At 45.7% G+C, this 72,089-nt stretch overlaps 1 protein-coding gene across 1 annotated transcript; it reads left to right on the forward strand.

Moving 5' to 3' along the window:
• Nucleotides 1-14,104: 14,104 nt before the first annotated feature.
• Nucleotides 14,105-47,590, forward strand: LOC144162949 (F-box only protein 21-like). Its single transcript, XM_077693685.1, has 10 exons — nucleotides 14,105-14,541; nucleotides 17,864-18,103; nucleotides 25,957-26,240; nucleotides 29,447-29,583; nucleotides 30,692-30,825; nucleotides 32,738-32,876; nucleotides 36,727-36,933; nucleotides 40,127-40,335; nucleotides 41,796-41,953; nucleotides 44,885-47,590. The coding sequence occupies exons 1-10, from the start codon at nucleotides 14,357-14,359 to the stop codon at nucleotides 45,091-45,093; spliced, it is 1,902 nt and encodes a 633-aa protein (XP_077549811.1). The 5' UTR covers nucleotides 14,105-14,356; the 3' UTR covers nucleotides 45,094-47,590.
• The last annotated feature ends 24,499 nt before the right edge of the window (nucleotides 47,591-72,089 follow it).

Raw genomic sequence — 72,089 nt, forward strand, 5'->3', positions numbered from 1 at the left:
TCGTGCTCCGATAAATGAAACAACATAATGGAACCTACACAGAACCCCCATGATGCTTCGCATCCTCCTCATGGTTCCCCACGGGAAGATGTAATTTTTTTATATATTATTATATGCTTTCTGGACGTAGTCATCAAAAACACTACTTAGAACAAGCAGTCGCACAGTACCTCAGCCAAAAATTACTGCTCTATGCCGATCAGATAACTTAGAAACTCGCTCAAAAGATTTATCTCTTTCCCGGTCATGGCATTTTTCGAGCGCTCAAATCACGATATTAAACGGATCAAGCGGCTCATTGTCCAGCTTTCTTTTAGTTGCAGCAATGAACGCATTCGATAGCCTCTTATAAAAAAAATGCCACCAAGGCAAAGCATAGACAGAAGACGCATCTGCTGCGACGAGCAAATCACGCAGTGCAGCTCCGGGCTGGCGATAGCAGTACTTCCGCAGTGCTTCCAGACGGGAAGAAAAGAGTGGAAGCATTTATCGGCGGTGCTGCAGAGTCCATTTAAGGAACACGTCATTCCTGCATTTAACGAGCAGCAAAGTCAGTCGTGTAATAGATATTTTTTAAAGCGAAGCTTTCTGTGTCTCGCTGATGGCGTCGAAAAGCGGGGACGCACTGCAGGAAAGCCAGCTTTATCCGATGAGATTCACAAAACGTATCTAATCACAGCGGGACAGACGAGACAGACAGGAGAAAAACCACAGGACGAGCGCTGATATCAACTGAATATTTTTTTAAAACTGGCCACACACATTTATACCAAGGATCAGCGCTCGTCCTGCGGTTAGGCCGGGTTCAGACTGTTACCGCAACTGTCGTAATAACTTTAAAGATTGACGTCATTTCTCGTCTCAGCCGACCTAACTGCGTGCATGCCGTTTTGTTACGTCCATAGAACACGATATGGCTTTTGCGTCGGTAGTCTGAACGTAGCCGTACTCTCCTGCCTGTCTCGTCTGTCGCGCTGTGATTAGATACGAACACCAGTTTGCAACTGTCCTACGTTTCACAAAACGATGAGGATGATAAGCGAAGGCACATCAATTGCCTCAAAAAAAAGAAAGAAAGCAGCTGACGATTACTAAACTCCCTAATGCAAAATTTGTGCGCAGCGCGAACTGCGGCCTTCTTGACCACGGCGCGCAGCTGCTGCGTCTCAGGAAGTGATCCCGTATCAGAGAACGCACGGCGGTGCACGCTACTCTGCCGTTATCTCGCACTGCGTCGTCGCCGCCGCCGAGCATGTTGTTTCTTTGCCGATTCCGATTCCTTTGCGCAAACCGTACAGTTTGCGCGGCGACGGCGCTGCCGTTATCGGGCGAGCACCCGTTGACGCTCGAACCGACACACGTGAACCGCAGCTCCACTGGTTCAGCACATTTCACACTGAGTGGAACTAGGTTTCATTTTGATTGATTGATTGATTGATTGATTGATTGATTGATTGATTGATTGATTGATTGATTGATTGATTGATTGATTGATTGATTGATTGATTGATTGATTGATTGATTGATTGATTGATTGATTGATTGATTGATTGATTGATTGATTGTAGGGTTTAACGCGTCGACGCAACGCAGGCGATGAGGCACGCCGTAGTGGAGGGCTCCGGATTAATTTTGACCACCTGGGGATCTTTAACGCGCGCCGAGATCACGTACACACGGGCATTTTTGCTTTTCGCTCCCATCAGAAAAGCGGCTGCAGCGGCCGGGAATCGAACTCGCGATTTTGTGCTCAGCAGCACAGCACCTTAGCCACTGAACCACCGCGGCGGGTAGGTTTAATATTGTTTATTCATGCTAGACATACGCACGACAAACCCTCGCTATGACGGAAGCTCTCGCAACAGAAAGCTGGCTTCGTTATAAGAGGTTCTTTGTTAAAAGTGTCCATGAAACAATTCGGATAATGTGACTTCGTTACAGCGAGGGTTTACTGCATTCGACGAGCAATTGGGCGAGCGGGTGGTGGGATAGTGTGCAGGGCATTTATACTTGGCGCAAGAACGTACCGTCATGGACAAATGAAATGGGAACACGTAAATAGCGCGATTTCTTCCCATGCAAGTCAAAGTGGCGCATCGCTTTAATTACACTAACAAAGTTGGGAAATGTGGCTTTCCGAATATACCAGTAGTGCGCCATTATTGGACCTCCACGAACATCATTTTTAAATTTTGCGTGTTCTGGTTCATATTTAAATGTTACCATTTCATTTTTTCCATGACTGTATACATGTAATATGACTACCGCTCAGTAGACAGAATAGGCGAGCTGTGAAAGAACCAAGCCAGGCTGCCGCCAATAAGAGGGACGAAAGACACATCTCAGGAACACATGCCGGTAGAGGAACGGCAGCCCCACAGCGGCGGCCACACCGAGAAAGAAAAGGCAGCGGAAGCACACAAAGAGCGGAGAGCGCCGTTGAAGAGAAAGCCCGGTGACGGCGCACTGTGAAGTGGCGTACCTGCTCTCCCTTCGGCCCGGCCGTTGTATAAGGGCGCATCGGTGTAACAACCGGCACCTCTTGTCTTCGGCTCGAAGCGGCTCGTTAGCAAGCCTCTTGTTTCGAGCACACCTCGTGTCACCGTCGCTTTTCACTCCTTGTTTCAACGCCATCTACTTCGCTCTCCCCTTTCGCCTAATCAGCCGGGAGCCTAATTGCCCTTCTATACAGTTGGCGCGGCCCGGCCGCATGCAAGGCTGCATTTGGCGCCGAGTGCTAGCTGCCCCATATATAATGCGCGTGTGTTTTCAAGCTGTCGCGCGGCGCAGGCGCTGCCTTATTTCACGTGAACTCTGTCGGAGGTGGTAATTCGAATCCCGGCCACTGAGGCGACCGTGTTTCGATGCCGAATACGAAATTTCGCACGACACGCAATCGTGCACGCACGCAAGTTTCGCTTTGAGGTCTGTCTAAACCAACCAGTACACACACTGAATTACGATGGGTCCAGTGAGCGCTTTTTTCTAATAGTTACCCGGTGGACGATATAGGTCTCAAGGCACAAAGTTAGGCCTAACGTCCAACGTTAGGCTTAATGCTTGGCTTAACGCGTTAGGCTTGACGCGTTACGCTTGACGCGTTAGGCCTGACGCGTTCAAGATAAGCCTTACGACGCGCCAAGTAATGTCATACTCAACGTACGTCGAGCCGCGGAAAGTAAACTCCCGAATTGAGATGAACTGGAAGGGACTATGAAAATTTGTTTGTGTTATCAGAAGTTTGTCTTAAGAAGACATTTTTGTTGCATTGTGCACGTTACAAGAGAACGAAAGTGTTGTTCGTCTTAACCATGAAATTCGTCTCAACCGAGTTCGCCTTGACGAGAGTCAACTGCAGTTGACTACGTTAGACCTCAAGCGTCACGTTAGGCCTAACACATGCCCGCATCACCCCCAACCTCTAGTGCGCATCAACCTTTGCGCAAGCGAGTTACAAGCTAGAAAATGCGGGAAGCTTATGAAACAAGCGTCGCAATTTTCCGAGAAACCGGGAGATGTAATATAATGGTGTCCTCGACTAAAGAGGTGTGGTGGTGGTGGCAGAACGTTTATTGAGCCAAAGGGAAGGGGTAGAAGGCCGTGGTTAGCCTCCTAAGTCCAGGAGGCCTGTTGTCCGGGCTGCCTCCAGTGCGCGCCGCACCAGGGCGACTTGGCGCTCCGGTGCGGAGCTGGTTAGCGTCACTAAATAAAGCTCGAACTCCCACTGCAAATTCATATAAATAAGTTCATATAGGTTCTACAAATTCATATAAATGTTTCTAACAGCCCAGTTTGCATCTTTTAGAACTGTATCACTTCTTTACTGAGATAAAAAATAAACGAGAAGCGCATTTTGGTTTATCCAGTTTTCACTAGATGGCGCTAGCTGCCTAGCAAGCGAGAGTTTTATTTTTTTATTTCAGTAAAGAAGTGACATATCTAAAATAACCGAACTAGGCCGTTGTGAGCATTTAACTGTAAAGCTTTTTGTATTGGTGCCCGATGGTTTTTAAGTCCGTGGGTGATGAAGTTGTAAACCCCATTTAACAGGTGAGTCCCCCGAGGTTGTGTTTGAAGTTTGCGTTAATATTGGCATTATTGTTATTGAGTCAATGCAGTCTCTTGAATGAAGCAAACTGGTATTTCGTTCACTTGTATTTCGTATAGCTGGAAAGCATTTTCCAGTAAGTCGTAATTGATTTTTATCTACTATTGGACCACGTTGTATACTGACGCTAATTTTCATTTCTGGATGCTTTTGCACTTTTCTCTGCGAATTACATTGGTGGTAGAGTTATCTACGCGTAAACGCGGTACTTGGGCCCTGGTTCATATTCTTCTCATGCAGCACTGTACTAGGTAGCGCAAACGACCCAGATAATGACGTATTACGGCTGCTCGTCTTACAGATTACAGATAAGCGTGACTGAGTGGACGTTACGAAACAATGCGTAGATGTTCGTTCGTCTGCAGGTCCGCCCACCGGAAAGACACGACTGGCTTGGCCGGTTGTATACAATCGTAAAGAGCGAAGCGATCTTACCACCACCGAGGCCAAAGGTGTCGTGAGGGGACTGCGAATGGCAAGGGCCAGAAAACGATATCGTTTAAATGAAGTGGCGGTCGTCTGCGTTATTCCGCAATCCACTCGAGTCAAGTCTTGAGCCGGGCCGCACCACTCACCGATTTTGCTTTCTCGACCCCATGACAGTGTGGCTCCAACAGTAGTTTCTCCTAGTTCTGATAGTGGCGACAGTTTTAGAGGTTTAAATTCGCCGGGCACCCACCGGGAAAGCCGGGCTCTTTTACCGTGGCGCCTTATACGCCTCGAGCGCGGCCTGTAGGGGCGCCACTGAAATCCCCCTAGCGGCCCGTTTCGAAAGCAGGCGCGGGAGTCCCTGGCCCGCTCCCCCCTGTCGCCGTTGCTTTTGGGGCTCGCTCAAGACAGCGATTTACCATTTGTCCGCGTTCGAAATACCGAATAACGTGGAGCAGGCACTCTGTTTGCAAGCCTGGTGTGTTCACGAGAGTATAAACGTTTATGACGCGATCTTAGAAAGATCTATATGAGCGCCGGGCGTGTGTCACAGGCCGGCGTCCCAAAGCCAGCATTTGCATGCAGCTGATTGCAATTCCGCTGCCCTGAAATTTAGTGGCAGTGTCTCCGTAAGCAGTGTTTCCACCGATGGTCATGTTGCGGTCATACACACTATGATGTAAATCGACATTGTGCACTATAAAATCCAGCGGAGCACTCATACCTGACAGCACGCAAGTTACGCCTGCCAATATCACAGTATCACATATCAAATATTGGTCAGTACCCTGAACAAGCCAATGCGGCATAAATTTCGCAAACATTGTACCAAAGAAGTACGATGGATAATGCAAAATTACACTCCGGAGTCAGCACACGGCGACAAATTTAATGCTGGGTCGTCTTGTCCCGAGGTGAGCGCTCGCTATAAGATTCATCTCTTACATTTATCCTCCGCGAGAAGCGCGAAGATGGGCTTATAGAGTAATCCGCGTCCGCGACCAAACCCTTCTTCGAAACATCGTCGTATGACACAGGGAGACTGCAGAATCTAGCATAAACCGAAATCAGATACCCTTATCAGATACGACACTCTTCCAACGAGCCCGTGTGTACGAGATTTCGGAGCACCTTAAGGATCTCCAGGTGGTCAAAATTAATGCGGAGCCCTCCACTACGGCGTGCCTCATCGTCTCCGTTGCGTCGGCGCGTTAAACCCTGCAATCAATCAATCAACGCCTTCAACGATACCTCGTATTTCTTGTGAACTGCTTACCCTGTATTCTTCAAAAAAAAATGCGTCCGCCGAATTATCAGCCGTTCGTTGAAGGCAAAAAACAAACGAAAAGTGAACACGCAGCTTGTGTGTGTGATTAATAAAACGTTCATTTGTTGATTTCGCTCCGCATTTGTAAACAACGACAGTTGAGCGTCCTCCTCCTCCTCCTCCCCCCCCCCCCCCGCCCCATGTCTAGCGAAATATCAGTGCATTTCGCATCTAGTTGGTCTGGTGAATACTACCTCGCTCAAACAAACGTCTTTAGCATTTCAGAAGCTGGACTCGGTTTTTTTTTATTCCCGTACGACTATTCTATTTATTCCTGACTTGCAGACCATTCATTTTCCCATGGTTTGATTAACATATATCTTGGTTCATGCATAAGGCATGAGTGGGCACATATCTGACAATGAGTGTACTTTCTGCCTTTGAGTGTACTTAACATTTTCGCGTGGTTTATATTCCCATAAAAGGCACGAGTTTTCGTACGCTATTGGGTTATCACATCCCCGAAACATATTTTTCTACGACGTACATATTCGAAGCAAAGCCGCATGTGTTGTCTGCGCTGCAAAACGAACCAACCTAGCTCTTACAGTGCCAATATCAAGTCTAAACGAGGTGACAATAAATAGAATTCACTTGTGCTGACGTGTTCAAAGGTGACAGCGGTGATATGCTGCTGGCGTCGTCGACGCCCGCAAGAGCGGCCAAGAAGCGCGCAGAACCGCCTCCCCGGGTAGCTCTTACTGGCGTTCGAGCGCTCTACCAAGACGCAGCTGTTTTTTTTAAGCGCCCTAAACGTGCAGTTAGCTTACAGACGTCACCTTAACAAGTTGTTTAGTGCGCGGTAAGGCAAAGAGAAGCGAAAGAGAACCAAAACACTGCATGACCGCCTATCAGTCGCGCAGCGCGAATCCCGCAAACGCCGCGGACAAGAGGCGGCAGGCGGCGCAGCGATCGCGAATCTCGAGGCGTATACAGGGTGTTACAACGATAATTGGAACACAATTTTTTTTTTTCCCTGAGCGAACCGCTCCTCGGTTCACGCTCAAACTTCACACGAAGGTCGCATTTTGTGGTCTATTTTGTTTAACACCGTGAAGAATGGCGATACTTTCCTGTTTATTCTGAAAATAAATAAAAACGATTTTCCCCTATGGGAAAACGGCGGCCGGTTTGGGCGTGCGAGCCAGTGCAAGCTGATCTTGGAACGACGGCGCCACCTGGGTTATGCAGAGCGAAACGGACGATGGGGATCGTGGCCACGGCAGGAAGGAGCCGAATGGGGTTGCAGACGATCGAGAAATGTGAAAGCAGGTGAAAAAACAAATCCAACGTTTATTGACAACGATGAACCGTCGGAATATTTTATGATTTGTATTAACTGTTATGCAACTACTTGTGATCATCGTAAACTAGGGACGAGAAATTTTCTGATCGTCTGCTTCCTCATATGGCTCCTTCCTATTGTGAATCCCCATCGTCGGTTTCGCTCTGCATACCCCGGGTAGGGTGGCTAGCCACCCTACCCCGGGTGGCGCCGTCGTTCCACGATCAGCTTGCTCTGGCTCGCACGTCCAAATCGGCCGCCGTTTTCCCATAGACCAAAATAGTTTTTATTTATTTTCAGAATAAACAGGTAAGTACCGTCGCTGTTCCTTGTGTCAAACAAAATAGACCACAAATTGCGACCATCGTGTGAAGTTTGAGCGCGAACCGAGCTGCAATTTGCTCACGAGAAACGTGCTCCAATTATCGTCGTAATACCCTGTATCTGAAAATTCATAATTTGTAACGTTAACACATGTATTCGGTATGAAGGGCAATTGTACATGTTTCGTAGTTTCTTAACTGATAAAGAATAATTACGAAAACAAAAAAATAATGGGTTACACGATGCGCTGCATAGGTATGGGTCATGCCTTAGCGCGATGCCTTACAATTGCGAAATACAATGCATAATAGGCCACGATAACGTATATAATCGTTAGAATAAGACAACCGTACATGATTGGCCCTGTAAGCATTAGTAAAAGAGGATAAGAAAAAAAAAAAGAACAGTGCACTAGCAGTGCACTTGGGTATAGTAGTGAAGCCGACTTTAAGACTTGGTGTATTACGTTTCTTATTGCGTTTTGGTGCTGGTTATACGCGCGAAAATACAGTACATAGGGCCTTTATACATTGATATAAATCTCCTGACATTACCCCAGGCAAAAGGCGTTCTTATCAATGCGTTTGTGCATAATTGCCAAGCCGTCTTTAATGGCGGCTGGGCAGAATGCGCGTGCATCAGTAGCCAATTTTCTGAATTTCTCCGCTTTTATTCTGTGTACCAAAGCTCCGTTGTCGCATTGCAGCGGTTTTCTGCACCCAGGTACATCAACATGCGCGTAAAAAAAAATACCAATCTTTCCTAAAGAAAGTTACCACCCAAAAGGAAGGTGCTGCCCTTTCCTAAACAAAGAAGCGCGAGCGCTAAAAGTGCGTCCAACCTTCGCTGAATGTGCGTCCAATCGATCTTCAAATCTTCAAAGACCCCATCGCGAATGAAGAATAAACCTATGCGAAGTAGACAAGGTCGTCTTCACGGCACAACGCGCAGTGCAACTTCACGGCACAGCGCGCATTGCCGTGAAGCTGCACTGAAGGAGAAACCCCGCGTATAAATTATCCGCGCCCCTACTCAGCCACTAAATTTTCGCATTTTTGATGCGGGTTATACGCGCGAAAATGCGGTGTCTAGAACCGTTCCTTCTTCGCTATTTTTAAGTAACTGCTTTGACAACATGGAAGGCCGGTTTCACGCTCGCGCGCCCTGTGTCCGCAGATCTTGTCGGAGCTTTTCGGTCGACCAACCAGTCTATGGGGAAATGCACTATGTTTTTTGACAGGACGCCATCGGTCTCACTAGGAAAGATTTCGCTTTAATACCATTCTCCGCTGTAAAAAGCGAGATGTGCGTACACTGGAGACTGTCTTGCGCAAGCCGTCCCCGCGAGTCTCGTGAAACAGAGGTGACTCCCCTCCGTGAGCGGCCCCAGAGTTAGCTCCCATGGGGGGAGGCATCACAATACCCGTAACGCATTGTGTTAATTAGTGGCAGGCTGAAATCAAATTTCGTTACATTAAATTACATTCGTTAAAGCCATTACAGGTGGCAGGTCTCCTAACTAAGCTAAACTTCCTTCGCAGCTCGTCGTCTACCGGCATTCCAATCGTTTAGGGGCGAAGCCCCTTACGGGCTGGGGCTGTTGGCGTCTCCTGTCGTCGTCGTCGTAATCGTCGTCTCATGTAGTCACGGTACTAAGTCACCAAAACACCGGGAAACTCGTTTACGGCTCGCGCTAGAGAGCTTCGTGCTTCAAAGACAAGATACTTATACAGCAAAGCTGTATACCTCCACCCCCAGTGGTTTCATCTCCATGGGCAAAAACGCCAAGGCGTCAAGAATACACTTATACACTCACTGCATGCCTCGCCCCTCCCCAGGTTTAACGTTAGTGAAGAGGGCCCGGGATTTTTTTTTTTTTTTTTGTTACCTCGGCACCTTTGAGGTCCACTGTCTTTGTGCTACCTTTAAACCCTGTCTATTCATGCACCACCCCCTCACGACGAAGCCAAAAATGACCAGCCCTACCCCACCGAAAAAAAAGCAAACCAAAACAGGACAAAAAATCGCAAAAACGCCCCACCGTGTAACGTCCACCGTCTAACGTCCAGCAGTTAACAAGCTTAATCGTTATAATAGTTTAAATGTACATAATTTGTAACAAATGAAAAACAAAAGAAACAAATGTATAACAAGACGAAAGGCAAAGTCGCCTAGGCGACTTTGCCTTTTTTATTTCCGTGACAGATATGACGTCAAAAAAATCTTCGTGTATCCGGGAATAAAACACTTTCGTGTCATGGCCCAACGCGATCTAGCCCAATCATCTAGCATAGCCCAATGCGATCGTTCGCAATAACAAGACCATATTGGTGCAGGAGATCGAGCCCCTACGCCCAGGACCAGTCAACTTAAAAGTACTCCTCAGTCCATGGCCCTCCCCGTACGCTCAACGCAAAGCACCAGTGGCGTTATTTGAATACCTGAACGAGATCGGCGTCCCTGAAATAATTTAAAATACTACTGTGATCGTGATGTTCATCGAACTGTTCACACAAACTGCATGATGTCTTTTTTTTTACTTATTTTCTTCTGCCCTGGTACCTATATATAGGACCCTTTCTATCCTCCCATACACATTCCCCCGCTGAGTAGCACGTCGGTGGCGACATTCTGGCAAAGCCCTCGGCTTTCGTCTCTAATAAAGAGCTCTCTCTCTCTCTCTCTCTCTCTCTCTCTCTCTCTCTCTCTCTCTCTCTCTCTCTCTCTCTCTCTCTCTCTCTCTCTCTCTCTCTCTCTCTCTCTCTCTCTCTCTCTCTCTCTCTCTCTCTCTCTCTCTCTCTCTCTCTCCAGATCATAGTTCCAGCGCATCGTATCTCTCGCCATTCTCACACCAATGCCGTGGTATCTGCCTCGTACTTTGACCGCAAATTTTTAACGTTCGTTCTTTATCTCCACTGCGCAAGAATGGAACAACCTCCCCGCCAAACTGCCACTATTGCCAGTACTGTCAACTTCAAAAGTGCCATTGAAAATGCTTATCTTGATTAATAGTCTTCTTTGTATTTGTTGCGGTGCTGCTTGCGTTCGCCCACCCCTCATCTAATGCCTCTCCGGGGGACTTCGAGGTACTAATAAATAAATAAATAAATAAATAAATAAATAAATAAATAAATAAATAAATAAATAAATAAATAAATAAATAAATAAATAAATAAATAAATAAATAAATAAATAAATAAATAAATAAATAAATAAATAAATAAATAAATAAATAAATAAAAAAAAATAAATAAATAAATAAATAAAAAAATAAAAAATAAATAAATATGGCTTCTAAAATGTAAGCAGCAAAGATTGCTTACGCATTAGAAGACGACTCTTATGATTTTTAAGTAATTTTTATGTCTGATTGATTGTAGGGTTTAACGTGCCGACGCACAGCAGGCGATGAGGCGCGCCGTAGTGGAGGACTCCGGTTTAATTTTGACCACCTGGGGATCTTAAACGTGCGCCGTAATCTCGTACACACGGGCGTTTTTGGTTTTCGCCTCCATCAGAAAAGCGGCCGCCGCGGCCGGTAATCGAACCCGCGACCTTGTGCTCAGCAGCGCAACGCCTTAGCCACTGAGCCACCGCGGCGGGTTTTTATGTCACATCCGCACTACACATTGGTAACTTGGGTATGCTCACATGTCTGTTTCAAAAATTTCAAGTTCTGTAACTCTATATGCCTGCCCGCGTCCACTCCTCGTGCAGTTTTCTATCGCGTGCCCTCTCTCTGCGTTCCAAAACTACACTACTTTACGGGAAAGCTGGGGAAAGCGTATCCGTCAGCCATCTCAAGGTTGATTTCAGACGCGTGGAAGCGGGTCCGTTCTGCGCAATGTTCAATTGCAAACCACTTCAACATAACCGAAGACAATCTGCTGTGGGATGCTGCGAATGGCGGCTCAAGCGGTGCGACGGACTCAATTGTTAGTAAGGGTGACTGGGAGGCACACGTAAGTGGTAACTGTCTGTACCTTTCTTTAATGTTCGCTAAAAAACAAAGCCTTACTCCTTGCTCCCATCTCGTCTATGTATTCCCCTCACTTCAGGCGTCGCGATAATAAAGAAAATCTGTGGTTGATTCCTCTGCCTTAGGAATCGGTAAAACAAGAAAGCGAAATGTGCGTGAAATCTGCAGCTAGCTGAGCATGATTTGCGGGTCGGTGGCTGTCTTGTGGGTGTGCTTGGCAAGCGACGTCCTGGTGGCGGGTCGCTTCGGCAAAGGTGTACTGGCGTCATTTCCGTGACGGATATGACGCCAGTGAAATCTTGGTGTATCCCGGCATATAAAACACTTTCGTGTTAAAATATAAAACCCGAAAACGAACAACCCTAAGTATAACGCACTGTTTAGTACTAAAGGTTGCTTCCCCGCAAGAAGACCCTGTGAGCAGGGGTGCACCCTTTACAGGCCGCTTGCTTCTTTCTAATGGCGCCATTTACGTAACGGATATGACGTCAAAAAAATCTTCGTGTATACGGGAATAAAACACTTTCGTGTTAAAAAAAAAGGTGCTGAGAATCGATGAAATACGAACTTTTGAACTCCTAAATTACAACGAATGCTAACTCTTAAACTACAGTGTTGGAGCGTGAAGGGTTGACAAATACAATTGCGTCAACGTCGTGAAATAATGTGACCGGACTGGAATTTGTGAGTGTGACCGTGCCATAACTGCTGCCAGTCCGTTTAAATGTTACATTTTATTTCGGCACATGCGTTTTGTTTTATCTTAGGCTGCGACTGGCATTTTAAAAAAATGCTTATTTGTGTACGGCAGCAGGGGTGGGGAAGAATGGCTTCGGAATACGTCATTAGTCGCGCGGAGCAGTCGCGGTTTGGCACACCTTAGGTGCTGAACCTTTTTACCTGTCTAGAGTTTCTCTCTTGGCGGGTTCGCTGGGAGTCACCACTTTCATCCACTCGAGCCGCCGCTGAAAAACCAGACAGCGATTGGCCTCTTGGGTTGAGATGGCTTGGCGGTAGGAAGTGTACACAGGTAGCCTAAAACTTCGGCCCATTACATTCAAATTCCATTTCGGGCAAAAAAAGCGGCCAATTCCATTCTAATTCCATTCCTCCAAGCCTTGTCAGCATTCCATTCCCATTTCATTCCGGGGTCGCGAAAAGAAGTGAAATGAATCCATAGTCATTCCAATTCCACAATAATAATTCTGCAACACTAGGACTCGCGGCATCGACGTGCATACCCACACGGGGAAAAGCGCGTACTCCCTCGCAACATACTCGTGTGTGGCGTGGAGAGGCTGCCTGTGCTAGCAATTCACACTACACTATTTATATTATCATGATTTCAATACTTTATTATTGCTTCTAGTTGAAATAGCTGAGCATCCCATTGCGTAAGCAGGCGTGCGAACACCCTCTACAATCAGCACGCATTCGCGATAGCTTCGATTCGTTTACAGCATGTTGTAGGTGCGATCTCCCGAAAGAACGATTTAATGTTTGGTTTTCAAGGGATGGTTCATGCATCGTATAACAATACAATTAGAATACTATTAGAAATTGGTTTCATGAATCACCTAGATAGCGAACGCGTGTCTTGTACTGGCTTGCTTGTTCCGCGGTCGCAACAAGACTTCACTGGAAGGTGAAGGTTGAAATTAAAGATCACATGTTTCTTTTTCCCTTTTATTCGAACCTTTCGGTTATAACAGGACGACACTGCATTTCATGTTTCAATCACCGTCTAAAACTCGTCAAATCAAGAACCTACTGCAGACAAAAATGCCGCGCAAATAGCAGAGTCACAACTGGCGGTCACGTGGCGCCATCTCTACAGATTCTCCAGTACTATTTTGAGGGGGAAAAAAAGCGGAGTAAGTAGGGGTGGTGAAGCAAGCAACTTATCAGACGTATTGTCATATTGTAATGAATTTAGTAAGTCCTAATTTACGTTGCTCGACAAAGTTTTGCGACTCGAAATGTTACAAATTGACGCAAAAATACGTGAGCCACACTTAAGAGAGTGAAAGCTTGAGAGAAAGAGAAAGCCAGGGATCATGAACGTGTCGTCAAGTCAAACTAACAACAAACGACTCCGCTTGAAGGCCGTCTGCGAGCTTTGGCAAAAAAGCGAAGGCAAGGACACGGGGAAAAATTATGTGCACGAAGCAACCCCCGGAAGGAAGCAAAAAGGCATCGCGTAAAGAAAGTTTCTTTCCTCCGTGAAAAAGGGCGGTTGTACCGCGGCCATGATGTACTAGCCGTTGACATGCCACTGAACTGCGCAGTTTGGAGTTGCGAGAAAACCTTGAGAGACATAGTTGGCAGTGATTGCCGTGGTGAATGACCGGCCAACCGGCATCGCCAATGCTGAGTCATTTTAACGCTGAACCACCCGTATATCCGTACTGCTGACGCGCTTCCTACATTCCGTCGGGCGCTAAATCCGAAAACGAAACAAAAAACACGCTCCAACAAACGTTGCCTTTAACACCGCGCCAACGGATAAGTATAGTTTAAACAGTAAAACGTAGTAGGTTTATTAATCAACTAAAACAATGCAAGCATCAAAAAATATTAGACTTAAACAACGAGTATTTTAATTTTAATTTTTTCTCTTTGTATTTGTTTTTAGGGGTTTGCAGACGGCACGCTTCTTGCGGCCAAATATGGCATCTGGACGTCGTCTGCTTTCCGAACGACGCAAAAACGTGATTTTAAACGGCCCTTAAGGCCAATTCCATTCTCAATCATCACACTTCTCAGCGGCGGCTCTCCAAAAGCACATTTTTGTGCGTTATTTGGCAACCGCTTGCCGTGCTATCTTTGTGTTTTTCTGCCTCTTTCGCAATAGGGTTAAAAACCCAGCGCGCGTGAGCACCGCTCTTGCCAGACGATGAAGTGATGGCGACCGCGGAGGTGTCCGAGACCGCTCTCACGCTGGACTTGCTTCCGCAAGAAGTGATTGTACACGTCCTGTCATTCCCGGAGATCGAAGTCGATGATCTACTGCGCTTCTCCGAAGTGTGCTCCAAGTTCCGCGATGTCGTGTGCTGCAACGAGTTGTGGAAGAAAAAGTTCGCTCGGCGGTAAGTCAAAGACCTCTCGCTAGCCTTCCATTTTGGCATGCGAACGGCCGTAGAATAGGCAGCACTATGTGTCCAGTTTATTACTTCGTGCTCCTCTGGTGTAGTCACCGCCTAACGCTGACTGCGGCGTAGCTTGACCTAAGTATTTGATAAAAGCGCAGCTGTCCGCGTTTAAGCATTCGCTGAACGTGCGTGTGCGCAGTGCGAATCGCTCGGCATTTCTCTGTGTCAGCTGGTCTCGCACGAACTTTATGTCCAAAGTGTTCGTAATCCGTCTTCTAGAACTTCTTAGCCACTCAAGGATGCTTCCCAGCATCGAATAATTGAACAGTTGTTATGCGCTGCAAAGGAATAAACGACATGCTTTCGTGCCACGGCTTGGAGGCATACGTTAGGTGTTGCTTTCTGGAGTGTTTGGCTAATTATCGATAGCCTAACGAGCTGGCGTCCTTGAACTAAAATACTCGACTCCTTGGAGGGTGGTTTGTTGCGTAGTGTTGCGTACGCGGGCGCTTTGCGAGACGACCGGTACGAGAATAGCCGCTGGCGAGCGCCGCAAGATTGCGTAGTCAAGTACTCGCGGAGGTACAGCTGCGTACTGGGTGCCAAGCGCCGGTTGGGCCGCCCGAAATGGTTATGCCACGGGGCCAGACCCCCTGCGTAGCCTACACCCAGAGCGTACTTTAAATAGGTTGCCCGCGGCGCTACGACCGCGGGCCGTGGCGCGCAGTGTTGAAACAAGCCCGTGACGCCGGAGCTGACATCGGAGAAAGAAGTTTTTCTCAATTCCTTCGGAAGCGTACTCTTTCACAGAACGTGGTTTCCAAACTGCTGGTCGCTTTCAGTTCAGTTGATGAAGAAATCCTACCTTGCAACCTTTTCTGTTATTTCAAACGAAATACAGGTGGTATATCCCACGCAAAGCAACAATTGGTCGCAATTTGCGGTGAACGAATCTTGAAATGAGCTCGGGGCTTTAGTTTCAACATATTGGTTGATTCCACAAACTGGCAGTTTCTTCAACTCTTGCGGACTACAGCTATGGGTGGACGTGGATCGAAGAATATTATAGAGGTGCATTAGAATTACCTAACAGCAATGTGAAAATTTTCCATGTGTGGCATTGTTATTGCACACTGCCCTGTTTGTCTGTCTGGCTAAACTGGAAACTGGTTCAGGGGGACGTACTCTGAAATATGAAAACTTAAGTTGGTAGATGCTGGAGCTGAAACTACGAATACACGACTTGCAGTAGTAGCAGTTTTATAATGCAGAAGATTGCCAAAAGCATGAAAACTGGCATCTCTGAAGCATTCTTGCACACTTCGATTAATGACATCACAAATCGTGGATAGTGAAACACGATCGGTGAAGCTTGTTAATGCATATATCTTTGAGGAGAGCAGTAAGGGTCCATCATATATGCTTAAAATAAGCGTATAAGTGCACTTGGCTGCTTTAGTTGTTATACACGTTTTGAAAAGCCACGAAGTACGGCTTGGTTAATGTTACCAAGTGGCAGCGGGCTCGTGTGGCGGGCTTTGAGTTTGTTTTGGTCGGTTGCATTAAGCTTGAGGAACAACTGTAGTTGAAAGATATAGGAAGATGGACACAAGTGCAACCATCTGTTCTTAGCCATCACCGTACATAACACATATGGCAAACAGCGGAAGAGAAGGGTATATTATAAGTAGAAGTGGCGAGGCAGCTAAGCTTGCCGTCGGCTTACGGTTCACACACTGCATTTTCCCCCAGGTGGCAGCAGCTCACGACTTGGACAGGGTGAGGGTAGTGCAACACACAGTTTGATGGCGCGAAAAAATGAAAGGGAGATGTAAAGAGAATTGGCAGCTGTAGTCATTAATCTCCTCACAAGTAGAGTGCCATTTGTCGTCGGTTGACAGCTCAGAGAGCTGCGGAAGCTGGGATCGTGATCTTTCGGTTTAAAAGAAAAATGCTTCCAGCTAGTGGCCCTTTAAAGCTTCTTGATGTCAGAAAGTGCGATATTGTGCTTTCACACAGCTTTCACGCAGGCAAGCACAGATGGGGCTTGGCTGGAACAAGCAGTTGAGATTTCAGTGAGGATCTGTAACATGTCCCGCCATGCTACGCTCGGGATCTCTGTACGGGTACAAATACCTGTCATTGACTAAATGTATAGTTTTCTTTTTTTGATGTCTGACAGGCTCAGATCACACCACTAAGAAAGGGACTGCCGCATTGCTTGCATTCACTCTCTAATGGCTCCTATAAATGCCTTACAGACAGGCTGTAAGCATAACTTTTCAAGTTCGACTATATATAATCTGACCACATGCCATCTCCATAGTTTTCTACCATCTTCATACCATACAATACCAACTCCACATACCATAGTTCTACTTTTTTTTTACTTGTAAATATTGTTCAGCAAAAAAAAAATTAGGCATGTTTGAAGCAAAAGAATATAAATTCATAACTGATACTAGCAGTGTTCTGTTAATTAAGAATAGTTATGGGCACAATTTTTGCAATAGTGAATGCAAAAAAACAGGTTAAAAACAATATATTTCAACTACAAAATACAATAGAGGCTCGAGCCCAAACCTAGAGCTCGTGGTTCGAGTGCCAAGCCGCAGCAGGCGAAGGTCCCAACGGATGGTGTGCTAGCAATGCAAATGTGAGAAAGTTGAATTAAATTCAACAAACCCCTATTGCATTGATTGATCATGGGAAGACCGAAACAGGAGGGGCACAGTATTCAGAGAGAGAGAGAGAGAGAGTAGCTCTGTGGCAGTGGCTGCAGAAGAAGACTGTCGTCTTTCGATGACATTTGCAGCAAAGTCAACAGATGCATGGTCATATTTTTCTAAAGCGACTAGGTCAAATATGCCACTAATGAATGACTTCGTTATTGACCGACACACTGTGCTTGCAAAAAGCCTTCATGCGAAATCCGTCCCCTGGGGGAGAACAAATTACGGGGGAAGTTTAGAGCCCTTTAAGAACATGAAGGACATTCTGTTCATCTGCTGTTGAACAATCTGTTGAACTTTGCCGTTACACCCATTACCACTTAACCAGCCCCTGGACAGCTCCCTCCGAAGCTTTCTCTGCTCGCTAGCCGTTGCCAAGGGCCTCCTGTTCTCCCCTAGGTTACTCGGCTTGTATTGCATGTGCATCAGTGGACTACCCTCCTCCGGCACTGTTATTTCCACTTCCCAGTGGCCGCTGTGATTTTATGTGCGATTCTGTGTACTTCACGACAATTTTCTGTACCACACGAGTTCCATGAAACTTAGATATCTAAGTCTTTCACCTTAAAAAACGCTGTTGCCCGCAGGTGGCCAGACCTGTTTCGGCAGAACAACGTTGCCAACACACGGTGGCGCGAGGAGTGCCTGGAGCGCCTGTACTGCGGCCGCAAGCTCCGGTCATGGGTCTCATGCATGTCGAAAGACTTCTACGCGCACGACGAGCTCTCGGAGGATGCCTTCAGTGGGATCTCGGCGCTGAGTGACCACCCCCGGCGACTGCTGTTCTTCATCGATGAACTGGGCGCCATCTTGAATGATGACCAGCCGTAAGAAGAAGCCCCATTTCTATGGGGCCTATCGCTCTAGCACGCATTTATTCTTGGCCATTGCTAAGCTCTAACAGCAGCTTCACAGAGCTTTAAAAGCCTACTGCCCTGAAAATTTCAGCCTCTTGAAAACCCTATTTCCATATAGACCATTCCAACGGGGGTGCCACTACAGTGTACTAAAAGAGAGAGGTCTGTCGTTCGGAGCCGATTAAGGGGGGTCCCTTTTGCGAAGAAAATTTCTGCTGAGGAACTCCTGTTGTAAGCAGTGCCCCTGGCGGCCCTTTAACAGTTGGCTTCAGATGTCTTGTTTGTTAAATTAAGCCCTATTTATTGTCCTAGATAGTCTTAATTTCTTTATTTCATGATATAAAGTTTTATAAAACCCGTCAAATAACTGTTTAGTATGATTTTAAAAACTTATAGGGGGCGCTGGCTGCAACAGGAGTTCTCCGAGGAACGGCTGCGCTCCATACAATTTTTTCATTGCAAGGGAGCCTGCGCTCTGCATTGGTATTTCCTTCGCACGACACACCTATAGGGACCGGGCGGCCGTTGTATGGCACCACCGTCGCTTCAGCGAACAGCGCCGCCCGTGACGAACCGGTCGTCAGTGGAATGCCGGTGGCGGTCAGCGCAGCGTAACTGTGCATGGCTTTCTGTCGTTTTTCTGCAGTGCGGCTTGCAAAGCGTACGTAACCCCACGTGCATTTTTCAGATCGGTAAATCTCGAGCGTGGATGTGACGTTTACGAGGCATGCCATGCGTGTGATTTACGCCCATACTCAGTATTTACAAATAGCAGACGACGTTCAATGCGCCAAGCTGGAAGTCAAGCTGGAAGTGAAAGTTCGTTGCTTCATGCAATTTTTTTATGCCTGCATGCAGTTTCGCGTATCGAGGAGTATACTGCAGCTAAATACTCCCACAAAGCCTGTGTGTGCAACCGATCTAGGAATGCTGCGGCGTTGGCCTTGGGCAGTTGATGACGAAACGGCGTCGACGTCGTGCACAAGCGAAAGACAAAGTTGGGGGGTGTCTTCTAAGATTTACCTCAAAACAGAAATTGTGATGGACGACGCTTCCGTAACTTCATTACCTACGGCTGAAGCGTGTTTAATTTCACAGAAATGCTCTTACTACAGTCATCGGGAATCGTTGATAGAATGCATACCACATGATAGTAGAACGTTATTGCATGTCGTGGAGAAGCATTGCTTTACGAGAATTGCAGTGGTTGCTGGCTAGTTGGTAAATGGTTTTTCAAAAACCAATTCCTGCGTGGCTGAAGGACGCAAGACAGGAGGGTGCCCGAAACCTATACTCAGCTTCACAACCGAATGCTGCGGTCGGTTTACAAGCTGCCACCTACGCTTGAAAAATCATGCACACCTTCGTCTAACGACGATGAGGGTTTATCGCAAAGCTCTGTCGTATAGGTTTCCTTGGTTGCCTTCTGGATTTAAACCTTGACTAGTTGAGCGTCGAGTTTGATCAGTATGCAGTTTCGTCTTTTTACCGCAGCGTCTTTGACTTTGACCATTTCCCACTCGATTTCGCAGGAAGAAAGCTTTGCGTTCAACCATAATAATAATTAGACGGAGGGCTAGATGATTTTGCTGCTTAATTTTGAACTTCCATGCCCCCCCTCTCCAAATCTAAACTTTGTTCAGCGTGTCGGAAATGTGTCTGTGCTGGAGAACTCGGGCTGATGCACCCATATTTGAGGCAACCGATCGCGCATTTTTTATGTCTTCACCAGGCATTATGCGATTTTTTAGGTACTCTGTAAAGAATACTTCAGCATTAAAAAACACCGGCTGACGTTAACGCTGCCGCATTTTTTAACTATCGGTGCCAGAATTTATTCTACGCAGGTGGTAAAACGGGAAAGGGAGGAGGGATGAGTTCGTGAATAACTTTGGCTCTTGATAAAATGACCACCACAAATGTGAGATTTCCACTTCGGTTTTCACGCTCCCATGCTGTCACAGTGTCGCTCACCAAAACCGAAGGCACAAAGCTCACGGTTACAGAAAGTGTAAACTACTGCAACATTTCTACGGCTACACGGTAATCCATCTCGTATGCAAGTGCCTTTCTATTTAAAGCACCCGTATCGAGGTATTCCAGCGCTAAGGCTGGCGTGGAAACCGTAGTCATTGAAACCAGTGAAAATAATTTAAAGTGGTAGAAATGAATAATAATATTGCTAATACTTTTATTCCTACTCAGATCGCGCGGAGCCAGGCACAGACCGCTGCAAAAAGCCCTCGGGTGAATGTAGCCCATTCCCAACCATACAAGTATCCAATAAGTTTGCGTAGCCGTTAGTGAATTTAAGAAGAAAATAATACTACTAATAGTAGTTTTATTAGTACTCAGAACGGGTGTAGCCAAGCGCAGATCGCTGCAAAAAGCGCTCATGCCATTGCAGCCGACGCCCAACTTTAGAAGCGTCCGACAAGTTTACGTAGTCATTACTGCATCTAAGAACCCAACACATCTGTCTAGACTTTGTTTCACCGCACATATACGCTCACAACACCACCAAAACATTCAAAGCACCGAAGCAAACACGACAAAAACAACGGGAGGTTGTGTAGTCCAATGCACTGGCTCATTCCACTGACGAGGGGAGCGCCGAGTGGTGGCGCCACCCGTCCAGCTGCCCGGTCCCTATACCTTCTAGTACACTGAAGCGCCGCTTGCGTGCGCAGCGCCCTCTAGTAGCTGGCCGATTGTTGGTTTGTGCGCTTTCTCCGCCGCGCATGGGCGCCGCTGCGTCTCGGCAAAGTTTTCGTTTTGGCGCATTGTACGTCCTTTTCCGTAATATACTTTAAATGGGAAAGTTGTTGCATAGGACCGATTTAAGTGATCTGGCTTAAATTGGCGGTTTTTTTGGCTGTGGCGAAGCTGAAATTCGCCCCGAGCTAGCGGGATCCATGATGGGTAAACTATGCCGAGTGGGACATGTGTCTTGCAATACTTCATCACAAGTTATTTTTTTGCTTGTGTGTGTGCCTTGGATCGCGTATAACAGCTATTTTGAATGTTTTACTGCAAAAACGGATGTTTGTAAAAATGATCTAACCGTGAGACACTCGGTGCCTATGGCCAACCAAGCAGAAGTACGTGTTAGTATAGCAGACTGCTGGTTTCAAATCCCTGTATGGTGTAACACTGGTAGTTTTGGGGGAACTGAATAAGAATTTGGCATTTTATATAATTTTTATTTAATGTTATCGATATGTCAACACCCCATCCTCAGACACCCCTGCCGCCAACTGCACACTATAAACAAAACTTTGTCTGTCTGAAATTCCAAGCTGCTCTGCAGCACAATTTAGCCGAGCAACTAATGTACAACATAAATAAAAGTAAACAAAACGGCTCCTGGATGATGTTTTATAAGGACTTGTTAGCGTACGCCGTTTGGCAGCCGGACAAGCGTTCGCTTTAGCGTCACTTAGTTTGATGTTGTCAACAAAGAGACAACACGTTTTGGCAATAGACCAACCTCTTGGCTGGAGTGAGTGAATGAACGACTTTATTTTGCTCGAGATGAGTTGGGGGGGCAGAATTCTTCAGTAGCCCCCCCTCCCTCAGATTGGCTGGAGAAAAGGACAATTTAGGGAGGTAACAGTCAGTGTGAAAATCGCCAAGCCCAGCCCACGTAATACTTGGAGCTGGGTCTGCTGCAATGTGATCATAGAAACGGTTGAGATGGAACTAATACCACCCGCGGCACAGGCGAGTTTCAGTGACCCGTTTTATTGTGGAAAGAAAGTATATGCATATGGGCAGATAAACTACCATTATTTTCTATTTGCCTGTGGCAAAGTGCCAACCTCTAGTAAATGGTGACTGTAATCTGAAGAGATACTAGAGTTGTCTAGCCATTTTGGTGCCACTTATTCCTCTAGGCTGAAGAGGCATTCGAACAGCGAGAACGAGATCCAGGAGGAAGCACGATTGCAAAATTCGTGTCCTCTGTATGCCGCGAAAACGGGGCTTGGTACACAAAACCCCGATGGCATTTCGGCCGGGAACCTTCGCTGACAAGCTCTGACCCCTCCTCCCGATGTAGCCTGGGGTATACGGCCCGGGTGGCCAGCGCAGGCCAGGACATCCCAGACTAGAGGAAACCCCGGGCATCAGCACACAAGGCTCACCTAAATTAAGTTTACTCCTCCCCATACTCCCTACCCCATTGCGACGTCAACCTGTAGCCAAGAAATCTGCTGTCCCAGGCACAGAGACCATTAAATTGTGCCCAATTTTCTGCCACTATTTCAAAGTAGGTGTACAGAAAGAGCTCAGTGGAACAAAATTGCCCAAATTCCCAAAAACTTGTGTGGTTTGAAGTGCGCAACTCACAATCTGCCAGTCTAGTTCACTTATTAGCAACATTTCATTTAAAATAATGCACAAATTAGTGGCAAACCCACCCGCGCGTTGCCTACAAAGTGCAGTTTTGGTGACGAGCAAACGGCTGCGCCAGGTGCGCCACACCAGAGAGGAGAAAAGGCGGCTGGCATGCCATGACTGCCAAGTGTGAGGAGCCGTTTCCCCTTCGCCCGATAGAACTGTCTATAGTATGACTAAAAAGATACACGAGATGATAACTGAAATACGCACGCACGGTGCAAACAACCAGTGAGAATTGGCGATTTTGAAACCGAAATTGAGGAGAGCGAGGTTATCATGGCCAAGCTGAAGTGGCGTTGCAGCCGGCTGGCCAGAGCAACCCTGTGTGCAAGCACTCCGTGTGCGCGGAAGCCCTAGAAGAAGTGTGTCCAGTGGAGCTCAACCAGTTCTCCTAGCTGGCTGGGGAACTTAGCACTCTGCCGGTCAGAATGCCACTTCCACTTCATGGCTGTTTGTGCGGTCCGCCAGCAGGTGCGGCGTCATCTGCTATGGAGCTATTTTAAATGCTTCTGCCTGAAAACAACGCATTTCCTGTGGCAATCAGTCATATTCCAGTAGGTTTTGTGGTACGTGCTGTACGTTCAAAATAAGCTTGGCTGAGGTGTGTAATTTCAGCGCAGTTTGCCTTTAAGCATTGTAAATACACAGGCCGATAAGTTTTGGTGACATGATGGAGAGCTCCTGTGGGGGCTCTCAATTACTTCTGCCAGTGCTACCACATATAGCAGCTATCAGTAGGCGTGAAGGGAAACAGGTGTGTTGCCAGCTGTGCCCTGTTGATCACATCCGTTATGCTTGGCTACTTGTGGCGTGCAAGGCCCACATTGTATTCTGTGATAAAAATTTAGTTTTCAATAGTTTACTGTGAAGGAACTGAGTTTGAGTACAAATGTTGTTAAGGGTGGACTAGGCAAGTAAAACGCTTTTCTTATTTACGGACGAAATTAATCAAATGAGGAGCATTTACATAACTAACCATCCTAACAACAAAAGTGACATTTGTTTCAGGATATCTTCCACAGTTTGTGAGTTGCAAGACCTGAAAGTTGCATTAAGCATAGTTAACTAATTAGGCGAGAAATAAAACAAGATTTGTGTGTCACTATGATCAGGACGGTCTAGTATTCTGTGTAACGAAGCTCTGAAATGATTATCGTTTTATATTCTTTAGGTATAAAAAATAACAAGAAAATGTTCACCTCTTTTTTTTTTTTTTCCAGAATCTGAAATATTTTTATATCGAGACGAAAGTGAAACTTTTTAAAGGAATAATTCAATAGCTTCCTTGTGCAAAATATCCTGATTGCACTGACATAAAAATCTTGTTGAGTTCTTGCCTAATTAGTTAATTAATCTTGGGGTGCATTTGTGAAGGTGATTAGTCTTGTAACTCAAAGTATAGAAGAGATTTTTAACTTGATTTCAGCTTTGTTATTAGGATAGTTAACTGCATAAATGCTTCTCATTTGATTAAAGTTGGTCCATAAATGACCAAAACAGTTTTACTTGCCACGTCCCTTCCTTAAAAGCAGTTTACTGATTGAACACTTCATTTGAAAAAGCTGCACTGCTATGTGCGGTGTCTACAGGGAGGAAAGATGTTCATTTTGTGCAGTTGTTAGAGCATCAAGACGATCAGTCGGTCAGCTTTATTGATGAACGTCCAAAGCTTAGGTTTGCAGCACTATAACGGCAGTACTGACTGTTTCAGGTTCCAGAGCGTGCAGTGTAATTTTAAGTTTCCCAAAACAGTTTGAAGCGGATGGGGCGAGCGGAAGTTTGGCAAAGTGACTAATGAGCACCGACTGTCAACCACAATTTCAATAAAAGTTTGAAAACAGTACACATACAAAGGCACGCTGCCAACATCACATAGTGCACATATCATGTGAAGCTACATATCACGCCCCCAAATTTTCTACTTGTGCACCTGGTAGTGAAGGTATTCGTTTAGTATTCGTGCTGTGTGGTGCAGTCTGACATTTTTCTCGTCATCGTTCTTGTACAGCACGTGTGCGAGGTCTTGCATCACTGTGTATTACTGTTTCAACCATCAGACCATTGTTGAAAGGGGACTAGTCACTGGGTCACAACGCAGCATACCTCCTCTTAAGTGTACAAGCATAGAACCAGTGCTTGCATGCTGCCTGTGTCTACCGTAAATAGCGGATGTCTAGCCGTGTCCCCGTCACACTGGAGATGTTCCCATACACCGTAGCGACGAATGTTTTCTTGCAGCTAGGCATAGACCACATTCCGTGATAAAAGATGGTCTTTTAAAGACGACAGTCTTTGTTGGGCTACTTAAATGCAGAAATTTTGCTCTGTCTATCTGTCTGTGACTTGATTCAGCCAACCCACCGCGGTGGCTCAGTGGCTAAGGCGTTGCGCTGCTGAGCACGAGGTCGCGGGTTCGATTCCTGGCCGCGGCGGCCGCCTTTCTGATGGAGGCGAAAAGCAAAAACGCCCGTGTGTACGAGATTTCGGCGCACGATAAGGATCCCCAGGTGGTCAAAATTAATCCGAAGCCCTCCACTACGGCGCGCCTCATCGCCTGCGTTGCGTCGGCGCGTTAAACCCCAGAATCAATCAATCAAAATCAGCTTGATTCAGCCACCCGGCCAAAGTGAAACAGAAGTCGAGCAATATTCTTATACTATACTCACAGCCGAATCTAAACGTCAAAGTCCGGTGGCAATGTTCATACTTGTCAACATTGTTGAACAAGAACAAGACATTACGCAAATATAAGGCAGAAAATCAATACATAAGTGATATTTTCAGTGTTCCTTGATTAAAAAATTCATGGGTGCTTGGTTTTTGCGATAGCAAATGAAATACATCAACTGCGGAACACCGTCGCCTGCTGTTGTCCGCGCAACTGTAGCTCCTGGCGGCGAAATCAAATGGCAACAGCAACGAAAGGTTCCACGATCCGCTTGAAACGCTCGTGGAGTAGGGCAACGTGGTTCTATAAACGTCAAAGTATAGGGCGCCTCGATTCACGTGCATCTCCACAGTACGGCAGCGCTCGCATCGAGGCACCCGCCTGGAGCAGTGGAACGTGGTAAATTTAAATTGACTTTAGCAAACCTCTACCATGTTTACCTTGGGAGGAGCGAGACGGGAGAGGAACAGCATGAGAGGTTAGTGGGAAAGAGAAGGGAGGCATTTACTTGGAAGAGGCGCCAGTTGACTATTGTCTTTCGTCAACATTTGCAATGAAAGTAGCAGATGCACGGCCATTTTTTTCTTCTTTGTCCTGATTATGGAAGCTGTTATGGTGTAATCGAATGCACGTGTGTTGGGAGGCCAGAAGACCAGGTTGCCGGGCCTTTGCAACCCGGATCTGTAGCCAACGAAGGCTTCCCGCCTGGACAGAGTCGCTGATTGTGCGGGTGGGGGGGGGGGACATGGTGCAGGCACGAGTGCCTGACGCTGAAGTACTATGCCAGGCGGGTGGCGTGCCACGTGTGCCACCTGCACATGCGTCTGTGCTGGGAGTCGTTCCTGGGCGGCCCCTCGGAGCCCAGCCTGGAGGAGGGGGCCCTGCTGCTCTCCCAGTGGTGCCAGCCCCTGCAGCGGGTGTCCAAGGAGAGGGCGCAGCGCACCCTCACCGAGCTCGCCCTCCGCGCCAAGGCCATCCTGGCCGCCCGGCACCCCACACACCCGCTCGTCCGCTGCGACTGGCAGCCCAGCACCGCCGGTAAGAGAGTCTCTTCCAGTGTGCGGGTGGCGATACTTCATTCTAGGTACAGGGCTGGCGGTGATTAAACGTGTTCATATGCCGCACCCCACCTCTAAACCAACCTTAAACATACCAAACATCCCTATTGATGAAAAACAAAAATGCGAAATTGATACCACAGCACCCTTATTGGTGAAAAACAAAAACGCAAAATCAAGCCAAGAAAACATTCTGCGTTAAAAAAAAATCGTGGGTCCTGGAAAAAATATTAGAATAACTGCAGTATTGGAATAACCTGGGGCATCCGTTCTATTATGATTATACCGTTATTCTACTGAGGTACATACAACAGCAGAGCTTTTTTAGCAGTTCCGTAAACGAGTAGTAGTAAGGGTGTTCCAAGAGAATCACTATGTGGCGCTAGGTGCGCACAGGAAATTCCAGGCTTGTACTGACAAGGGAACAGAATCTCGTGTGCGGTGGGGCCCCTACTGAATCGAGCACAGCAAAGGCAGGCAGGCTAGCAATGAATTAGAATATTGACGTGTGCAGCGAATTTGCATTTGGGGTGACTTCAGGCTTCACTGAAGGCCCTAAACACCAGAAGCAGCAGTGAAGAACGGTTTTGACTGGGAAGCACACTAGGAGCAATTTTATGGTGATAATGACGCTTTGCAAAGAGCACTCCTTTGTCATCATCATCTTGGTTGCGTGGTCCCACGTAAAAAGTTAATTTCATATGCTTGTAATCGTTGTCATCTTCGCTCCTTGGCATTGCGAAGTTACGTGACAATATGTTGTTATGCAAGCCGGTACTTGGGTACAGAACACTAACAGCGTGAAAGGTCAGTGAAGACTTAGACATAGAACAAGTGCTGAGTCAGCTGTTTACGCACACTGGTCTTAAAAACTTTTTTTTTTGTTTTCTAACTAATTCTGATGAAACTTTCCGGGCTTGTTCAGTTTTTTTAGCTGATTTCAAATATCCAATTAGTTTTGATGTGAGGTAAGTAGTTTCTGAGTCATTTTTAAAAAATCTTCGTTGATTGTTCTTGAGAACAATAGGAAAGAAACTATTCAACGAAAAATTACCAGCAAGACATGAATACATACCAGAAGTTGTGGAGAAGGAAATGTGGGAAGATTTTTGTTGTTTTGCAATCGCATACACGTTTAAGTTAATTCTGACTAGGCTTGAAATATTCCTTCTAACCAATTAAAAATAATGCTAATTAAACAACTGCTGAAATGCGAAATGCAAAATCTGCTTCCCTTATTGGGTGGTTTGAACATTCAGCCTCACTGTGGAAAAAAAAGATCTTCCGAGCTGCACTACATGCTGGGATGTGCTTCAAGAATTTCCTATCACTGCGACACCACTCGTAGCGAAGAAGGGGGGAATTATGGAAAAATCATTATTTTTTTTTGAAATCGGGCCTCTATGGTTTTATAAGTGCCTGGTACTGTTTCAAGTATGGAAGTTAAAGAGGAAAAACTGCAAATCAAGAGAAAAGTGATACCTAAAAAAATGCTTTTTTGTGCAATTTTTCGGTCCCAAAGACCCATGTGCCCCCCCTTAAACGGACCCTGCAGCACTTACCATCAACTTCTCGGTATATATTTTGGGGTAAGGTCTATTATCCCAGCAATCTCATCCCGCAAGGATTATGAAAATCCGTTCACTATCACCGAAACTATGCGTGATGAGAAATCGCGCAAAATTGTTCTCTCTCAACTCGACTGTTGACAACGCAATGAAAGCTGCGCGCTCTCTCTTGAAGATAACCCGCCGCGGTGGCTCAGTGGCTAAGGCGTTGCGCTGCTGAGCACGAGGTCGCGGGTTCGATTCCCGGCCGCGGCGGCCGCTTTTCTGATGGAGGCGAAAAGCAAAAACGCCCGTGTGTACGAGATTTCGGCGCACATTAAAGATCCCCAGGTGGTCAAAATTAACCCGTAGCCCTCCACTACGGCGCGCCTCATCGCCTGCGTTGCGTCGGCGCGTTAAACCCTACAATCAATCAATCAATCAATCTCTCTTGAAGATAGGGGCAGCTCGCGGCATTCTCTTCGATGGCCTTCGATATATCACAAGCCGGGGAGTTTTTTTTCTTTTGCTCCGCAACGTGGAGGGGTCGATTTCCGGTGTGGCATAGTTGCCTGCTCGCAAGCACACGCTCAGGCTGGTAGGGCGTTTTTGAAGCAATAAAATTTTGTTGGCGAGTCGTCTTGTTGAAAGGGGAGTACTGAGTTCGTCACTCAAACTCCGCGCGCACTCAAAACACAATAGAAGCGTCAAAACTGTGCGTACGGGTTCAGGCATTGAAGAGCTTGGTACACATCGCTGACGACAGTGGATCGTCACAGGAAATGCGAGAAATAAGCCACAAAGTTGACCAGCGACAGCCAATGGGACAGCCATGGCCGCAATGATGTCATTTCGGCCATGCCAGGGGTGCATAATGAGGAAAATTGTAGAGAGCGCAGTTGGTTTTTCCGCATCTTTCACAGCAATTTGCACTCTCACCGCTTCGTGTGCACGTGTAATTTTGGCTCAGGCATTCCTGGCAGTGTAATCTAAACTTGTGCAGGTTTACTTGCACTGCTCAGAAAGTGTTGCAGGGTCCCGTTAAGCGGAAACACACATACCTACATGTTTAAGCACAACAGTGTTGACTTACTCTTCTGCGATTATGTACGGAGCTCTTCTCACTTTTGCACCTGTGTGTAATTGCAAGGTAAATGTATGTATTTTGGATAAATTAAATGGTTGATAGTCAGCGCTTGTCCCATGCGTCTTGTAAGTCTCTGTTCACCTTTTGTGCTGTTATGTGCTCTGTACCAAAGCAGTTAGGTTGCCTACATTTTCTGCATATTAAAAAAAAATCTCACTAAATCAGGTTGAGCATCAAATACACTTTGCTGGGTCGTAAATACATTAACCAAGAGTGAATATACAGTTGGGGAATAGGAATTTGTTCATAAGATCGGGAAATTCGTAAAAGCATGTTTCGTGCAACTAACGGGATTCAGCTGTTGTACCAAATTTTCTAACTCCAGTATTGGGGCCAAGATGAAATGTGTAAAGGAAATTAACATTTGCCTATCCCTTGTGCAAGGGTCTTGTACAAGGGATAGGCAAAGGTTTCAAAATGTGCTCTTCTGAACATGTCTTTTCAGGTTTTGCCTTGCTTCCCTGACACTCTGGGTTCGTTTCTTTTGTGCAGCTTTGTCGGAATCGAGATGGAACCCCACTGATTGCCGTTCTGTGCTCATCTGCATCAACCAGGCCTTGTTCCATGAGTTTGGCCTCGCTGGAGATCGGCCTCATTACCACACCCCAGAAAACTCTTTCATAGACAAGGTCAGTCTTTTAGTCTTATTTATGACTGGCCATTCCCACCTTCACACATGTGGCTGTTGCCCTCTATTTCATGTTTTGGGGCTGTAGCCTTTGAACTGCTCTTCTTGTGACCTGGTTTTTTTATCGTCGTCATGTAGCTTATGTACGACATTGGCCTTCTAAAGAAATTGTTTCTGTTGGGCTAGCATGGGAGGTGGGAAGGAGACTGAAAATGTGGGAAGTACGTATACCATATTTTAGTGCATATAACCCGCCCCGTCATGTGATCCGGACCCCTTGTTGCATTCAAATAAAAATGAAAAATCAACAGACGGTTTGCCTGCGTCAACTACAAAACATCATGCAAAAGCATCTTCCTTCTCACCTGTACTCTCATGCACCACAGTTAGCCACAATACAGGAATTGTTTAATTCACGAAGAATAGGGAGCTGAAAAAGAGCAACACTCCACAGTGCTAATCCAGGCGTGGTGCATTTGGCAAAATATCCCCAGTGTACATTGTCCAGACCACACACATGAAAGTAAAACCGCAGTCGTCAGATAGGAGGCCCGTTTTGTTTATAAATACAGCGCGAAGTCAAATACGAACCTTACCTCTGGCACTTGTCGAAGTGTGAGGCCGTTGAATGGGAGCGTCTTCATCAGAACTAAATGAAATTATTATTATCAAAAATGATAATGATATCGAAAAAGGAGTTAGCAATAAATATGCCAGATAGCGTTAGTTGTCAGCAAGGCGCCGTTTTTAGCTTTCATAGCTGTAACTTGAGTGCACAAAAAAAAAACGAGGACTGGACGAAGACACGGAAGACCAGTGCAGGGAAATAAACTGCAATAACACTGAAAGACGGGCTAGTTGGTGACAATTCATAGCTGTAACTTGAGCGCACAGTCCTAGTTTTTTTTGTGCGCTCAAGTTACAGCTATGAATTGTCACCAACTAGCCCGCCTTTCAGTGTTATTGCAATTTTGGCTTTCGCGGGATGTTTGAAATCATTGAAACTCCGCGTCCGATGGCCTGTAAGGAAAGAGTTAATCCCTAGTGCTCTCCTACCCCGCATAGCCTGTTAATTATGTTGTTAATTGATTTGGCAACGAATGTTGCAGGTCCTGGAGAAGAAGACCGGGATTCCGCTGACCCTGTGCCTCATTTACGAGGCCGTGGCCAGGCGGCTCGGTGTGCTGTGCCTGCCCGTCAACTTCCCCACACACTTCCTGCTCAAGTGGCTGGAACACCCCCTGTGAGTGTGGTGGCGACCCGCTTTTACGCAGATTTCAAATACTTTGTCAGCCACCTGTTCTCCCTGTCGCTGATATGTGTTGGTGTGAATACATGTTCTAAAAAAAATGAAAGAAGCTCACACTAACGTGCAAGATTTGAAGGTAGCGAAGCTGTGTGCAACCTTCACGACCGTCTCGAAGGTTTAAGTCCACGATTGCAGCCAACTTGCTTCTTGTTCGCTCCCACAAGGACCTTTGCTCCATCATTGTTGCTATAGGTGTGAGCTTCCTTCATTTTTTTGGAAGTGATAATCATTGGACATCACCTTGGAAGGGCGTGCGCTTTGATGAGCAAGTGATGCCATGATTACGACAAATGCTGTTTTTTTTTTTGTTTTGTTTTTTTTTTTAACTTTTGGTGTATCTTGGCCAGTCTCTCTAAGTGGGTATGCTTGGCTTGACAGACGTGTGCAGGGAATGCTAGGCGGTCGCTGCGAGGCACGTACCCACGAGCGCTAAGCATTTTCTTGGTTTTGTTAACTGTCAGGCGGTCACTGCGAGGCCCACGCTCACATGCGCGCACTCGTCAATTTCTTGGTATTTTCAACTGCGGACACAAAAAATTACGATTTGCTAAACCGCTTGGCTGTTAAAAGGGCCGGTAAACTTGTTTTGAATTTGGACCATCTCTGTTGGGTAGACATTGCATGGCGCTGTATACAGTCTCTGTTCTCGTCCTTCCTTTGCTTCTCTCTCCATGCATGTTTCTATCCTGCACTAGTTTTCCTGGGCCCGCTGTTAGCCCCATGTCACCTGTCTTTGTCTGTAACGCCTTCACTTGGGCATGATTTATGCTAACTGAGTTTTAGTAGGTGTGCTTTGGCACTTCACGTCATCCTCAGCCCTGAGGGATGTCCTCCGTTCTCTCTGAGGGTGCTTTTTACTCTGACTTCTAAAGTTCACGCTCTTCGACCTTTATATAATCAATTTCATTTCTCTAGCCCCCTCTCATTGTGCCCTCCTTCTCCTTTTTTCTTTTCCACCTCTTCCTTTTACGAGTCACATGTTCATCTGACCCTGTTGTGCATGTTTGCTTTTGTTTATTTTGGCTACTTGTGTCGCCAGAAAGGAGGTGCGGGTAAAATAACTCTCCCCCATCTAATGTCCACTGTGCAGAGTGTGTGCCCTTATTTTTCACTTGCCTTCAAAGAAGTGTCAGAAAAATAAAATCTGCTTTTTCTTTCCAAAGCCACCCTTATAAAAAGGCTAAATATCAGGGCAGAAACTTGGAGGCTCACTAAGAGGGTTCAACTTACATTGAGGACGACTCAGCGAGCAATGGAATGGAAGATGATGGGTGTAACATTAAGGGACAAGAAGAGAGTGTAGTGGGTCAGGGAATAAACTCGTGTTAAGGACATATTAGTAGTAATTAAGAAGAAATGGGCATGGGCAGCGCGTGTAATGCGAAGGCAAGATAACCGTTGGTCATGAAGGGCAACAGAGTGGATCCCTGGTGAAGGGAAGCATTGCAGGGGGCGGCAGAAAGATAGGCAGATGAGATCAAAAAGTTTGCGGGAATAAATTGGTCGCAGTTATCACAGAACCAGGGTTATTGGTAATACGTGGGAGAGGCCTTTGCCCTGCAGTGGGTGTAGATAGGCTGGCGATGATGATGACTGACAATATATCGTTCTGTATTACGGCGATCTGCGTACTGTCGTTGCCGTCCAGCCAACCTTGGTCACCACCCGGCGTAGGCAGAACAGCAGTTAGCATTTTCCCAATGGTTGCAACCAAGTTTTTGTGTATCAGCGCAGCAGCCGAGAGTTCCTTCCCCTCCTATGACATATAATGTGTGCCTGTGTGCACTGCTCTTCGCTAGTACTGCAAGGTGCGAGGCATGCATTGATAAACACTTTTCCCCTGCAGGTTGCCAGAGGAGCAGCGCTACACGTACATCGACTGCTACCACGGAGGTCGTTTCATGGCCCAGGGCGAATGCCCATCACTCTGCCCAAACCTACAGCTGGACCGGAACACGTGCTACAACGCGCTCCGCACACCCAAGGTCTGTGCAGGCCTTCTCGGCCACTTCCCCCCTCATTTGTCTTGTTTTGGCACTTGAGGGCAGCCTAATCTCGATAACGAAGTTTTGCTAAAGAGCTAGATGATGCAGAGCTTTCAGTTGTGCACATTAAGCAATTGATTCAATGCTGGAAGCATTGCTGTCAATGATTTCTGGCGAAATCCAGGTTTTGTGTTTCGCTCGGAATGTTGATTGCAACAGCACGTGCAGCCTGTTTCACCTCCACTGTGCAATTTTTATTTTGGGAAAATTTGTAGCGGGAAAACGAACTGCCGCCGAGAAGCATCTTTGGATCAACTGTCTGTCAACTACCGTGGAGAAAGGTCAGGAGCACCTGTTAAAGAATAAAGAAAAGAGATGTGCACTGGCAGGGGGCGTTAGCAGTATCAGAGGGAAACGGTGGTCTGCTGTGCCCTCCGCCACGTCCAGTCAGTTCCTTGGTGCCCCTAAAGTGGGATGCCTAGTGCCTTGACACCCTTCGGCATAGCATCTACAGAAAAAATGCATTAGCAGAATCAAAAGAGCAGCTGGAGGTCATTAAAGGAGCCATGAAGACAAAATACAAGTTGGGTTTATTAGAAAGACTGCTTCGCCCCGATAACAATGATACCAATATCATCGCAATATTTGAACAAATAGCGGAGATATTAAAAAAAACATTTGAAGCAGTCGCGACCCCCTAGCCAATTTCCCGCAACTTTTCTATGACGTCACGGAACCTTGTTTGTGCGATTGGCGGCCGCCTAAGAGACCTGTCGCGACGACACATGACTGGACGTCTGTAATGGGGCCTCTAGTTCCATTTGACCGCATCACTTGAATGCTAACGTGCAGTTAACGCACTGAAAATTATGTTTTATTGTTGGCCCATATGACGTCATTCTTGCTCATAACACGTCACTGTGGCGCAAAATTTGAAAGTTTTTAAATACTTCTTGCTTTTTTTTTTCGTTAAAAAAACATCTTTTGTGGCTCTAATGGAGCTGAGTGAGATACTGAATCCTCGTTCTTTCAAATTAAACAAAGTTGTATTTTCTCTTCATGGCTCCTTTAAATGGGCTTGTAGGCCCTCTAAAGAAAAATGCGATGGACCTTGGTGTTCTTATAAGCGATTTGGCATCACAATGCTTAAAGCATTCTGTAGAGAAAAGGACTGATGTCTTCTGATGTTGGGGACTGGAACATTTTATCTCACTAGTGAGAGGTGATATATATGACAAATGGAATTGTAGTGTGCAAAGTAGGTAGGATTGCACTTCTATATGCCACTACTAGTTTATACAGTCTTTTTGCGCACTTGCTAGTCTTTCCTTCTTTTTTTTCTGTACTACAAGATGACTAAATTACGGCTTTTTTTTTTTTTTTTTTTAAGTATAAGCATTAACCTTTGAAAGCACCTTGTGTGCTTATAGACAAAAGCCATGCCAGTGACAATGCCCGTGGACTTGCGCCCTTGTCAGCAAGGAATATTTTTATCGCAACAGTATTCGGATAGACGCAGCACACCAAAAGAATAAAACATGCATCTGACTGCGATAGTTTTCTTTAACTGCCAAGTGTTGCATATATATGCGCAAATTGTGGACCGTAGCTAGCGTTACAAAGCCCACATGAACCTGATTTCAAGAAGTTAGAGGAGAATCCAAGAATCTTAATTATGCAACTTGCTCATTATAGACGACTTTCTCGGGACCGCAAGAAAACGTCGTATGACTGGGATGTAGGCAAAAGCCACTTGTCTAAGTGGTATGACACAACAGGTGGATAGGAACTTAATTTAAACTAACAGATTTTCTGCGTAACTTGTGTCGTCTTATAATTTGCGAACCACAAACTTCGATGCCAAATTTCCAAAAGAAAAAAAAATGCCGTATTTTGTTAACTCCGGTCCAGGTCTGTGCTGAGTAGGCCATGGGTACTCTTCCATTGTGTAATTAGAGTATTTACTATGTTGTTTCAGTTGGAGTTCACCGTGAGGATCATGATGATCTGTACTAAAAAGCAGGTTGTTTCATAACGAAGGGACACATAGTCAATATAATCCCTGTAGTGCTACATGCTTCAGCAGTTTATACACTTTCTGCAATAATGGTTCTGTGCCACTTGTCTTTTTATTTAGCTCCAGTTCAGCTGCACCATTGCTATTTTTAACTTTTGTGTGCAACTAGATGCTAAGGGTGCATTTGGAAGGAAATAGTACGAAGACAAGGACAGTTGGTCACATGTTACAGCCTGTTCCGGTAACTTTTTGCAGCACACTGATGTTAGCAATACTATTACAACCCCAATTACAGTACACGGCACAGGCATAAAGTTTTTTTTTTTTGAGTAGTAGTTACTGAAGCACATTTGCAGTGCTGGTGAGGAAAACTTTTAGAACCACTTCCAGGTGTTGGCCATTGATAACACAACTGTGAATGTTAAGTACAGTCAAACCTGGTTGTATCTCACGAAAAAACACCTATCAGTTCGACGTAGGGGATAATTCGATAGAAAGCAAGCTAAGGAATTGGATGTCATGAAAGAATATACCATTTATAAAAACACTTTATTTATGAAACTGCCTTACTTGTGCACGGAATGGTCCTGTGTCTTCTTCTGCTTGCACAACTTCGCTGCCTGAGAAGTTGTGCACAGTATGCACTTCTCCACGTTGTATAAAGAGTCGGAGCAGCTGATGCCACAAGCTTCCACATTCTCCATTAAGCGCCGGTCTAGTGCGAATGCACCAATCACCTCAGAGGTTGTGGGCAAAGAATCAGTTTCGCTTTCCTCGTTGCGCCTGCTTTCTCTTGCGCTCAGTACGATGTCGGCGACGTAGTCTTCCAAACTCTCCCATGGTTGCGACGCCATCATCCACATTCACAAACTCTCTGACAGTGGATCCGGCAATGGCAGCCAGAAATTCCGACAGCTCGCTCGACACTTCACCAACACCGGTGATGGCTTCGTTGCACTCCTCGGGATTTTCAAAGTCATCACCGATGTGCGCAAACAGGCACGTCTGAAGCAGTTCTGGATAGTTTCTTTCCTAGCATCTGCCCGGGAATCCCTGCCCTTGGGTATCTCATGCGTCGCGGGGACGTCTGACTTCTCACCGCATTCAACTCGATTTATGATTGCCAGCTTCATGGCGAAAGAAAAATTCTGCCCCTTAACGCTTGCTAGAGCCACCAAACAAGCCTTTATTTAGTGACACTAGCACTAGCCACCACAACTACACCTAAGAAAGCCCACAAAACAGGAACGACGCAAACACAGTGAATGAGAAAAGCATGGAGACAACTTGCCTGTGATTGGCTGTCTGAGCGAGTGCGTCAGGCGGGCCAGGATCATTTTTTGCATAGGGGGTGTTGACGGCTTGCCCTACGCTGCATGGCAGCACATTCACGATACAAAGAGCAAGGGAAAAGAGCCACTTGGTGTCCATGAGCGACTGGGCTAAACAACTTTTAGGGCGTGCCGGCGAAATTTCTCCTGTGCCACAAGAGAAAGCCAACTTCTGCGCATTTGTCATTCTATAAATCGGGAGTTGCTGGTATTGTTATTCAATGTAAGCGTAATCCTTGCTATATATTCTCATTGTAAATATGCAGTAACCAGAAATAGTTTAATATACAGGATAATTCGATGTGAACAGGTTTGATATAGTCGGGTTCGACTGTATCTCACTTAACAGTTGCATTTTCAGTTTAGTCATTCGGCTAGAGTGTTTAGCTCCACCATGTGATGACGACCTCAGTGAGGAGGCTGAATTGCTGTTACGTTGCATTACTGGTTTGCACGTAGTCTTTCCCTAAGCTCAGTGTTCCTTGTGCCAACTGTTGTGCAGGTGCTGGTGCGGATGTGCTGGAACCTGGTGGAGGCGTGGCGCCAGTTCGAGGGCAACCTGGGCATGCAGGGGCTGCGGTACGCCCTCGAACTGCTCGAGCTGTTTGAGGGCCGCGGCCGGCACCGCACCGACCCCATGCGCGGGGACATTGAGCACCGGCTGCTCCTCGCCCGCGTCTACCTCCACCTGGGCATCAACTATGAGCAGGTGCGCAAGATGTGCTGCTCCCCACCCCGTCGTGGGGAGGTAGCTTCCCTAAACTGATTCCCTATATTTCCTGGGTTCCCTTTTCTACACAAAGTTACTATGTGGTGCTGAAATGCTGCAAGCTTCTTTTCATATTCTGTGGGCAGGCTTTGGCAGGTTGAGAGAGAGAGAGAAATAACTTTTAGTTACAAGGTGGATTAGGGCATGGTTGGTGCAACTTTGAGGGTTGCGACGACTTCGGCCGCTCAAGTTACAAGCTCCTTCTGGATCTGGTGATTGGTGATTTAATGCTCCACACTAACGCATGCCGTTGAGCTGGGCTGATTCCAAATCTTTCTAGGAGGATTCTGCCTTCTATCAGTTCTTCTGTCGTATTGTATGCCCCTGTTTTCCCCAGTCTGGCAGTGGAAGTGTTCTGCGGTAATTGCAGGGTGGCTTGGAATGCTTTATGGATATGGCCATCTACTTTTCTCATCTCGTTGTCTGTGCGGAAAAGATAGAGAAGAGTGTATGTAATCCAGCTGATTAGGAAAGCATGGACTCGAGCAACGATCGTTGGAGCAGGCCAATTACTTGGGTGACATGCGCCAAAAGCTTTTTGAGCACCTCCGTGTTGCGCCGATTACTCTGCAGTAGGAGTCCTAAAATTTTGAGGCTGGTGACCCGAGGTACAGGCTTTCCGTCCACCAAAACATCGATGAAAGTTTCTCCCGGAGGTCATAATCTTTTAGCAGGTGAAACTAAAAGTTCTGACTTTGTTGGAGAGCACTGCAGGCCCGCCACTCAGGCTCCTTGTATGATGGCTGTCGTGCCAGCTTGAACGGTTTTTTTTATCTATGTGAGCACCACTTCCTCGAGTGACCTATAGGGTTATGTCATCCGCGTACAGGCTTTACTGGAGGCCGGGCACTCGGTCCTGAGCGGAGGCTGTGTGTGACACTGCTAGATTGAACAATAGGGGTGATAGGACCGACCCCTGTGGCGTGCCACATGATGGGAGCTGGAGTTCTGGTGATTCTAAGTCACCCAGCCTTAGCATGGCTGTTCTGTGCGATATAAATGCTGGAACATGGTTGTATGTCCGTACGCCCAGTCCTATGCGTTCCAGCCCTGCCAGGATGCCTTTGTGAGATACTTTATCGAATGCCTTTGTTATATCCAAGGCCAGGATTGCCGCTGAGTGATGCGAGGGAGGGTCCTGGAGGATCCTTCATCAGATCGTAATATAGTCTCAGGTGGACATCGTTTGTCGCAAGCCCTGCCTTGAAGCGGTACATATTGGGTGACAACAATTCCTGTTCTTCTGCTAACCTGTTTATTCTGGCTAGAATGATTCATTCAAATATTTTTCCTGTACATGAGGTCGGCAATATTTATCTAAGGTTTTCTATTCAGAGCTGCTTGCCTGTCTTGGGGATTAGGGTAATGTTAGCATGACGGAATTCTTGAGGAAGACTGCCCTCCATTGAATTCTTATTAAAGAGCTTAGTGAGGTAGGCAGTCGAGCTGTCGTCAAGATTTCTGAGCATTTTATTGTTACTCGGTCTTACCCTGGGGCGGAAGACGTTCGTACATGCTGCAGCGCTCCTGACTTCTGCCTCTGTGATTTCCTCGTCCGAGGAGGGGTTAGGTGGCCCGGGGTAGTTCGGGTACTTATCCTGTTCTCCATCTGGTACGTATCTTCCAATGAGGTCTTGAATTGCCCAGTTTGGATCGGTCGCGAGGTGTCTGGTGAGCTGGGTAATTTTGTTGGCCTGCTCCGTTTTAGAGCTGCTTGGATCTAAAAGGTGCCTCAAAAGGGACCAAGTCCCCTTCATGCTCGCAACACCCTGTAGCCGGTCGCATAGCTGTTCCCATCCTGATCTGATCTGATTAGTTTGCCAAAGTAACATTTGATCTCCTTGGTTAAGGTGGCTGTTCATTTCCTTAGGCGCTTGCAGTGCTTTTGAGTGTGCTATCGCCTTTTGAGGCTTTTAAGAGCTTCCTACATATGCTTCAATTTAGAGTCGACGTGCGGCATCGGTATTTCCGGATCTCTTTCTTGTTGATGATTTCTTACATTCCCCAGTAGCTGCTCTGTCCATTGAGCTAGATCGTTGAGGAGGAGGGCAGGTCCTCAGCTTGTCGTGCTTCCTGGAAAGTGTTAGTCCGTGATGACAGTCTGCATGCGCTGTGGTGTTGTGGGGTGTTTGAGTGTCGTGTGTAGCTGTATTATGTAATGGTCACTGCCTAGTGTGCCATCTAGCCTACTCCATTCTGTATGGCCCACTCTGCAGGTTAGAATGAGCTCCGAGGTGTTGTCGTGTGGTACACTCGTTCCCTCCCTTGTTGGCAGGTCCGGTAGAGTTTAGAGCGTCAGCTGCTGAGGTTGAATTAGATTTCAGAGTAGCCTGCCCTTTTTGCTATCCCTAGAAGTCTCCAATGATTACCGGCTTGCCGGCTAGGCCAGCTGGAGCATCACTTTAGCCTGGCCATAATGGCCATGCTGAATTTAAGTTTCCAAATTGGGTTTCCAAATTGGGTTTCCAAATGCTCACTTTGGGTTTCCAAATCTCCTATTTTTAATGGTCATTTGCACTGCAGGTGAGCGTATTTAAGCTGTAATATTATGTATCTTGCAGTCTTTTTAGGCAGACCATGAAAATAATGTTCAGAAGAGGCCGAAATGTTTAGTGCAGTCGGCTTGTAAGGAAGTCGATAGAAGTGTGAAAGCTCTCTCACATCAAATTTGCATCAAAAGTGCGTCAAACCTTCCCTGAAGATGTGCCCAATCGATCGTCAGACCTTCAAAGACCGAAATCGCAAACGAAGAACAAACCCGTGCAACAATTTTTCACGCACTAGATAAACGCATCTATACGGACGATCTAAGTATATACCGATACATGGTTTATGATATAAAGGTGTACTCCTTCTTCATGGTTGATGCATGTATCGTCTTATCTAGAACCGTTCCTTCTTTGTAATTTTCAAGTAATCGTTTTGACACCATGGAAGCTTGGTGTCACGCATACGCTGCGTGCCCAGAGATCTTATTTCAGACCTTTTCGCTCGACCAACCAGTCTATGGGGAAATGCATTTGTTTTTTGACTGAACGCCATCGGTCCCACTATAAAAACCTTTTACTTTAAAAGATGCCTTTGCCATTGGACCCTGATTGGTTGATGTTGATGACGACCCTTGTCCTGACAGATCCTGAGCCTGCTGAAAGGCATCGAGGCGGCGCACCCGGCATCGAGCGGCATCGTGGCCTACATGTACCGCACCGCGCAGAGCCAGATGGTGGCCCAACAGCTGCGCAAAGAGAACCGCTCCCAGAGGCACCCCTGCAAGCTGCGATCGACGCCCCGCTCGCACGCCAGGGTGGCCTACGCCGTCGGCATGATCATGCGCCACAAGAAGTGAGTGGTGGCGGGCAGCAATTGGAAAGAGCCGACACTGCGCGTGATCATTCTGAACGCCTTGCAGCCAGTACATTTCCCTCTTCATTGTTTACCCATGAACCCCGCACTAGCGAAATGCTACACACACTGTTTCTCTCTTTAGCTATCCCAAATTGGCAGGAAGTGTGAAAGCCCTTTTGGGGGAGTAGTGCACGGAATGCACATGGGCTGTCTGTCAAGCAGTGTTTCAGTGGCTTAAGGGGGACACTGGTCTTGAGGACTGAAAATTTGACCAAAAATCAATTTTCTGTATTAATTTTATTTGCGGTCGACAAAGAATGCAGCTGCAAAGTATCATAGCTGTATCATAAGTATTCACTAAGCTGTCGCCCTTTTAAGCCGCCAAAATGACCATTTTTGCCTATGTTTCGAAACTTCATGCCCTGTTTTCACAGAACCAGTTTTTTTCCCACGAGTTTAACTGTAGGGCTCAATATCTCGGGATGTACTGGTCAAATTTTTACGAATTTGTATCATTTTTGCTGCATTGGAAAACTTATGAACTGCACAGTGCAATAAAACCACAAAAATCTGGAATTTCTTTTTGCTAGCACAAAATATAATGCAGTTAGGTGTACGAAAACCTTGGTAATTGATTACCTGGCATTTCACAAGTTCATAGTGGCTTGCAGAAACAATGCTAAAATTACTGCAGTGGTATAGTTGCACTCCCTGGTCCTTCTAGAGCACGAAGGGATAAAAAGCTATCGGAGTACTTCATAGGTAGATAATGAAAAAAAAATGCCCAAAACGGAGTGGCATAACATGTTGCACAACTCTACACTTATACCCCATTGACGAAAACTGACTGCACATTTGTGCTCGGTATGTTAAAATGCTCTCAATGTCTAAACCTCAAGCACATAGGTTAAAAAATAACAAAAATGTCCTCAAGGCCAGTGTCCTCCCGTAAAAGTAGACGCTACATCAGAGCCCCCACCTCAAGGAGTGTGGCTGGGGGTGTGAATACAACTCCTGGGAGCCTGAGGTTCAGACGCCCAGATTTCAGGGGTGGTGTTATGGACGCACAGTGCATTTGATCGCTCAAAGCTGAAGTCAGACTATGGGGTCCTTGGTGTTGCTTCACTATATTTTAGCCAACAGTGCGCAGAGCGTCAAGACGGGTTGTCATACAGGAATCGGGCACTTGAGCGTTCTTCAGTTTGTCTGTCACGAAGGTTTGTTGTGCCGTCCTAGTGAGGCTGTAGCTTTGCCAGGAGGAAAACAAATGTTGGGGCCACGTTACTTCCTATGAATATGACCGTGAGCTTCAGAAGCATAGGCCTCTAAGATGCGAGCAAAGTAATGCACCCACCATCTGGTGTACCTCTGGTGCTTGTGATGGCGTAGCCTGTTCAGTCCTCTTCCTAGCTGTGCATACACTCGTTAAAGTAGCCGTTTGCCCTGGCATGCTGCAGGTACCACTACCAATGTGTCATCTACGGCTGGGACGGCAAGTGTGCGGCCAACCGAGACTGGATCTACCAGATGGGTGTGCACAACCTGAACCACGAGGACAGGCAGCCCTTCTACAACGTCCTTGTAGAGGACGGCTCAAACCGGTACGCAGCTCAAGGTAGGCTGCCTCTCTCGGTCTCTCTCTCTCACATTAGAAAGAGTGCCTTACAAGGAAAGCTTAAGTACGGTTCAAGCGATCTGCACTGGAATTATGGGGTTGTGAAACTCCTAATAGGACCTGTGCATCAAAAAGTGGCCCCTGGTTTGTCCCTCGGTTTGGGGGAAAGCAGGAACAACTAGAGCCACTAAATAAGCTACGCTTAAAAGTAACGAAACTGACGCACGGTGGCAGCCATTTTGGTGCCTGACGCCAGGGTGGCCAGCTTTATGCGCCCTATTGCAGCTGACATTCACGGGCAGAATTGGTCGAAGTGCCGTTTGGCAACCATGACAGTTGTGTTTACTTTTCAAAGATTTAGAGACAGCACGCTGGTACAATAGGGTCACCTCAGTTACGCTAGCGTAGCTTATTCAGTGGCTCTAGGTTATGCTAGAGCCACTAATTAAGCTATGCATTTTAAGTGGCTGTAGGTTACGCTAGGCCACTGTCGTTCTTTCCTAGCGGGAAGCGATGCAGGCGTTTTCCGCCTTTTTACCGTTTGAAACAGCCCAGTACAGAACAGCACAGCATCGCTACTCTGTCTGGGGGCTTAAAAACTCACTCTCAACATGTCCTACAGCCACACTGCACTCCAAAAATCGCAACTTATCGAGGAGCGCGTGCGCAGCAACACAGAGGAACCAAAATGTCAGCGCCCATGGGCCTTCCGGAGTAAACAAATGTCACGTGACGTGGTTCGACCAATGGCTGCTGTCAGCGGCATGCAACAATGACAGAAAAGAGTGCCGATACTCTGAAACCTGATCTGGTGGCTCTAGGAACAACCTGATCAGCCTTCCATCTATTAACAGAAATTGTAGTAATGAAGCTGTTTGTGGCTGCTTCCGCGCATCATGGATGCAATGCCACTGAAACATGAGGAAACATTTCCTAGTTCAGTGTTTCCTAATTTGAAAAGTAAGTTTTATTGAGTTAAAAGTAAATGTTTAGAAAAATTCAGTTCCCAACCCCTAGGTGGCACACCAGTACACTAGCACCAATAAATTTTCTGAGGGAGGGGTTTGCACACAAGCCTTGCGTTGTTCTGAAGCGTAGTTGTGCTACTAGTATATATTGAAGAGCTCTGATCAGCACGGAAATGCAGCTAAATGTACACTAGCACGTTGTTGTACTTCTGCATGCTTGTGTAACTTGATTTTAGTGCTGCTTGGAATCAAAGAGGGTAGGTTTGTTAAAAAATGGGGCCCTAGTTTCTGTTACGAGGAGCGGAGGTGGGGTTCTGTTCCCCGCTCTGCTCCGCAAGTTAGTAAGGAACAGGTCAAAATGATGATGACTGTGGGACTCTTTGATAATCAGTCCAAAAAACGCCATGAACTCCGCGAAAAGCAACCAGCATTACTAGTTTATTCACGGGCATTCCTATGGTGCGGAGAATTTTTGGGCTGCTTGTGAACTATCTGTGGTGAGAAGAGCCCCCAATGTGTTGTGACCTACAAATGCGCAGCCGCGGCTGAAGAAGATTTGCGCAACCAAATTGAAACGCACGACGTTGCTGGTCACAAGCGTGTTGATAGTGCTTGCAGTGAAAGGGTGGTTGACATCTCAAAGCATGCTTTGAAGCAAAGAAAAGGTCTGCACTTTCAACAAGTGTGAAGAAACAATGGTGTATCACTTGGCCAAAAAGAGAACTACAAGAAATTTAATTCACAATTCTACCTCAAAAAGGGCGGTTTCTGCCCGCTGTCTATCACGTTGCAAACGTTAGGCGTACCCATCGCTTTTTCTCGGTGCAGTGACAACTAGCAGCACCATGCATTCCGATTTTGCAGTCTAATCGTAGAGTTTTATACAATAACAACTAGAGAGGAATCTGGCACTGCGATGGTCCGCCACGATGGGTGTGATGGGTAGTTCTGGATTCAGAGTGGCACTGGATGGCTTGTGGAGGTTTTTATGGATTGAATCGTGCATCCAGTTTCGTTGTTGTTTTGGACTTGCATGAACGCATTTGCCAATGTTGGAGGAAGTGTTCAAAAATACATTTCTCCTTTAACTGAATGCCGAGTGCAAACTGACGCCCTTCTGAGTGGAAATGTTTCATAACCAGAGTTGCGAATTGGATGGGTTATCAATTCATTGCCAGCACAGCGAATGCGAAAACACATATGGCGGCACTGTATGCGGCAAAGTTGCCTGTGAATTAGGAGTTATGGCGCTGCTCATTCAGCAGAGCAATGCATTCTTGAAGCTGACGATGGTTGCGAACTGCTTGGAACAGCCACACTCTTTGTGCGAATGCCGGCTCCTACAGCGTAGACCAGCAGTACTGGCGTCTGATAGGAAAGCAGCTTGATGAATGTCACTAATTCAAGCTAGAATAACTTCTCCAAAGGTAATCGGTTTCTTTTTTTTTTTTTAGGAGCACTAAACTTTTCGTAATATTAAAAACTACGAGCGTCGAAACTTTTACAAATAGTTTTGACGAAGTCTTCGTCCCGCTGTAGTTGGCGGCAAGTGGCAAACCTACTCCACAAACCTCCTCGACTCCGCGTCTGCTTTTCATTTGAATGCGCCCCTTTTATTTCGTACAAAACCAGTTTTTGGCCACTAACTTTCTTGTTGGCCATGTAATTTGTGAACAGCGAACTGGAAAATTGAGTTTTTTTTTGTCAAAAAACACAGTTTGCGCAGCCATAGGCCCGTTTCGATCCTACGCAATCCGGTTCCAGAACTACCGATCATTCCCATCGAAGCAGAAGCGCCATTTTGGAGTTTGCGTTGACACTAGCACCAGTTTCCCCTCTAGTTATTATTGTATGAAATTCTGAATCTAATCGCTTGAGCTGCGCATAGAAGTTTTGTTTCCAATCCGGCCATACGTCGTCACGTTCTGCAATTGTAATGGCGGGTGCTGTTTCTCTCCCGTAGAAAACCTCGAGCCGTCAATGAACCCGGATGAAATCGCCCACCCGGATGTCGGCAAGTACTTCGAGAAGTTCTGCGGCACCCACTACCTTCCAAATGCCGAGAAGGAGTGTGAGTATCCTGACGATGCGGAGGTTCGAGAGGAACTGCTGCTCCAGACGTTCCACCCGAGCGATGAAGAGGAGGAAGAGGAGGAATCGTGCAGCGCATAGGAGAACACCGTCAGGATGCGCATCGACAGGAAAATACACACTCGCTTGCAAATGCGGGCCTGTAGAGAATTCCACACAGCCCTTTGGTCATGTGCAACTGTTGAGAATGTATGTAGGTGACGCAAGCCTAAGGCAGCCCTTCTTGGATGTCCTCAGCGACTACTGCGTTATTTCTTGTGTTTGTAACACATCTCGTGCGTCGTATAAGCTGCTTCGAACTGTATATTAGCTGTAAATTTGCGAAGAGTTGCGGACTATCGTTAGTTATGTTTATCAAGCCTTTGCCCGATTTCTGTTTCCGACAAACCGAAAACTGTACAGGGTTGTGTGTTTGCTTCTGGCGCGACAGATGCAACATTTTTTATTGCAAGTCAGCAGCATATTGCACTGCGTATGCTGTCGCAAAAAAATTGTGATAAATTTCTAGGGGTTCTTCTGTAATGGCTTTGGTTTCTGGCTGCTGTGCGGACAGAGGATAAAGTCTTCTGTGTTTCCAAAGTGGAAGTCACTGTGGGAAAAGCTTAGATTCATTCACTTCCTCTAATTTATGACCATTTCCGTCACTGAAAATGAATTACATTGTCGACGGCCTGGGTAGAGTCCAGGTGACTGTTCGAGGAGATTAAGTTTCCTGTGTTTTCAGAGTAAACTGTGCAGTCGTGAGACAACTTCACCTGTATCACAAAGCAGTTTTCTCAGCAACATGCTCAAATTTTCTCGAACAACTAAGTACTGTCCCACAACGCACAATATCCTTTTTGACGAGGCACTGCGTGTAACATAGTTTGATTTGAGCGGAGCAGTGAACACGACAAGCATCGATTTTGTTATAAATCTGCAACCTGCCTTATTGATGAATCGTGTAATCAAACACCCCTTTCACTGATATAAAGCTTCATATATTCCTATATCAATCTGTATCTTTTAAGCAGATATGGTGTACGTCATACAGCGAAGTAGCTATCTTGTACAATATTGAGTTGCACCTTCGACGAAACCAATATTCCCGGGACGTTTCTATCCGAGGAGACTTTGCAGCGTTGCACAGAGTTGTCGGTTTCCTTTCTGGAAAGCTGCTCCGAACACCTTGTGCAATTTGGGTCGTGCTTTTGAGGCACTTTGAGGAGACCGTCTTCCTCACAGCGCTGCTTACTGTACATAAATTACGTCTCGGGTGAGAATTGTCACTACAAGTCAGTACGCCCAATATGCTGCGACCATTACGCAGCAATCTCTCGTCTATCCCGGGGGATATGTGGGTAACTTTGCTGTAGCGTCCACACTGTTTGTAGCCAGCACTACAGCTCATTGGCACTACATAGTAAGCCTCTTTAGCTACATCAACCACTGCCTTCTCTGTTTCCTCAATGGCTATGAATGTGTTGAAACAAGCAGTGCGCGTTCAGTTCAGTCTTCTGCGCCTGTTTTGAAGGAGGAGGCTGTGGCAGTAATTTAAAGTGCTTGAATTGGGGGGACGACGTGCAAAAGCATTTGTCTTTGATAGCTTGGGAACAGCTTCTACAAAATTACAGAAAGTAACTGGGTGAAGGCAGGAGACGTAGGGTGCCTGATGAGGTTTGTCGCAAACATTGGAGCATGCAGAACTCGCGCAGGCGGTCATAACATATTCTGCTCATGTTTTTCACACCCTCTGCGGTGCTCACGTGACAAGGCCTGACATTAGCGCGTGCACCGCCGAGCTGATCGCTCAGTCTATTTTCTTAGTGCTCCGGTTGTCCACATTGTGAACCACGTTTCTACGTCGACCCTCCACTCTTCCGTAACCCTTCACTTGCCTCAAAGGCTATTGTGGCACCTGTTCTAGCTTAGAGGCTGCACGGTAGCTGTGTTTATTTGATGTGCAAGCAGACGTAGCTGGTATGGCGCTTGTAAGCTAGATGCGAATTGTACAATAACCGTGCTGTAGTCGCACTTTTTGTGGGGCCTCCATTACACCAATGTTTTTATGGTTTGTAATAAAAAAAGTCATATTTGAGGGCCAGCATTAAAGATGGGGGGAGGAAACCGCAAATGGACTTGGTAATCGGCTTAACGAGTTAACGGTTTGTCCTCAATAGTCCTGATTTGTTGTAAAGTGTAACAGCAATATTCTCATGTGAGATTATTTTGTCTTTTGCTACCGGTGCGATAATTAAGTTCTAATTTACGCTTCAGTGTATCTGGAAGCGCTGAAACGCTTGCTTCTATGATCGTAGTACAATGGTCTTGGTAACTTTGTCTTGACAGGGGAGGTGTAAAAAGGGAGGTTTTTCTTATTGTACAGTTGTGAGTTCTGTGCATTATGTAGTTTTTGTTTTGTTGATCTTTTATCTGTCGTGGCATCCAGAATCGATGTGTTGCCCCGTGTACTACTGTTCACACTGTATCGCTGTTTGGTGTTGTGTGCCTTCCCAGTGTTCATACACCAATGAGGGAGCACCGTTTACACCTATTCCAAGTTTCTACATGGAAATAAAACTCTAACAATGCAAGCAAAGATGTGTGGTAGCTGTTTGAATCCACAGGCATGGATATGCCATTACTTGTCCATTATGCACTTGAACTAACCGAGAGGCTGTGTTGTGTCTGAATTTTTCTTATTGTCTCCTCTCTTTTAGATATACTAATTGTCGCCACGCTTGCTTTCGCACTAATTTTTATCAAGTCTCAATCCACACACAAAAAAAAATTCACTTTTGTGAACCTTTTGTCGGTATTATACATAAAAAACACTTCGAAGCAAAATTGTCGGACAGTGCATTCAGTCTACACTCTAGCACACCTTAGTATATTCTCATCCAATGCTTAAAAAAAATTTCGATTGGACCCCCCTGCTTCCTAAAGTTCCATTGCCAGTGACGTTGAGGTTTTTTTTTTGTTTGTTTCCTCTATCTTTTCACTTAAAACCCTATTGTGGCTAAAATATTACTGCATCATTGTTGGCGCAGACAAGTACGGCGCACTTTCATACTTTCCATTCATTCCTTCAAATCCTTACCACAGGAGCACAAGCACTCTAGAAGCACTAGCGGCGGTTGTGTCATCCGTATTTTTATTCCATTTTCTTGAACTTGACTCTGAATGCCAAGTACACACAGAATACATTTAAATATATACTGGCGAATAATTTATATTTTTAAAGAGAAGGACGGAGCCGACTAACCATCATTGTCTAATGTTAGGGATAGCCTAGGCTCAGCGAATGAATATGTTCCTGTATGTTCACCTCGCGTTAAATTGCTTTGTGTGCTTTTTTGATCATGAAAAAAAGGCTGCAGTCTTCAGTGACCCCTTCGGCAGTTTTTTATCAGTGACTTGTCAAATGCACACGAGTGTTCTGTGTCAGTATTGCTACTCTTTCCAGTAGGCAGTCCTGACGACTCATGGAAAAAGAAAATTCTTTTAATATGGACTCCGGCCCGCTGCGGCCTACAGGGGAATGAACTGGCCTACGCAACCGCTCGAGCTCTGGTCAACCGAGCTGTGTTGCCTACGACGCCACCACAACCACCATCATCCCCACACAAGATGTCGCAGGAAAGCCAAGACCAAGCACACGTTACGAGATCTCACAAAGACAGACTAGTCACATACAGGGATATAATAAATCACTACAGGTTATCCAGATGCAAATATCCATTGGCCCACCACACTCTTTCCAGGAAAGAGGCAGTCACGTGGCGGCGGTTGCAGACGAACACTTTTCTGAGCCCTGTTTCTCTCAACCGCTGCTACCCAGACCTTTACTCAAACCTATGCACTTTATGCAACAGCAGAGCCGACCTACACCACATGATATAGTCCTGCCATAAGCTCCAAAAAATACGCATGGCTATAATAGCAAATCCGATGTAGATACACTTAGAAGCTACAAAATTAAGACTGCAGAACAATGGGAGACTGTTCTGCTCAGCTCCACACCGGAGGAACAACTGACAGCAGTCCGGATGGCCGAAGCCGCCGCGAGGATCCAAGGAATCCTGGCTGACGGATGAGGGAGGGAGACCGTCGAAGTCATCTACCCTTCAGAACCCATCTCGGGCATCAAATAAAGCCATCTCTCTCTCTCTCTCTCTCTCTCTCTCTCTCTCTCTCTCTCCAATAATTTACATTCTTAGGGACGAAGACATCGTCAGTTGCAGGCAGAGGTCATATATATATATTAGGGGTGTGCGAATATCAATTTTTTTCATTTCGAAGCGAATTCGAATAATAAAAACATAGTTCAAATCGAATCGAATATTTTTCGGATATTTTTCGAATACGAATACTTAGTTTTTTTGTAAAATTAAAGTTTTCACCATCTAAAGACACAAAAACTGCAACTTTATTGCACAAAAATCATACAAAGTAAAATGAGAAATTACACAATACCCTTGCACTCAACAGGTTAAGGTTTGCACTCACTTAAATGTTAACATGGAGAAAGGTTAACTGCTCGACATGTTCGGGGAGCAGTGACAACCTCCTGCTCATCACGACTCCACCAGATATAGAAAGCAGCCGCTCACTTGAGACACTAGTGGCTGGCATGCCCGAGCCCGTGCACATTGCCACGCGCTGATACAGTAAAATCTCGATGATACTAATCTTGCGGGACCGCGAAAAATATTCGTATCATCCGAAGTTCGTATGAACCAACACAGACCAAAAAATTGAGCGCTGAAAAAAGTTCGTTTATTTCTTCTCTTACTTTCGCGTGAAGAAATTCGTGATTTTTTCTGCTTTTTTTAACCCCCATGTGGCAAAGCAGTCCTTTCTGGAGCACGTAAAGCTTCGCGCTCGTCTCCTCACTCGCTGTGCACAAGCTCGCTACACGCCGCAACAGTCAAGCGTGAACCGCATGGTGCGTTTTTGCACGCGATTCGCTCGCCTCGGCTCTGCGAGCGCTGTATTTTCACGCCCGCATCGACGATTTCGCTCCCACGCCTTTCGACCGAACCCACGCCTTCCCACTCTGGGCGCGTGTTTTTCTTTCTTTCTTTCTCACGTAATTAATAAAAAAAAAATAATATAACGTCACTAACGGTAAAAAATAGTCTAACCATTCCCCTATGCCTTCTTTGGCGTTGTAGACTGCCGGCATTTCTTTATGGCAGCGTCTCCTGCCACGCGCGTGGCAGCAGCCACGCTCCCCTGGCAACGGCTGCTGCCACGCGTGACGTCATAATGACGTCATAACATTAATAATTGTCATTATTTTGTGTAGTGTAGTCCGAAATACACATTTTTTTTATTTGCAGTACAAAATAACGCACCATTGAACTGCTAAAACTTTTCTAAACAAACAATTTTTGTTCTTGCGGGAGCAGCCGGCGATGCTGCTGCTGCTGCCAGCTGCCGTATCGCGCACATGGAGTCGCGTATCCGAAAGCGTGACGAAGCTCCGATTTTCTCGGGCCGACAACGTAGATAAACCGGAGTTCATATTGTTAGAAGCACTATCTGAAAACGTGAGAAAGTTGCTTGTGATTATGTATTGCGTGGGGACCCAGCCAGCCTTTCCAGACCGCAGCAAAATAGCCGATCTCGAGTAATGTTGACCTGTGACCGCTTGGTTATGCTTGGTGTACGCCGATGGTACCTGCGTACAGTTTCAGCGTACGTGAGACGACATCGCACAGCCGACTGGCCTCGTTCGAACAAGCTACGTTCCACACAAGAAAAGACACCGTCCGAGCGTAATTCTGTGAACCTTCCGACGCATGTCGGCGCGGCGGCATCTGCTATCAACAGTTTGCACCACGGCAAGTCCAGAATGCTTAAATGGGCGACCTGAAATCGCGGTGTGTGTTCTCGAAATGAAGACAACTTAGCAGCGCCAAAAGATAATCAGAATTTACAGTGCCGAGGACGAAGGGTAGTGGCGGCAACCGTTTTTTACTAGGCACATGTGCGCATTACAATTACAGACAATTGCGCCGAGAATAGGAAAGGTAATCTTTGGTGTCCCCACACATGTACCACGTACGTACCACTACAGTAGATCTCCTCTTCTGAAATATTAGCAAGGAAAACTCGAAAATCGGGAAGTTCTTATTTTCTAGTGGGCGAAATTGTAGCTTAAAATTTGTTTTACACCCACGATACGTTTTATGAGCAGAAAAGTCTTGTGAGCATGCGCCACAAGGATCATAATTGCGTGATATTCAGCGCTTAAAAAGATTTCCTAGTAGAAACCAAATATTTCGTAGTAGGATACATGATTCTACAACAGTTTAGGACCTGCGACCTTCAAAAGGTAGACTAGCTAGACGCTTCATCTCATAGCCACTGCACTGGTATAACTTTCACGTCTCACTGTACCGCGGTGTACGCTATGTTGGCCAGACTTGACTGAGTCCCTCATGCAAAGGAAGTTAATTCAGGACATACACCCAGACGATAGGGTCAGAGAAGAGGCTGTAGAGACGGCAATAGGAAGGGTATACGCTTGGCCGGCCATCATGTCTAATACACCTACATGCACTCCAGCATATGAAAACCTATGGGTTCTGCACAGGCTCAATAAGCAACGTCAAAGAGAATCTGAAGATGTGCCTGGAACGTGAAAGCATCTACGGATTGTTTGTGTAAACAGGTATAAGCAGCGAGCATACTGCAAATGTAATTGATAGGCAAACGTCAAGGCTATCATGGGGCGAATTTAACAAAAAGAAATGGTGCAAAAGATCCCAATTTCAAACTACATTGATGTTATATGTGCATGCACTATAAACACAGTCATCAGTATGTTAACTGTACGTAAACACTCAAGTGATATGATCAAACGGAACTAGAGGCCCCACTGCAATCGCCAAGTTATGTTTCTTTGCAGTGGAATAGGTCGGTATCTGTTAGTCGCACAAACAAGATTCTCTGATGGCATGGAGAAATAGCTGGAAAGTGGCTATGGAGCTCCAGCTGCTTTACACGTTTTCTGTAATACCAGTTATTTGTTTGAAGTTTGCAATAAAATTGATCTCATTTGTTAGTCTTTTTAATTAATGAACGAAACTTTTCATGGCCACAAAACAGTGGTCGATAAACATGCTCACTTTCTTTGGTGGCTTGTAACGATTCACTAGAATTTCACATGGCCAACCCAAGGAATCCATGGCTTGTACACTGCAGGGTAGTGCTAGTCTCCAAAAACATTTGTCAGGACGACTGGAAACTAGTGCGGCCCACAGGCTCCATAGGTGGAAACCAGTAGCCCACCCACAGTGCCATAAAACAGCTAATGAATGGAGTGAGTCTCTGCTAAATATTAAGCAGGTTCAAAGGGTAGGTTCACATTGATAGATTTTGTGCCATCGTTCACTGTGCGTAGATTAACTATTTAACGGGCACAATAGTCATTTTTGTTATTTCGGACAGTTGAAGGGTTGCCTAAATGTTCTTTAACAAAACAAAAAGTGAAAGCTCTCAGGGATTTTAAAAACATTGTTTAGCCTCTCCAGCAATTGTCCCAGCCTGAAGGAACTCAGCTGATAGTTGGTGCCGACTGTCGTCCTCGCTTGCTAGCTCCCTGACCAAGCACATGAATGCAGTGACTAAGAAAGATGGTGACCAAAGTGAGAAGAGAAGGTGGATCCCGTACAACAGCCCTTGATCATCTAAACACCAGAAAAAAGCGCCGATGACTCACAGGCCACGACTAGGGCGTTAAAATACCTTTTGACATACATTTACAGGGCATTTACAACCTTTTATCAAAAAAATCTTGATTACACACAGTCCCTCCATGGAAGGGGTTTGTTTCTGACAAGGTCGTTGAAATTTGTTATTAGTGACAACATAAACTCATCATTGGTCCCTTTCATTCAGCACACTTCCGGGCTTCGTTTTAAAAACCCTGCTGTTTCTATTTCACGTATAAATGAACTGCTTATGCAATATTCTCTTATTTACCTATGTTCGAAGTAAACTGTGTTATACCGTAAAATGTGATGTGCCGAGTGCATGCAGGTGTAACATTCTTCAATGGGACATGCAGAACATGAAGCTCAGTGCTGATAAACTTAAATCAGGGAAAATAAAGCTTCCCATGTTGCTTCTTTATTTTTGTAACTATTCTCTCTACCAAATACCTTGGTGGTAAACTCAACTAAGCCCACCTTTTCCCTAGGCCTTTATAATTGTTTTGCTCTGCAATTATACATTCTCAGCTGGAGCATGCCTGCTGAATTCAGGCCCCAACCACGCTTTACTATTTCTCAATTGCAGCTGTATGAAATGTTGCTCTCTAGGTTTTGCCAATGATTTCCAACAGGCCATTTAATTGGTGTCAGAACCATTTTATACCTTTAATTGCTATTTATAGCAAACAGTATTATATCATTTTTCATAACACATTTTGTTGTAACCTCATTCAATGATTTTGTTACCCCGCCAGCCTGGTTCATAAATCTTTGCGTGAACATGCCCGTCTTGCAGCTAATCTGCATGAACAGACACCACACATTTTGGCTTTCCAGCGTAGCTTTGGTGTCCGCAAAAAGGAATCTTTTTCATGCTCTAGGTGTGTTTTCTATTAAGAGTGGCCTGGCAAGGGTAGTGTGAGATGGGGTCTACAATCCCCCTCACAAAGAAATCACTGATCATCGATCTCCAACAAGTCATCTCTAACGATTAAGTGATCACCTCCCCCTCCTCCCTTCTTCCCCTTCCCCAACTACGGCCATGTGGCCTCCCCCATCTTAATAAATGTCATTCATTCATTCATTTCTTGGCTCCTCTGCAGCGCTTTGTAGAAAAAGATCACTTGCTGGTTTGGCTTTCCCGCAGGGCTCTAGTGTAGTGCAAGAAAGTATCGCGTGCTTATTCCTTTTTTGTTGGGGTTTTAATGCTGTGCATCTTCCAGAAGAACCCTGGCATTTCGTTTAGAAATGGAACTTCACAGCACAAACAGTGCAGAGAAAGTAGAGCTACTCACTTTTTGCATAGACACGGAAGTTTGGCAGATCACTTGTCATTGACAAGCAAGTGTTTGATTTCTGGCTTAAGGTGCAACGCTGGGATAGTTTACTAGCTGGGGGGAAAAAACACAGCACTGATAAACGGTACTGAAGTACTAGGAAAGGTGCCGTGATCAACATGGTTTCCATGTGTTGGCAGCTTTTTGGTCCAGTGTTTTTCATGAATATTTGCCAGGGGGCCTTAACATGGCCTGCTTTTGTGTAACAAAAATGTCAACAGTGAAGCACTTATCAATGCTCACATGCTGCTCATTGATACCAGAGCAAAAGTACGTTCAGCAGTCATTTTATTGTTAAAGCCACCCATGATCCATACACCTTCCAGCTGTACTGCAACTTTCACAAACACCGACAGACATTCACATCTACGCACGTGGCCTTGGCTCCAGTTCTTGCACAAGGAATTAAGAAGTACTCTTGGGAGTGGGCAATGTCACGCTCGACACCAACCATTACCCCGAAGTTGTACTTGATGAACTATTTTTTACGCCTGTTGGCTTAAAGGATAGTTTAAGTGCCCGTTTTGTGGAAGAAAAAGAAACAGCTAATGGGCACACAACACACAACCCGTGAATGTGTTTTCTAGCAGCTGGCTTCTGACGAGACTTGCATCATTGTTGGGACATTTTATAAAGCCCCTTACCACTAAGTAAATTCACTTGAGCAATTTTCCAAAACAGTTTACACAGTGCGGAGTTAAAAAGCAATAGAATGTGAAACGTCCCCTCACAATTGGAAACTCTTCCTGTTCACTACCCCAAAGGCTTTGACAGTAGACGCTTAAGCACGCTTCACCAGTTGCGAATACAAGCATTAGTGTCAAGTTGAACTCCGCAGAGTGCTTGGGATGGGCATATAGATGTCACAGCCACTTGGAATTTGTGCAACGACTGCAAGCCTCCGAGATAAGCTCTCATCATCATTAGCCCATCCTGCTGAGAGTGAATGAAAATATTGTGCCTGGTTATGTTCAATTCCAACCAAGCCAAACACAAGAGTAAAGAAGGAACGAGCCTATCAAAATACATACTCAAAGCAGACGCAGGAGGAAGTTCTGTTGCCTAACCAGGTTAGAGGAGGCGAAAGGTACTGGAGCGAAGGAAAGGGAAATAAGAGCCAAGCAGTAATTTTAAGCCTTGCCTATCATTTCATTAAGACTTCCTAAGTTGAAAGCACAATGGTACTAAGTAACAAATCTGAGCATAGATGAACAATAACTGAATTGTCACTTGTTAACCTTATGCACACCAGACTTTTAAAGGACTATTAGCAGAAGTTCCAAACTTGGCTCACACGGCGATCTTATCGGCTGCACTTCTCCCATGCTTGCACAGTTGGAGCTTGAGCCTCCTTGCACAAGAAGCCAGCCAGTCAGCGAATGGTTTCAGTGGTATCTTGAATAGATATATCTTTGGACGGGCAGTTGGGCTCCACCCACGGAAGTGCAACTGCGCTCCCTGCACGGATTCTGCAGCGCTACGTGCACAGATCGTTTCTGTGGAATAGTCAGGATACATTTCTCGGCGACAGTACTACTGCCCCGGGGGAAAAATTGCAGAAGCTACATGCGAGATCGGATTGCGTTCGATGATGCCGTGCGCTACCTGACGACACTCGATTCGTGCACACGCTGACACTACGTCGCTCGCTACGGCGCGACGCGATGGAAAATACTGATCCCTACTTTTATAATTGAGCCACCACTCCAGAATCAGAACACAAGGCTTGGCATGGAAGAAGCGAGGCACAAGTAGACAACAAATGCAGGCGCGTAAAGCAAATAGCACGCGAACTGCAAAACAACGTGAAGCTTACAAAATATTAAACGACAACAGTACAGTTCTAGGAGCATGTAAAAAGCGGGGCGAAGCAGCGTGCAGAAAAAATGCGTTAGGCTTACCAAGACGTGCAACAGCAAGTTCACAAAAAATACCCAATCTAAATAATTACAAGCACACCTCCCAACAAGAAAAAAGCGCCGCGAGGCAGCTGCTGTACAGGGAGATAAGGACGTAACGATGCGTCAGGCCTGCCATTCGAACCACGGGCGGAGAACATCGGGACACAAGACGCGAACACCCGGCTGCCGTCGTCAACACAAAAAAGTGGCATGATCAAATGACGTAAATATGACGTTTGTTTTGTGACGTCACAGGAAGTCACGTGATTACTTTAGCTTGACGTCACTTCTGCGTGGCAGCAGCTGTTGCCAGGGGGGTGCAGCTCGTGCCACGCGCGTGGCAGGAGACTTAACCTTTTATTTTTCGCCGGGTGAGCCGACACAAATATATATATGGCAGCGTCTTCTGCCACGCGCGTGGCACCAGCCACGCCCCCCTGGCAACGGCTGCTGCCACGCGTGACGTCATAATGACGTCATAACATTAATAATTGTCATTATTTTGTATAGTGTAGTCCGAAATACACATTTTTTTTATTTGCAGTACAAAATAACGCACCACTGAGCTGCGGAAACTTTTCTAAACAAACAATTTTTGTTCTTGCGGGAGCAGCCGGCGATGCTGCTGCTGCTGCTGCTGCTGCTGCTGCCAGCTGCCAGCTGCCGTATCGCGTACATGCAGTCGCGTATCCGAAAGCGTGACGAAGCTCCGATTTTATCGGGCCGAAAACGCAGATAAACCGGAGTTCATATTGTTAGAAGCACTATCTGAAAACGTGAGAAAGTTGCTTGTGATTATGTATTGCGTGGGGACCCAGCCAGCCTTTCCAGACCGCAGCAAAATAGCCGCTCTCGAGTAATGTTGACCTGTGACCGCTTGGTTATGCTTGGTGTACGCCGATGGTACCTGCGTATAGTTTCAGCGTACGTGACACGACATCGCACAGCCGGCTGGCCCCGTTCGAACAAGCTACGTTCCACACAAGAAAAGACACCGTCCGAGCGTAATTCCGTGAACCTTCCGACGCATGTCGGCGCGGCGGCGTCTGCTATCAACAGTTTGCACCACGGCAAGTCCAGAATGCTTAAATGGGCGACCTGAAATCGCGGTGTGTGTTCTCGAAATGAAGACAACTTAGCAGCGCCAAAAGATAATCAGAATGTACAGTGCCGAGGACGAAGGGTAGTGGCGGCAACCGTTTTTTACTAGGCACATGTGCGCATTACAATTACAGACAATTGCGCCAAGAATAGGAAAGGTAATCTTTGGTGTCCCCACACATGTACCACGTACGTACCACTGCAGTAGATCTCCTCTTCTGAAATATTAGCAAGGAAAACTTCCGAAAATCGGGAAGTTCTTATTTTCTAGTGGGCGAAATTGTAGCTTAAAATTTGTTTTACACCCACGATACGTTTTATGAGCAGAAAAGTCTTGTGAGCATGCGCCACAAGGATCATAATTGCGTGATATTCAGCGCTTAAAAAGATTTCCTAGTAGAAACCAAAGATTTCGTAGTAGAATACATGATTCTACGACAGTTTAGGACCTGCAACCTTCAAAAGGTAGACTAGCTAGACGCTTCATCTCATAGCCACTGGCACTGCACTGGTATAACTTTCACGTCTCACTGTACCGTGGTGTACGCTATGATGGCCAGACTTGACTGAGTCCCTCATGCAAAGGAAGTTAATTCAGGACACACACCCAGACGATAGGGTCAGAAAAGAGGCTATACAGACGGTAATAGGAAGAGTGTACGCTTGGCCGGCCATCATGTTTAATACACCTACATGCACTCCAGCATATGAAAACCTATGGGTTCTGCACAGGCTCAATAAGCAATGTCAAAGAGAATCTTAAGATGTGCCTGGAACGTGAAAGCATCTACGGATTGTTTGTGTAAACAGGTATAAGCAGCGAGTATGCTGCAAATGTAATTGATAGGCAAACGTCAAGGCTGTCATGGGGCGAATTTAACAAAAAGAAATGGTGAAAAAGATCCCAATTTCAAACTACATTCATGTTATATGTGCATGCACTATAAACACAGTCATCAGTATGTTAACTGTACGTAAACACTCAAATGATATGATCAAACGGAACTAGAGGCCCCACTACAATCGCCCAGTTGTTTCTTTGTAGTGGAATAGGTCGGTATCTGTTGTCGCACAAACAAGATTCTCTGATGGCATGGAGAAATAGCTGGAAAGTGGCTATGGAGCTCCAGCTGCTTTACACATTTTCTGTAATACCAGTTATTTGTTTGAAGTTTGAAATAAAATTGCTGTCATTTGTTAATCTTTTTAATTATTGAACGAAACTTTTCGTGGCCACAAAACAGTGGTCGATAAACAAATGCTCACTTTCTTTGGTGGCTTGTAACGATTCACTAGAATTTCACATGGCCAACCCAAGGAATCCATGGCTCGTACACTGCAGGGTAGTGCTAGTCTCCAAAAACATTTGACAGGACGACTGGAAACTAGCGCGGCCCACACGCTCCATAGGTGGAAACCAGTAGCCCACCCACAGTGCCATAAAACAGCTAATGAATGGAGTGAGTCTCTGCTAAATATTAAGCAGGTTCAAAGTGTAGGTTCGCATTGATAGATTTTATGTCATGGTTCACTGTGCGTAGATTAACTATTTAATGGGCACAATAGTCATTTTTGTTATTTCGGACAGTTCTTGAAGGGTTGCCTAAATGTTCTTTAACAAAACAAAAAGTGAAAGCTCTCAGTTAGGGATTTTAAAAACATTGTTTAGCCCCTCCAGCAATTGTCCCAGCCTGAAGGAACTCGGCTGATAGTTGGTGCCGACTGTCGTCCTCGCTTGCTAGCTCCCTGACCAAGCACATGAATGCCGTGACTAAGAAAGATGGTGACCAAAGTGAGAAGAGAAGGTGGATCCCGTACAACAGCCCTTGATCATCTAAACACCAGAAAAAAGCGCCGATGACTCACAGTCCACGACTAGGGCGTTAAAATACCTTTCGACATACATTTACAGGGCATTTACAACCTTTTATAAAAGAAAATCCGATGATTACACACAGTCCCTCCGTAGAAGGGGTTTGTTTCAGACGAGGTCGTTGAAATTTGTTATTAGTAACAACATAAACTCATCATTGGTCCCTTTCATTCAGCACATTTATGGGCTTCGTTTTAAAAACCCTGCTGTTTCTATTTCACGTATAAATGAACTGCTTATGCAATATTCTCTTATTTACCTATGTTCGAAGTAAACTGTGTTATACCGTAAAATGGGATGTGCCGAGTGCATGCAGCTGTAACATTCTTCAATGGGACATGCAGAACATGAAGCTCAGTGCTGATAAACTTAAATCAGGGAAAATAAAGCTTCCCATGTTGCTTCTTGAGTTACCTTGGTGGTAACTCAACTAAGCTCACCTTTACCCTAGGCCTTTATAATTATTTTGCTCTGCAATTATACATTCTCAGCTGGAGCATGCCTGCTGAATTCAGGCCCCAACCACGCTTTGCTATTTCACATTTGCAGCTGTATGAAATGTTGTTCTTTAGGTTTTGCCAATGATTTCCAACAGGCCACTTAACTAGTGTCAAAACCATTTTATACCTTTAATTACTATTTATAGCAAACAGTATTATATCATTTTTCATAACACATTTTGTTGTAACCTCATTCAATGATTTTACACCGCCAGCCTGGTTCATAAATCTTTGCGTGAACATGCTTGTCTTGCAGCTAATCTGCAGTAACAGACACCACACATTTTGGCTTTCCAGCGTAGCTTTGGTGTCCGCAAAAAGGGGATCTTTTTCTTGGCTCGTCTGCAGCGCTTTGTAGAAAAAGATCACTTGCTGGTTTGGCTTTCCCGCAGGACTCTAGTGTCGTTCAAGAGAGTATCGCTTGCTTATTCATTTTGTGTTGAGGTTTTTATGTTGTGCATCTTCCAGAAGAACCCTGGCATTTTGTTTAGAAATGGAGCTTCACAGCGCAAACAGTGCACAGAAAGTAGAGCAACTCACTTTTTGCATAGACACGGAAGTTTGGCAGATCACTTGTCATTGACAAGCAAGTGTTTGATTTCTGGCTTAAGGTGCAACGCTGAGATAGTTTACTAGTTGGGGGAAAAAAACGCAGCGCTGATAAACGGTACTGAAGTACTAGGAAAGGTGCCGTGATCAACATGGTTTCCATGTGTTGGCAGCTTTTTGGTCCAGTGTTTTTCATGAATATTTGCCAGGGGGCCTTAACATGGCCTGCTTTTGTGTAACAAAAATGTCAACAGTGAAGCACTTGTCAATGCTCACATGCTGCTCATTGATACCAGAGCAAAAGTACGTTCAGCAGTCATTTTATTGTTAAAGCCACCCATGATCCATACACCTTCCAGCTGTACTGCAACTTTCACAACCACCGACAGGCATTCACATCCACGCACGTGGCCTTGGCTCCAGTTCTTGCACAAGATATTAAGAAGTACTCTTGGTAGTGGGCAATGTCAGGCTCGACACCAACCATTACCGCGAAGTTGTACTTGAACTATTTTTTTAAGCCTGTTGGCTTAAAGGATTGTTTAAGTACCCGTTTTGTGTAAGAAAAAGAAACAGCTAATGGGCACACAACACACAACCCGTGAATGTGTTTTCTAGCAGCTGGCTTCTGACGAGACTTGCATCATTGTGAACGAAATGTGGGACATTTTATAATGCCCCTTACCACAAAGTAAATTCACTTGAGCAATTTTCCAAAACAGTTTACACAGTGCGGAGTTAAAAAGCAATAGAATGTGAAACGTCCCCTCACAATTGGAAACTCTTCCTGTTCACTACCCCAAAGGCTTTGACAGTAGACGCTTAAGCACGCTTCACCAGTTGCGAATACAAGCATTAGTGTCAAGTTGAACTCCGCAGAGTGCTTGGGATGGGCATATAGATGTCACAGCCACTTGGAATTTGTGCATAGACTGCAAGCCTCCGAGATAAGCTCTCATCATCATTAGCCCATCCTGCTGAGAGTGAATGAAATATTGTGGCTGGTTATGTTAAATTCCAACCAAGCCAAACACAAGAGTAAAGAAGGAACGAGCCTATCAAAATACATACTCAAAGCAGATGCAGGAGGAAGTTCTGTTGCCTAACCAGGTTAGAGGAGGCGAAAGGTACTGGAGCAAAGGAAAGGGAAATAAAAGCCAAGCAGTAATTTTAAGCCTTGCCTATCATTTGATTAAGAATTCCTAAGTTGAAAGCACAATGGTACTCTAAGCAACAAATCTGAGCATAGATGAACAATAACTGAATTGTCACTTGTTAACCTTATGCACACCAGACTTTTAAAGGACTAATAGCAGAAGTTCCAAACTTGGCTCACACGGCGATCTTATCGGCTGCACTTCTCCCATGCTTGCACAGTTGGAGCTTGAGCCTCCTTGCACAAGAAGCCAGCCAGTCAGCGAATGGTTTCAGTGGTATCTTGAATAGATAATCTTTGGACGGGCAGTTGGACTCCACCCACGGAAGTGAAACTGCGCTCCCTGCACGGATTCTGCAGCGCCACGTGCACAGATCGTTTCTGCGGAATAGTCTGGATACATTTCTCGGCGACAGTACTACTGCCCCGGGGGAAAAATTGCAAAGCTACATGCGAGATCGGATTGCGTTCGATGATGCCGTGCGCTACCTGACGACACTCGATTCGTGCACACGCTGACACTACGTCGCTCGCCACGGCGCGACGCGATGGAAAATACTGATCCCTACGTTTTATAATTGAGCCACCACTCCAGAATCAGAACACAAGGCTTGGCATGGAAGAAGCGAGGCACAAGTAGACAACAAATGCAGGCACGTAAAGCCGATAGCACGCGAACTGCAAAACAACGTGAAGCTTACAAAATATTAAACGACAACAGTACAGTTCTAGGAGCATGTAAAAAGCGGGGCGAAGCAGCGCGTAGAAAACAATGCGTTAGGCTTACCAAGACGTGCAACAGCCAAGTTCACAAAAAATACCCGATCTAAATAATTACAAGCACACCTCCCAACAAGAAAAAAGCGCCGCGGCAGCCGCTGTACAGGGAGATAAGGACGTAACGATGCGTCAGGCCTGCCATTCGAACCACGGGCAGAGAACATCGGGACCCAAGATGCCCAAGACGCGAACAACCGGCTGCCGTCGTCAAACGACGTGAATATGACGTTTGTTCTGTGACGTCACAGGAAGTCACGTGATTATTTTAGCTCGACGTCACTTCTGCGTGGCAGCAGCTGTTGCCAGGGGGGCGCAGCTCGTGCCACGCGCGTGGCAGGAGACTTAACCTATATATATATAAAGAAAGGTTAAGTCTCCTGCCACGCGCGTGGCACGAGCTGCGCCCCCCTGGCAACAGCTGCTGCCACGCAGAAGTGACGTCAAGCTAAAGTAAACACGTGACTTCCTGTGACGTCACAAAACAAACGTCATATTTACGTCATTTGATCATGCCACTTTTTTGTGTTGACGACGGCAGCCGGGTGTTCGCGTCTTGTGTCCCGATGTTCTCCGCCCGTGGTTCGAATGGCAGGCCTGACGCATCGTTACGTCCTTATCTCCCTGTACAGCAGCTGCCTCGCGGCGCTTTTTTCTTGTTGGGAGGTGTGCTTGTAATTATTTAGATTGGGTATTTTTTGTGAACTTGCTGTTGCACGTCTTGGTAAGCCTAACGCATTGTTTTCTGCACGCTGCTTCGCCCCGCTTTTTACATGCTCCTAGAACTGTACTGTTGTCGTTTAATATTTTGTAAGCTTCACGTTGTTTTGCAGTTCGCGTGCTATTTGCTTTACGCGCCTGCATTTGTTGTCTACTTGTGCCTCGCTTCTTCCATGCCAAGCCTTGTGTTCTGATTCTGGAGTGGTGGCTCAATTATAAAACGTAGGGATCAGTATTTTCCATCGCGTCGCGCCGTAGCGAGCGACGTAGTGTCAGCGTGTGCACGAATCGAGTGTCGTCAGGTAGCGCACGGCATCATCGAACGCAATCCGATCTCGCATGTAGCTTCTGCAATTTTTCCCCCGGGGCAGTAGTACTGTCGCCGAGAAATGTATCCTGACTATTCCGCAGAAACGATCTGTGCACGTGGCGCTGCAGAATCCGTGCAGGGAGCGCAGTTTCACTTCCGTGGGTGGAGCCCAACTGCCCGTCCAAAGATATATCTATTCAAGATACCACTGAAACCATTCGCTGACTGGCTGGCTTCTTGTGCAAGGAGGCTCAAGCTCCAACTGTGCAAGCATGGGAGAAGTGCAGCCGATAAGATCGCCGTGTGAGCCAAGTTTGGAACTTCTGCTAATAGTCCTTTAAAAGTCTGGTGTGCATAAGGTTAACAAGTGACAATTCAGTTATTGTTCATCTATGCTCAGATTTGTTGCTTAGTACCATTGTGCTTTCAACTTAGGAAGTCTTAATGAAATGATAGGCAAGGCTTAAAATTACTGCTTGGCTTTTATTTCCCTTTCCTTCGCTCCAGTACCTTTCGCCTCCTCTAACCTGGTTAGGCAACAGAACTTCCTCCTGCGTCTGCTTTGAGTATGTATTTTGATAGGCTCGTTCCTTCTTTACTCTTGTGTTTGGCTTGGTTGGAATTGAACATAACCAGGCACAATACTTTCATTCACTCTCAGCAGGATGGGCTAATGATGATGAGAGCTTATCTCGGAGGCTTGCAGTCTTTGCACAAATTCCAAGTGGCTGTGACATCTATATGCCCATCCCAAGCACTCTGCGGAGTTCAACTTGACACTAATGCTTGTATTCGCAACTGGTGAAGCGTGCTTAAGCGTCTATGCTTGTATTCGCAACTGGTGAAGCGTGCTTAAGCGTCTACTGTCAAAGCCTTTGGGGTAGTGAACAGGAAGAGTTTCCAATTGTGAGGGGACGTTTCACATTCTATTGCTTTTTAACTCCGCACTGTGTAAACTGTTTTGGAAAATTGCTCAAGTGAATTTACTTAGTGGTAAGGGGCTTTATAAAATGTCCCAACAATGATGCAAGTCTCGTCAGAAGCCAGCTGCTAGAAAACACATTCACGGGTTGTGTGTTGTGTGCCCATTAGCTGTTTCTTTTTCTTCCACAAAACGGGCACTTAAACAATCCTTTAAGCCAACAGGCGTAAAAAAATAGTTCATCAAGTACAACTTCGGGGTAATGGTTGGTGTCGAGCGTGACATTGCCCACTCCCAAGAGTACTTCTTAATTCCTTGTGCAAGAACTGGAGCCAAGGCCACGTGCGTAGATGTGAATGTCTGTCGGTGTTTGTGAAAGTTGCAGTACAGCTGGAAGGTGTATGGATCATGGGTGGCTTTAACAATAAAATGACTGCTGAACGTACTTTTGCTCTGGTATCAATGAGCAGCATGTGAGCATTGATAAGTGCTTCACTGTTGACATTTTTGTTACACAAAAGCAGGCCATGTTAAGGCCCCCTGGCAAATATTCATGAAAAACACTGGACCAAAAAGCTGCCAACACATGGAAACCATGTTGATCACGGCACCTTTCCTAGTACTTCAGTACCGTTTATCAGTGCTGTGTTTTTTCCCCCCAGCTAGTAAACTATCCCAGCGTTGCACCTTAAGCCAGAAATCAAACACTTGCTTGTCAATGACAAGTGATCTGCCAAACTTCCGTGTCTATGCAAAAAGTGAGTAGCTCTACTTTCTCTGCACTGTTTGTGCTGTGAAGTTCCATTTCTAAACAAAATGCCAGGGTTCTTCTGGAAGATGCACAGCATTAAAACCCCAACAAAAAAGGAATAAGCACGCGATACTTTCTTGCACTACACTAGAGCCCTGCGGGAAAGCCAAACCAGCAAGTGATCTTTTTCTACAAAGCGCTGCAGAGGAGCCAAGAAATGAATGAATGAATGACATTTATTAAGATGGGGGAGGCCACATGGCCGTAGTTGGGGAAGGGGAAGAAGGGAGGAGGGGGAGGTGATCACTTAATCGTTAGAGATGACTTGTTGGAGATCGATGATCAGTGATTTCTTTGTGAGGGGGATTGTAGACCCCATCTCACACTACCCTTGCCAGGCCACTCTTAATAGAAAACACACCTAGAGCATGAAAAAGATTCCTTTTTGCGGACACCAAAGCTACGCTGGAAAGCCAAAATGTGTGGTGTCTGTTCATGCAGATTAGCTGCAAGACGGGCATGTTCACGCAAAGATTTATGAACCAGGTTGGCGGGGTAACAAAATCATTGAATGAGGTTACAACAAAATGTGTTATGAAAAATGATATAATACTGTTTGCTATAAATAGCAATTAAAGGTATAAAATGGTTCTGACACCAATTAAATGGCCTGTTGGAAATCATTGGCAAAACCTAGAGAGCAACATTTCATACAGCTGCAATTGAGAAATAGTAAAGCGTGGTTGGGGCCTGAATTCAGCAGGCATGCTCCAGCTGAGAATGTATAATTGCAGAGCAAAACAATTATAAAGGCCTAGGGAAAAGGTGGGCTTAGTTGAGTTTACCACCAAGGTATTTGGTAGAGAGAATAGTTACAAAAATAAAGAAGCAACATGGGAAGCTTTATTTTCCCTGATTTAAGTTTATCAGCACTGAGCTTCATGTTCTGCATGTCCCATTGAAGAATGTTACACCTGCATGCACTCGGCACATCACATTTTACGGTATAACACAGTTTACTTCGAACATAGGTAAATAAGAGAATATTGCATAAGCAGTTCATTTATACGTGAAATAGAAACAGCAGGGTTTTTAAAACGAAGCCCGGAAGTGTGCTGAATGAAAGGGACCAATGATGAGTTTATGTTGTCACTAATAACAAATTTCAACGACCATGTCAGAAACAAACCCCTTCCATGGAGGGACTGTGTGTAATCAAGATTTTTTTGATAAAAGGTTGTAAATGCCCTGTAAATGTATGTCAAAAGGTATTTTAACGCCCTAGTCGTGGCCTGTGAGTCATCGGCGCTTTTTTCTGGTTTAGATGATCAAGGGCTGTTGTACGGGATCCACCTTCTCTTCTCACTTTGGTCACCATCTTTCTTAGTCACTGCATTCATGTGCTTGGTCAGGGAGCTAGCAAGCGAGGACGACAGTCGGCACCAACTATCAGCTGAGTTCCTTCAGGCTGGGACAATTGCTGGAGAGGCTAAACAATGTTTTCAAAATCCCTGAGAGCTTTCACTTTTTGTTTTGTTAAAGAACATTTAGGCAACCCTTCAACTGTCCGAAATAACAAAAATGACTATTGTGCCCGTTAAATAGTTAATCTACGCACAGTGAACGATGGCACAAAATCTATCAATGTGAACCTACCCTTTGAACCTGCTTAATATTTAGCAGAGACTCACTCCATTCATTAGCTGTTTTATGGCGCTGTGGGTGGGCTACTGGTTTCCACCTATGGAGCCTGTGGGCCGCACTAGTTTCCAGTCGTCCTGGCAAATGTTTTTGGAGACTAGCACTACCCTGCAGTGTACGAGCCATGGATTCCTTGGGTTGGCCATGTGAAATTCTAGTGAATCGTTACAAGCCACCAAAGAAAGTGAGCATGTTTATCGACCACTGTTTTGTGGCCATGAAAAGTTTCGTTCATTAATTAAAAAGACTAACAAATGAGATCAATTTTATTGCAAACTTCAAACAAATAACTGGTATTACAGAAAATGTGTAAAGCAGCTGGAGCTCCATAGCCACTTTCCAGCTATTTCTCCATGCCATCAGAGAATCTTGTTTGTGCGACTAACAGATACCGACCTATTCCACTGCAAAGAAACATAACTTGGCGATTGCAGTGGGGCCTCTAGTTCCGTTTGATCATATTACTTGAGTGTTTACGTACAGTTAACATACTGATGACTGTGTTTATAGTGCATGCACATATAACATCAATGTAGTTTGAAATTGGGATCTTTTGCACCATTTCTTTTTGTTAAATTCGCCCCATGATAGCCTTGACGTTTGCCTATCAATTACATTTGCAGCATGCTCGCTGCTTATACCTGTTTACACAAACAATCCGTAGATGCTTTCACATTCCAGGCACATCTTAAGATTCTCTTTGACGTTGCTTATTGAGCCTGTGCAAAACCCATAGGTTTTCATATGCTGGAGTGCATGTAGGTGTATTAAACATGATGGCCGGCCAAGCGTATACCCTTCCTATTGCCGTCTCTACAGCCTCTTCTCTGACCCTATCGTCTGGGTGTGTGTCCTGAATTAACTTCCTTTGCATGAGGGACTCAGTCAAGTCTGGCCAACATAGCGTACACCACGGTACAGTGAGACGTGAAAGTTATACCAGTGCAGTGGCTATGAGATGAAGCGTCTAGCTAGTCTACCTTTTGAAGGTCGCAGGTCCTAAACTGTTGTAGAATCATGTATCCTACTACGAAATATTTGGTTTCTACTAGGAAATCTTTTTAAGCGCTGGATATCACGCAATTATGATCCTTGTGGCGCATGCTCACAAGACTTTTCTGCTCATAAAACGTATCGTGGGTGTAAAACAAATTTTAAGCTACAATTTCGCCCACTAGAAAATAAGAACTTCCCGATTTTCGAGTTTTCCTTGCTAATATTTCAGAAGAGGAGATCTACTGTAGTGGTACGTACGTGGTACATGTGTGGGGACACCAAAGATTACCTTTCCTATTCTCGGCGCAATTGTCTGTAATTGTAATGCGCACATGTGCCTAGTAAAAAACGGTTGCCGCCACTACCCTTCGTCCTCGGCACTGTAAATTCTGATTATCTTTTGGCGCTGCTAAGTTGTCTTCATTTCGAGAACACACACCGCGATTTCAGGTCGCCCATTTAAGCATTTTGGACTTGCCGTGGTGCAAACTGTTCATAGCAGATGCCGCCGCGCCGACATGCGTCGGAAGGTTCACAGAATTACGCTCGGACGGTGTCTTTTCTTGAGTGGAACGTAGCTTGTTCGAACGAGGCCAGTCGGCTGTGCGATGTCGTCTCACGTACGCTGAAACTGTACGCAGGTACCATCGGCGTACACCAAGCATAACCAAGCGGTCACAGGTCAACATTACTCGAGAGCGGCTATTTTGCTGCGGTCTGGAAAGGCTGGCTGGGTCCCCACGCAATACATAATCACAAGCAACTTTCTCACGTTTTCAGATAGTGCTTCTAACAATATGAACTCCGGTTTATCTACGTTGTCGGCCCGAGAAAATCGGAGCTTCGTCACGCTTTCGGATACGCGACTCCATGTGCGCGATACGGCAGCTGGCAGCAGCAGCAGCAGCATCGCCGGCTGCTCCCGCAAGAACAAAAATTGTTTGTTTAGAAAAGTTTTAGCAGTTCAATGGTGCGTTATTTTGTACTGCAAATAAAAAAAATGTGTATTTCGGACTACACTACACAAAATAATGACAATTATTAATGTTATGACGTCATTATGACGTCACGCGTGGCAGCAGCCGTTGCCAGGGGGGCGTGGCTGCTGCCACGCGCGTGGCAGGAGACGCTGCCAAAATAAAAAATACGGCCGCATTCTTTTGCAAGCAAACAAAGGTCTTGCAAAGGATATATCTATATATATATATATATATATATATATATATATATATTTAGTTTGCAAAGATAAAAACTCACACAGAGCGCGAAAAAATAAGGTTAGTAGAGACAGAGACACACGAGAAAGACATAGAAAATAGAAATAAGTTTACTGACAAAAGGAAGTCCTCTTCCTGAAACGTCAGTAAACTTGTTTCTATTTTCTATGTCTTTCTCGTGTGTCTCTATCTCTACTAACGATATATATATATATATATATATATATATATATATATATATATATATATATATATATATATATATATATATATATATATATATATATATATATATATCTTGAATGAGGCCAAGCTGGATTTAAAAAAAAGTTCCTGCGTTTTTGCAGCCGCCCCTTTCCATAGGGGCGATTTCCCGTGCAAGCCGGGTGAACTTCTCAAGCGTTGTAGTCCCACACTAGGGCCGAGCGCCAGGCCGGGGAGTCGCTTGTACCTATTTTACCGGTAGGTGCCCGGCGCCACCTAGGAACACGAATTCACATGGTGCTTTCCACAGCCACGACGGACGCTCAACTCGCAACCGCCTGTGGCAGGACATGGCGCCAGACTCTCACCCCCGGCAATGGCGCAACGCGGCATGATGGCCAGGGGCCCCACCAGATGGACAAGGGTCAGGGGCCCCTCGATAGGGTAAAGGCAGCTTTCCAGACGTGAAATCCCCTTTCAAGGGTCCGCACTCGATCAGGGACGCCTGTACCCATTAAAGAAACCGGTGGGTGTCCGGCGGTACCAGGATTCGAACCCAGTACCTCCCGCATACGAGGCGGGTGCTGTACCTCTGAGCCATCGCTGCGGTTAAAAAGTTACGACCCCTTCCACTGGGGCATTTCCCGACGAAGTCGGGTAACTTCCCAAGCACTGGATCCCCTGTTCAGGGGGTGCTTGTGCCAATTTTTTATACTGGTTGGTACCCAGAGGTACCGAAGTACCTACCACTTTCTTGTAACCCAGTGATACGGTCCGGCGTGGTATTGCGGTTTCCAGGAGCCCCGCAAGGTAGGCGCCTGTTCCCACTTTGAAGCTGGTGGGTGGCCAGCGACTGAAGTCGGGGAGCAGGCGCAGCCTCCCACGTATGCCGCAGTGGTAGAGCGTGTCCAAGCCCTTTAACCTCTGCCGAGGCAGTACAGAGGGCGCTTGTACCCTTTTGACTGGAGGTGCCCAGCGGTTCCTGACCCCGCGCGAAGGGGTTCGAGGGACCTCCCACATCGCCTCCCACGGCTGCTTGTGGTCAAGCTCCAAGCGTTCGTTCCACCGTCGAGACAAGCTGCGGTACGGGGACGCTTGTACCCTTTAAAGAATCCGGTGGGTATCCGGCGGCCCAGGATTCGAGCCTGGTACCTCCCGCTTGCGAGACGAGTGTTTTACCACTCGACCATCGCCACTCGACCATCAGATATATATATATATATATATATATATATATATATATATATATATATATATATATATATATATATATATATATATATATATATATATATATAGAGAGAGAGAGAGAGAGAGAGAGAGAAATGCCGGCAGTCTACAACGCCAAAGAAGGCATAGGGGAGTGGTTAGACTTTTTTTTTACCTTTATTGACGTTACATTATTTTTTTATTAATTACGTGAGAAAGAAAGAAAGAAAAACACGCGCCCAGAGTGGGGACCGAACCCACGCCTTTCGATTAGATCTCGAATGCCTTACCAATTCGGCTATCTGGGCGACTGTGTTCCGCTTCACTTTCTGGGGTATTTATATTTTACTACAACTGTATCTGAAGCTTGAGGGTGGTAGCCAGCGCCACTCAGACTACACGGGGAGAAGGGGACCTTCTTTTTCAACCCCCGGGGCGTGACGCGAACGTCTACAGCCTGTCATGAGCGGTTAACTGGCGGGAAACCCTCTTATTATAGTGCCTAGAATATACTCTAGGCACTATACTCTTATGCTACCTTGGCATCAAGGCTGCCAGAACCGAGGCCCTCGCTAAGCTTTCGCACGATAATAGGGTTTGGAAATGAGGGGCTCGTTAGGAAATTCAGAAAGAAATGCCGGCAGTCTACAACGCCAAAGAAGGCATAGGGGAGTGGTTAGACTTTTTTTACCGTTATTGACGTTATATATATATATATATATATATATATATATATATATATATATATATATATATATATATATATATATATATATATATATATATATATATATATATATATATATATATATATATATATATATATATATTGAGTGAGAGAGAGAGGTCAAGGGACAGCCCCCCCCCTTCCCCCCACGAGAAAATGAAAACTTCACGCCAATGGTCAACAACACCTGACCTCACAAGCTGAAGCAACAGCTACAGTTCATGGTTTTCTGGACTGAAAAGAGGCCACCCAACTTTCGCTTTCTTTTATTTTTACTAAGCCCTTGTAAACATTTTCTTCACTCGCTCACTTTTAGACCCCTGAAAAGCGGTCAATATGCTTGTGGTTGCGCAAGAGTTGGCCCCGTTAGCGACACGCTATGTTTAGTCCTGACTTGCCGTTGCGTCGTCATAGAATGTGTGACGTACTAGGTGTGACGTCGCACTGTTGGGCAACTTGCGAGGTCCAGGGTGTGCCGAGAAGGGAGGTGGCCAAGAGTGGCGCAACAGCTGTCACTGTGCCTGAAATTGCGGCGACAGGTTGCTGTAAATTACTTTTACAGCAAAGCAGTCTTGCACTAGGTTCTGACCGACGTTGCGTACGTCTACCAAGTTGCGGTTCAACGAATCGCACCCACTAGTGCTACAGAGCTAGGGTCAAGGGGGGACCACTGCTCTCAAAACAGCTCCTTTTAATTTTTCACTAAACTCTGTGAAACTTGCCAGTCTTGCTGCTTTTTTCCACTGATTTCAAATATGCCCCTATTTTAAGAGTTGGTCAGTTGGTTCCCAAGATTATAAGAGATAGTCATTTTTGGTTTTGGAGGAACAATAGACAAAACAGTGTTAATCATAAAACCGCAAACTTTACGTTTTCTAATACTACGAACTCTGGTGAATGCAATAACAGAATCATTTTTTTGATGCACCACTTGGAACTAATTTTATAGCGCAATAAACTTTGGTGGCACTAGTGGCAAGGAACCATTTTTAATACGTTGAATGAGCTGTAAAATTAGTTCCAAGCGGTGCATCAAGGAACTTGTTCTCTTATTGCATTTACCGGGATTCATACTATTGGAAAACATAAAAATTACAGTTCTATGACTAACACTGTTTTAAATGCGGAGCATTTCAGTAACTCACGATGTCACCCACGTTGACGTCCGTAGGCGTCCGTAGTCGTAGTCCGCACCCCTCCCCCTACACTATATAAAAAAAATACTATCCGGCGCCTGGTTTCGATCCCTCGACCCTGCGGGCGGAACGCAATGTACATGGTGCTCTACCCACTGCGCCACAAAGCCGACACAGAATGGGAGGCTACGAACGCGCGTTATATCCTTGACTCATTCAAATTACTGCTGACGAGCGCTCTCTCGTCAGCAGTTGCCACAAGTGCAACAACATTAACGTAACGCAAA

Source organism: Haemaphysalis longicornis, unplaced genomic scaffold (genome assembly GCF_048455015.1).
Source record: "Haemaphysalis longicornis isolate Haplotype H1 unplaced genomic scaffold, Haemaphysalis longicornis Haplotype H1 scaffold_12, whole genome shotgun sequence".
NCBI classification, from domain to species: domain Eukaryota; kingdom Metazoa; phylum Arthropoda; class Arachnida; order Ixodida; family Ixodidae; genus Haemaphysalis; species Haemaphysalis longicornis.

Coding starts and splice junctions, on each gene's coding strand:
- LOC144162949 (XM_077693685.1), top strand. CDS start 14,357: ATGGCGACCGCGGAGGTGTCCGAGACCGCTCTCACGCTGGACTTGCTT. Junction 14,542..17,863: donor AAGAAAAAGTTCGCTCGGCG/GTAAGTCAAAGA, acceptor TGTTGCCCGCAG/GTGGCCAGACCTGTTTCGGC. Junction 29,584..30,691: donor AAAACTCTTTCATAGACAAG/GTCAGTCTTTTA, acceptor CGAATGTTGCAG/GTCCTGGAGAAGAAGACCGG.